This window comes from Vipera ursinii (genome assembly GCF_947247035.1).
Source record: "Vipera ursinii genome assembly, chromosome: 14".
NCBI classification, from domain to species: Eukaryota; Metazoa; Chordata; class Lepidosauria; order Squamata; family Viperidae; genus Vipera; species Vipera ursinii.
The window spans coordinates 12,768,691-12,840,779 of NC_139527.1; the positions used below are offsets into that span (position 1 = coordinate 12,768,691).

At 43.7% G+C, this 72,089-nt stretch overlaps 1 protein-coding gene across 3 annotated transcripts; it reads right to left on the bottom strand.

Moving 5' to 3' along the window:
• Positions 1-225: 225 nt before the first annotated feature.
• Positions 226-41,732, bottom strand: SMARCB1 (SWI/SNF related BAF chromatin remodeling complex subunit B1). Of its 3 annotated transcripts, XM_083373460.1 has the most exons (11): positions 41,573-41,730; positions 41,301-41,412; positions 41,187-41,216; positions 33,474-33,603; positions 33,111-33,248; positions 14,273-14,400; positions 13,295-13,461; positions 1,579-1,769; positions 1,278-1,313; positions 1,051-1,182; positions 226-503 (listed from the first exon to the last, which is right to left on the bottom strand). In XM_083373460.1, exons 1-11 carry the CDS (start codon positions 41,663-41,665, stop codon positions 464-466), a joined length of 1,197 nt encoding a protein of 398 aa, XP_083229586.1. In that variant the 5' UTR covers positions 41,666-41,730; the 3' UTR covers positions 226-463. The 3 variants fall into 3 exon arrangements, with proteins under 3 accessions (XP_083229586.1, XP_083229587.1, XP_083229588.1); XM_083373461.1 differs by lacking the exon at positions 1,278-1,313; XM_083373462.1 differs by lacking the exon at positions 226-503 and having other exon boundaries at positions 1,278-1,479; positions 41,573-41,732.
• Between the last annotated feature and the right edge of the window lie 30,357 nt (positions 41,733-72,089).

Genomic DNA, 72,089 nt, shown 5'->3' on the forward strand with positions numbered 1-72,089 from the left:
GCAGGTTGCCGACCCGTGTCCTAGATCATACTTTAGTAACCACCATTTACTAAAGAAATGAGCTGAGATCATATAATAAGCTACACCAAAACCAAATGCACCACATTGTGGCTTAGTGATCCCTCCTTTCCCCAAATATTGCAAAGAAAAACTGACTGCTAGGCACACGGACAGAGAAAAAAAGGAAAATAATTAGTATACATTTGGGGACAAAGGAATCTGGAAATGCATCTTCCATCTTGATGGAAATCAAATGATTATTTATTTAAAAAGTTGTTTTGGCGTGGGAAAAAGAAGCTTCAGACAGCTGCCACAATTTGTCTTTAATGGACCCCCAGAGGTAGAGACTGGGGAAAGAAGGGACCCCCGGCTTGCCCAGCTAGTCCAGAGAGGGCTGCAGGCCTCAAGGAGGAGACCAGTCCTTCAGAGCGTCAGTCAGGTGGGCGGTGGTACTCTGCAGAGGTTACCAGGCTGGAGCTGTGTTGGCTAAACGCCTCATGCGCCTGCAGAGAAGAGAACAAGACTCATCATCAGCAGATACTTGGCACAATTTCAGCTTAAACTGGGAAATAGGCTGGAAGAGAAGACAGGAACAACTCCTGTGCATGTAGAATCAACCATCATTCCCATTTCAGTACATGGAATTCAGCACAATCCATGGCACAAGAACATTTTTAAGGCAAGCTCCCTGCAAACCACAAGGGCACAATTAGCCAGGGTTCCTCAGGATCAATGGGACAATCCATTGTTGTTGTTGTTGTTGTTGTTAGAACTATTAAAGTAGTATTTATTATTTTCATACATTGTTTGGTGATCCATGAGCCATCCAAAACTTTATCTGAAGACTCTGGGAATCTCTTAACCCTTCTTCTGGTCGTCAGAACTAGTTAATTCTAATTTTAAGATCTATGAAACAACTGGGAAGACAGAAAGTTTTTCACTTGTATTTGTTAATTTTATTTGCCATCTATCTCCCTGTGGGGCTACTTTAGGTGAAATACATTTGACCTCATGCAGAAAAAATAAATAATTCCACAAGCCAGGCAGTACCTTGTGTTCCGGTCTTGGTCTCGGATTTTCTTCTCCATCTCTGCATCCGTGAGGGTTTCAAGCAGAGGGCACCACTGGTCGGCATCGCCAGTGTTACGAATAGCAATCTCCACAGTTGGCAGGGGGTTCTCACTAACAGGATGACATGAGAGAGAAGAATCAGGGATAACCAAATCCTGAGCTCCAAACCTTGGAATATGGGGTCACATCCTTTTATTCTCACTCACATCCTATACGGACTGCCACATCCAGAGGAACTGGATCTGAAGTTAAGCAGACAAGTTGGCTTCAGATTGTGGAAGACACTTGGACTCCCAGGTGCAAGGAAGCAGAGATGCTGCATTACAGCCTCTAGCAGTCACAACAGCTGAACTCCACGTGGTAGGAGTGGGAAAGCTGTGCCTCTCAGAATGTCTATTCCCAACAGTCCTGAGCAGCACAGCCAAAGGAAATATTCAGCAATACCTAGAGGTCCACAAATCATCCTTCAGATCCCCCCACTTGGGGACAGGATCAGAGCATAAATACCTGAAGGCGTATGTCTTCTGATGCCAGCTCAGCTGCCCCCGGATGCTGTAAGCGATGGTGGTGACGAACTCACCACCCAGTCCAAGCTCTGAGCACAGCTTCAGGGCAAACTTCTCAGGGGAATTCTCCTTCTCAGACATATCCCACTCAAACTGGTCCACCAAGGAAATGTTCCCCACATGAATGTTGAGCTAGAAGCAGAAGACACAGGTGAAGTCTTCCATTTTTTATATGCCAGGCAAACCTGAATCTAGCCATCTCTCTCCTACGGAATCAAACTAAATTGATTCAGAGTGCTACAGACTGACCCTCAACACAAGGCCTCCATGCCTGCTGGCTGCCTTCCTCTGGAGAACAACAGATTCTATGCTCCACCTGTTTCAGGAGATTTCGGGGTGGGTAGGAAAGAAACCCCAGCAAAGAAATGGAACCATCCAGAGGTACCCAGAGGTGTCATGCAAGACAACTACTCTTGCTTGATGTCCCATCAGAACCTTCTTCATAGGACTTGCTTATTCCTATAAAAATGCATATATTTCCATCTTTCAGGATAGTTTACAATTATAATCTAAAGAAAATTCATCAAAGGTCTTTTAGCCAAACATAGAAAAATGATAGCAGTTAACGTATTAAAATAAAATCTATACTGCTTATAAAGCAAAAGTAGCAGCTGAAAATCCAACTGTTCTGCAGACTTTGGTAATGAAAATAGAGAAGCATAATAAAAAAATGAAACTCAGATTAAATATAAAGACCATTAATGATATCATTAATGAAGGAGTTTCTTTTCTTCCTTTTTACGTATTTGAGTAATTTATAAAGTTTGTAAAATATCAAAAACTAGAAAAGGTGTTTTCTCCCTTTAGGGTTAAAAAACTGAAATAATGACAATTGATAAAGATTAATGAGTAAACAGAAGCATATAAAGGTAAAGGTAAAGGTTCCCCTGCACATGCGTGCCAGTCATTTCCGACTAGCCGAAGAGCCAGCGCTTCTCCGAGGACGTCTCCGTGGTCATGTGGCCGGCATGACTAGACGCCAAAGGTGCACGGAACGCTGTTACCTTCCCACCGTAGTGGCCCCTATTTTTCTACTTGCATTTTTACGTGCTTTCGAACTGCTAGGTTGGCAGAAGCTGGGACGAGTAAGAGGTGCTCACTCTGCTACGCGGAGAGAAGCATATACTATTCCCCAAAGCAAGGAGAAGCAGAGGTTGTTAAACTGACTTTATCCAAAGAAGAGAATATATACTTAATTTTGTTTCCATTTGGAAATTGCTTTCGGATTTTGTACTTGCAATGGAGAAAAAAATGAAACTTTGATTTTGTTTTTGCTGATTAGGTAGGCTTGTTGCTATAGAAATGGCTAGTATAGACTTCCTGTTTGGCAGCCGACGGGACAACTGGGAAAAAAGTCAGTGCCTCGGCTTTCCAGTCTGGTTTCTCTTCGCCTAGCAACCCTTAAAGGGTCGGAAAGTTGCCTTGGAGGGCCACGAAGAAGGTAGGGATACTTCAGGAACTCAGATCAGGTGGCGACCGATCAGAGCGGACTGCAGACCACTCTGAAAAAGCGGAGGAAAGGCTGCCAGGTGAGCCAAGGCAGCCCTAGTTGTCTCCAGAAGGAAAGGAAGCACCACAAAACAGCTGATTCTCAACTGCGTGCCAAGGCTGGGTGAGCCAGAATTTTCTTTCCTTCTCCTTGAGGATTATAAATGTTGAGCCCCTGATGGGAAAGGGTTGAAAAGTAAAGACTCACAGAAGGATTAAAGTTAAAAGCGGCGAGTAACTACAAAGAAGGCGAAGTGCTCTTTCTAAAGAATATCAGACATTGGTAAATAAGTTGAGGAGGACATCTAGTGGCGAAAGAAGAAATGACAGTATAAATAAATAGTGAGAAATGGAAAAAATGTTTTTACAACAGTGACCTTGGAGGAGACAGCTGCAAATAACAAAAGTGCCCTGTTGTGAGATTGCAAGGGAAAAGACTTTTTAAAGTTACTTTTTTGATTTTGGCTAAACTTAGACAGATACTGTTTTGGCTTTAGACTGTAAGCTGTAAAATGAGTTCATCAAACACTACCAGACTTATGAAAAAAATCTCTTCTGCACCCTCAGTAGGACAATCTAGTCCACGGGTCGGCAACCCGCGGCTCCGGAGCCGCATGCGGCTCTTTGAGCCGTCTCCTGCGGCTCCCAGTCGCCTGGTGCGCGCGCACCTCTCCGAACGGGTGGAGGTGCGCGCGCAGCTCTCCAAACCTTCAAGGCGGCGCTTGACCCAAAGAAGCGGGAACTGGAGGGGCCACGATTTCCCCTCCAGAGGAAGAAGGCGCTGGATGCGGCCGGCTCCGCGGGGAAGGGGGAGCGGCGGCGGGGGCAACGGAAAAGCTGCAGAAACGGTAGGAGAGATGCTGACTGGCGGCGGCCTCGGAGGAGGCGGAGGGGGAGGAGGGAAGGGTGACCCGGCGGGGGGGGGTGAGCCAGAAGGAAAAGGGAAACTCATCCCGCAGAGCGGTTGCGAAAAGAGGGAGGAGATAAGCCAGCCCGGTACCTGGATCCGCTTCCTGTGTCTCCTCCGCTCTGCCATGATGTCCCCGTTTTGGTCTCCTGGTGAAGTGGGGCTGAGCCGGAAAAGGGGGATGGGGAGACCGAGGGAGGGAGGAAGGAAGAGAGAGAGAGAGACGGAGCCAGCGGGCTCACGAGGGGCAGCAACCTTGCGAGAGGCCGCGCGCAAGCCATTAGGACGCGCACGAGCCCTTGGGGAGGCAGGGCGGGAGCGCGGTCCGGCCGCTGGGCTTCCTTTCCCTCTTGTCCACATCGCTGCAAAGAATTGCGTTGTTTGGGGAATTTGTTGAATTGGAGCCATGGGCTAGTCGTGGTTAAGGCACTTGTAGGCGAAGCAAATCACAAAAGCCCCCAAATCCTTCTAAATGCAGCCCACGGGCGAGCTTCCCAAGTTGTTTTAATTTAGTTTGCACGTGGCAATAGAAATAAGCTTTTTTCCTCCTCAGCGGATCGGTGCGGTGAAGAGGCTGGGCTTCCTTCGGGGGGCCTTTCATTCCTGTACAAGGGGAAGGGGAACTCTCTGTGCTTTTGTGTGTGTGTGTGTGTGTGTGTGTGTGTGTGTGTGTGGCCCATCTGCAAAGCTGCCGAGAAAGGAGAAGCGGGATACTGGTTGGGTGGGGGAGCGGCAAAAGCGGGGGGGGGAGAGAGAGAAACGGCTCCGCCTTTGGTTCCCCCTCCTAAAGCACAGGGGCGCTAGAGAAAGTTTGGAGTTGGGTAAGGAAGCGCAAAATTCAGGAAGGAAAGCGGGGCGGCGGGCGAACGGGAGACCTGCCGACGTTTGGGGAGGTTTGGGGAGGTGCACGCCGGGGAAAAGGCTGGGAGAGGAGGGGGTCTGGGCTGGGGGGGAGGGATGGGGTGGGGGAGAAGGAGGCTTCCCGGGCTGGGGGGGAAGCAGAAGCGAGGGATCAGGACTCCTCCCGCTTGGCTGCTGCCGCCGCCGCCACCACTCCTACGGCCGCCGCCACCTGCTCTCTCGGCTGGTTGCTTTCTGCTTCTCTCACCTGCCCTGCCCCCCCCGCCTGCCCTCCTTCCTGCCTTCCTTCCCTCCGCCTCGCCTTCCCCGCTCCCGCGTTTTCCCTCTCCCCGCCTCGGATTCGGGGTGATTCCCCGGGAGAGGGCGATGGGATTCCAGCAAGCTTTCAAGCCTTCTCGGCGGTCTCCGGCACGGCTCAGGAAGCGTTTCTGTGCCGCCCGGCCGGAGCCTTTGCCTCCTTCCCTCCCCCAAGCGAGGCGTCCTTTTTCAAGTTGCAAAACCAAGCGGGGTGAAGCGGGCTGTCGGGAAAGACATTGCCGCCTCCTCCTCCAGCGGCGACACCTCCGGTCGGGCCCTGGTGGCGGAGGAGGCAGTGGCAGAGGCGGCCGCAGCACCGGCAGCCTTCCTAGCAGCGGCAGAGACAGAGGCGGCGGCGGAGGAGGAGGAGGAGGCGGCGGCTGCAGAGGCAGCTTCCTGGCGGTCTTCTTCCTCTTGGCTTCCTGCCTCTCCGCCCGCGGTGCAAGCTCGGATGTTACGGGGCTGGCCAGCCCGGACTGGGTCGGGCGAGTCGATCACCTCCTCCTCCTCCTTCTCCCGCTCCCTCTCCTCTCCAGGATGACCCTCCTGAATGTCTTTCCCGACAGCCCGCTTCACCCCGCTTGGTTTTGCAACTTGAAAAAGGACGCCTCGCTTGGGGGAGGGAAGGAGGCAAAGGCTCCGGCCGGGCGGCACAGAAACGCTTCCTGAGCTGTGCCAGAGACCGCCGAGAAGGCTTGAAAGCTTGCTGGAATCCCATCGCCCTCTCCCGGGGAATCACCCCGAATCCGAGGCGGGGAGAGGGAAAACGCGGGAGCGGGGAAGGCGAGGCGGAGGGAAGGAAGGCAGGAAGGAGGGCAGGCGGGGGGCAGGGCAGGTGAGAGAAGCAGAAAGCAACCAGCCGAGAGAGCAGGTGGCGGCGGCCGTAGGAGTGGTGGCGGCGGCGGCAGCAGCCAAGCGGGAGGAGTCCTGATCCCTCGCTTCTGCCTCCCCCCCAGCCCGGACCCCCTCCTCTCCCAGCCTTTTCCCCGGCGTGCACCTCCCCAAACCTCCCCAAACGTCGGCAGGTCTCCCGTTCGCCCGCCGCCCCGCTTTCCTTCCTGAATTTTGCGCTTCCTTACCCAACTCCAAACTCCGCCGGCAGAGGCTCGATCTGCCGTTCTGCAAGCCTCCGCCGCCGGTTAATACCCTGTATTCAGCTCTGGGAAGTGGGAGGGAGGGGGAGTTTGGGGGGAGGGGGAGCTCCACGGTGCAAAAATAAAGCCCTGCCGCTCTTCGCGTTGCTTGCCCGACTGGCTGTCACGGGACCAGCCCTGCCCCCATCCACCTCCAGTATGGATGGCTCTGCCAAAAGAAAAGCAGCCGAAGCAAGTCTCCCATTGAGAGAATGGGGCAGCGGCGGCTTGCAAAACGGCGGATCCAGCCTCTGCCGGCGGCAGAGGCTGGATCCGCGCTCTGCAAGCCTCTGCCGCCAGCAGAGGCTCGATCCGCCATTCTGCAAGCTGCAAGCGTGTCTGCCGGCAGAGGCTGGATCCGCCTTTTGCAAGCCTCCGCCGCCCCATTCTCTCAATGGGAGGCTTGCTTCGGCTGCTTTTCTTTTGGCAGAGGCCGCAGAGCCATCCATACTGGAGGTGGATGGGGGCAGGGCTGGTGCACGTTTTGCCTTGTTTTGCGCATGCGCGTGCGTGCATGCACGCGCGTGCACATTTTGCGGCTCGCACTTTTTTGTGTTTGTGACGGAACCGGTTCTGAGTGGCTCTTTGCCTTTTTCCGGTTGCCGACCCCTGATCTAGTCCAACAACACAGGGATCTATTGAAGCAATGTTGTGAAAAAATAAGCACTGCTCAAAGCGAAACACAGACTTCATTAAAACTGCTTCAAGAGATGATGCAAAGAAATCAAGAGATGATGCAAAGTAATCAAGAGATGATGCAGAGAAAATCATTTACGATGGTTACGGTGTCCTGGGGGGGTCACATGTTGACCATTTGAAATCTTCCCAGTTGGCTTCTGACAAGCAAAGTCAATGGGGGAATAAGGATTTCTTTCATGACCATGTGATTCACTTAAAAACTGCAGTGATTCACTTAACAAAAAATCTGTAGGACTCAGTTGACCACTGTCTTGTTTAACAGTGGAAATTCTGGCCCAAATTGTGGTTGTAAGTCAAGGACTTACTGCTATCATATGTTGAATACATTATGCCAAGATCAAGCTCTCTGGAGAGCCAATAGATGTCTCCCTACAGCTCCACAGTAAGATGGGACAGTTGATGGAAGAAGTCAGTAGACCTGACATTGTTAGCAGAACTGCTGTGGAGCAGCATGTGGTCTGTAGCAAGGAAGGCCCGATGAAAGATGGGAACAAAGTTGCTCTTTGTCAGAGGGGCTTCTGTCCACTTTGTTATATGAAGTCAGGACTAAAGAAGCCAAACAACCAAAACAGAACTAATGAGTGATGAATGAATGTGAATGCAGGAAGAAGTACTCTGAACTATTTTACCATACAGATAAAAACAAATGAGTAGACTACAAAACCAATAAAGAAGAGATGACTAAGTTGAGAGAAAGGGAAAGGCAGAGACCGTGGCTTTTGTACAGAGGTGATGAGATCCTCAAAAAGAGTGAGGTAAGAACTTCTGGTTTTGCACTGTAGCACGCGACCAAGGGATTGCAGAGTTCTGCACCCCAGGGCTAGTTCTGCCCTGGCAGGGGACCCTAACTGGACCCTAAAGTCACCCCAGAGAGGCAATGAAGAGAGACATCCAGATGATTGCAGAACGACGGCGGTCATCCCGCTCAATCCAAGGGAACCCCTCTAACTTGACAGGAGAAAGGCTGGCTACACCTCAGTGACCAGCCCAAGCTACTTGCAGCCAAAGTCGAAAGGCACCAACCAGAACAGCAGTGAACAGTTTGCTTGAAACTGGGTGGGAAATTTGATCTTCTGTTTTGTATCTGATTTTCTGGAAAAGATCTCCAAGAAGAAAAAATCCTCCCAAGGTGAGAAGGGAGGGCCCCAACCCTCCCACAGATGGAAGCGGCGAATTAAACTCTTATGGGGAACAAAAATATACTGAAATGAGGTCGAAAATACTACAGTCTGGACAAATTTGAAAACTAAGAAAACTGTTAAAATTCCATACCTGAAAAAATATTGATAAAATTATATTAAAAGAATAACAATTGTTTGCTTTAAAAGTTGGAAAATGAACAGCTACCGACCCCTAGTGGAAGACTAAAGAAAAGTATAGTTGCACTGACTCAGAATTTGGCAAGATGCCCAGAAATAGCAAAAAACAGCTGGGAACAAAGCATTGGGCTATCTAATACAGAGTGAAACTAAATGTGTTTAGAAACTGTTGACTTTTGGGATTATAAACACACTGAGCTGCATTTTTAAGTTTAAGAACTGTTTGCAGAGAAAGAAAAACTTTGGCCTTTGGCTAATCTTCTAAAGGGAAGTCACTGGAAAGCTTTCAAGTGGTTAAACATTTTGGACTGAAATCTTGGTTGGTTGATAATCATAAGATCTCTGAAAAAAAGAACTGTTACAAAACACTCTTTTCAGTGGTGCTTTGATAATAGAAATGTATTAGATAACAAAAACTATATATAAAGATAAGAACTACACAAGATTTGGTTGTTTGGATTTTAAGATGGGCTTGTTTGATAAAGCTAATTAAAGAGACTATGGCATCGGTGAAAGACTACCCAAAGGAGGGAGACAAAATAGATGTTGCATATTTATCTAAAGGTGACAGAAAACCACACCTAACACCTCCTCCTGAAGACCCCAGCGTGGAACATCAGAGACATCTGCAGGAATAATGACTCAAGACAAAGCAAATACATTCCAGGAGAAAATATATGCAATGCTGTGACAGATTCAAACAACAATTGTCTTAAATCATGAGATTAAAAACAACTTTGATAACATAAATGAACATATCTCTAATCTAAACTCACAATTAAACAACACTCAAAAAATAAGCACACATTCAAAATGAGCAGGAGGCAGAGTTTAGAAAAACTTTATAAAATATATATAAACATGATACATACAGTTTCATTCAGCTCTGGGGAACATCAACAACTCTTAACTTGGAGATCAGAAAAACAACAACACAGAGAAGACAAAGACACGCCCAGGCTGGATCACATGCCTCACACAGCCAGTTCCTTTGCAATGAAGCTAAGATCATCCACAAATGCTAATAATTGGCAATCCCCACCCACTATATGCAACCATCAGTCTTACAATTCTTGAACCCAAGACCCTTCAATGCCACATCTAAACAGATGTTCCAGTTTCTGACTGATTGCTTCAGCCCATAAATGGCCTTATTCAGTTTATACACAGTGCCAGGCTTTTTACTTTCATACCCTGGTGCTTGAACCATGTAAATTTCTTCTTCCAACTCTGTATTGAGGAATGCTGTGGTTATATCAAAGTACCAAATTTTATGCCCATTGCCAACACTTATAGTTTCACTTTTTTTTTTGTGCCAACCTTATAGTTTCACTTTTTACCATTGGTGCAAATACCTCATCCAAGTGCACATTTTTCTTCTGTGAAAACCCCTGTGCCACTAATCTTGCCTTATAGTGGACTTCATTGTTGGGTAACACTTTCTTTTTGTATATCCATTTACATCCTACAGCTTTGTAGCCTTGTGGCAGTCATAGAGGTGAACACTTTATGTTCATCCATGGATTTAATTTCTTTGTCTATGGCCTCTTTCCACTTCACTTGCTCCACTTTGGTAGTGCCAATACTTCCTGATAGTTTCTTGGCTCATACCATACATCACACACCTTTACTTTCCCAGCAGAATACCTGTTAGGTGGAATCCCCTTGTTTCATCGCTCTGACCTGTGTGGCATTGACTGCTCTTGATTGTCAACCCTTTCCTGCTTCATATCAGTCACCATCTTCTTCTAACTCGTTTGCTTGTCCTTTTTCAGCTTCTCCTCCCTGAACGCTGACACCACCACTAAGTGAGTCACCATCACTAAGTGGATCATCCCCAGAATTGGCATCAATTCTGCCCCAATTCTGCTCTGCAAAGCTAGCAGATCTGGAAATTACAATACTTCTGCTTTCATCACTAAAGCGATAGCTCTTTGAGCCAGGCTCATAGCCCATAAACCTGAACTTTATAGCCTTTAGTTGCCCTTTTTTCCTAATTGCCTTTGGAATATGCACCCAATGCATTGCTTCCAAACACCCTTAAATGTGCTAGAGATGGCTTTCTCCCATATAGCACAGCATATATGGAGTATCATTTATAGAGGAACTCCACAGCCTATTGACCAAATAATTAGCAGTCAACATGGCTTCGCCCCAATATGACCTGCTCAGACCAGAATTCTCCAGCACTGAGTCTTTCTGCAAGACTCCATTCCCTCTTTCAGCCATGTCATTCTCAGCTGCTGTGTAAGGATTTGTGTGTCTATGTCTTATTCCTAGCTGTCCCAACCAATGTTGAAAACTTGTTGACATGAATTCTGAACCCATCAGTTTTCAGCTGACATACCTGCTGCCTATATCTTCTTTCTGCGAAGCTTATCCATTGCTTGAACTTCTGCAGCACCTCTGTTTTGCTTTTCAGCAAATAGCAGAACCAAATCTGCTATGGTCATCTACAATGACCAGCGCATACCTGGCTCCTCCCAAGCTGGCTTGCATTGGTCCTACTAAATCTGCATGTATCAGCTCTAGAACCCTTGTTGTCTGCCTTGTGCTCTTCTTGCTTACTGGGAACACCTTGGATTTCGATGATTTACATACTGCACAGTCTACGTATATCTTACACCCTTTTAAGGTTAATCCCTCTGCAAACTCTGGCATCCTATGCAACACTCTGAAGCTGGCATGAGGGTGGAGGTGCTGGGGGGGGTTTGGTTGGTGCTGATCTACAATTTGATTGCATCCATCAAAACCAGAATACACACAGCCTTAAATCCAAGGGGCAACCCCACCCCACTCCCTGGGTATGCACATAACTAGAGTCCGGCATCCCTGCTGGCTGTCTTGCCCTGCAGGCTGACTTCAGCCAGGATGCCGGCACTGGCTGTTTCCTGTGCGCACACCTGGGGGCCAGGACAGAGGTGGCAGGGCAGCTCCTTGCTGGTTCCAGTGGATCTTAGTTTGAGTGTGTTCTGGCTTTGATGGACGCAACCAGGTTGTAGATCAGCACCCCACCACCACCAGCACCTCCAGCCTTGCAGCCACGAGGCATCCCTTTCAACAGGACCGCCCCCACCCACTCACATAGTATAGGAATGGCCAGCAGCAGCATATTAGTGCTGGCAATCCCTCCCCCTCCCATCACCCCCTCCTGAGTGCAGGGGAAGGAAAGAGATGAGAAGGCAAAGGAAGGAAGGGAGGGAGCGTGGAAGGGAGGGAGGGAAAAAGGGAGGGAGGAAGGAACACGCCCACCCAGTAGGCCACGCCCATCCTAGCCATACCCACCCAGTAAACCACACCCATCCTAGCCACACCCACCCGGCCCCCCAAGGGCAACCACAATGCTGATGTGGCCCTCAATGAAATTGAGTTTGACACCCCTGACCTAGAGGAGGGAGACAAAATAAGATGTTGTATATTTATCTAAAAGTGACAGAAAACCACACCTAACACCTCCTCCTGAAGACCCCAGTGTGGAACATAAGAGATCTGCAAAAATAATGACTCAAGAGAAAACAAATACATTCCAGGAAAAAATATATGCAATGCTGTGACAGATTCAAACGGCAATTGTCTTAAATCATGATGAGGTTCAAAACAACTTTGATAACATAAATGGACATATCTCTAACCTAAACTCACAATAACGCTCAAAAATAAGGATAAAGAATGAACAAATAAATCTGACAATAGAACACAAATCATAGGAAAATGACTTAAATATAAAAGCTACAAATGAAGAGAACTACAACTTAATACAAACAAAAGAAAATCAGCAAAATTTTGCTATAGCAAAGGAAATAAAAAAGATGTTTTATCTTCCAGGACTTCAAAACAAACTTGAGGACAAAAAAAGAAGATTTAATAAAATGGAGAATCATTAAAGCATGGGAGACAAAAAATGAATATTCTACTCAGTTTGTCTTTTGTATCCCCAACAATATCTGCAAAATACAATTTGATAAGCTAAACTTACTGATTTGGAAAGCAACCCGGCAAAAGCAGATGATCAGAATTAGATTTAAGAGATGTGATTCAATGTACCAGATGGAATACTATATGACTAAATACCTGTTTAAATACAGTTAAAAAAATACAGTTTGCATTTAAAGAGGCCCCATAGTAAGATTGCTAGATAGTGCATTCTATGATTAAATACTTGTTTGAACGTGGTCAAAAGAATAGTTAAAGCTTGGATATAAAAGGGATAAAATATATAAGAAGTATAATATTTTTATAATATATGAAATGTAAAAATATTGAGACGGTGTATTTGAATGAAAAGTTTGGATATTCAAAGGTAATGAATTTTGAGAAAATTATAATTGATAAGAGTGGTTTCAATACTGAGGGGAAATAAAGCTTAAATAAGAATCTTGAAAACAGGACATATAATGACAATGACTTCTATAAATACAATTGAAACATAAGCTGATTAGAAACAATGTTATATGATATGATATGTTGATGTTATTTGAATTTAAATACTTGAAAAATGTTTATACCCGAGTATATTATTGAAAGTATTAAGAATTATATTTCTGTAACGTAGACAAAAGGAGAATATTGCTGGAAGAAGAGAGGATCAAGGAAATATGTTATCAGCTAACATATTGATCAACTATAGAAAATAATTGTTTTTAAATATATGAACCCAGACAACACATTGTTCACTAAGCACTAAAGATTGTTATAAAAAATAATAAAGTATATTTTAAAAAAAGAGTGAGGTGAGAACTTAAATCATTGGTGTATGGGCTGGAAGAAAAATGATTTTCAAAGACAGAAAATTACAGAGATGCAACAATTGGTGTGGGAAAAACCTGCCGTGTTTCCTTTTCTCCGGTCTCTAGTCTTTGTTTTCCTTTCCTCTATGCTCTGCATCGCTAAGGCCATGTCTTTACACACAAGAGAGCTTTGTGGGACTTTTCCTGCTGCCTCCCCTCTCCTTGCCTTAATGATGACCCGCTGATCTGACTGGTCCTCCAGGATGCTGTCGGTAGGGTACGACTCTATTTGCTGTCGGATTGCAGATGCGATCGCAGGAACAAAAGTGAGGGGATTCAAATCCAAGTCATCACAGAGAATCTCTGAAAACATTTCTGGAGTCATCAGTTTTTCTGATGGAAACAAAAAGCCCATGTTATTAGGCAAACGCCACGGCCACACTTGCCTCTGAGCTACAGTACTCTAAAGCACGTTTGTAAGGCTACAAGAAAAAGTTTTGTTTCTGCTTAATTGGTTAATGGAATGACTATGGAGATTCTCAATCATGCAGGTCATGGTTGTCCCAAAGGTGCTTTTTCAAGAGGCAACTGGACTTTCTTGTTTTTCTTTGAAGAAGTTTTGCTTCTCATCCAAGAAGCTTCTTCAGCTCCCCACCATTAGTCAGAGCTGAAGAAGCTTCTTGGATGAGAAGTGAAACGTCTTCAAAGAAAAACCTTTGGGGCTAATGGAATTTACTTAAAACACAGTATATACAGTATATTCACAGGCAAAAAGTCTTTCAAAACATAGTTCTATGAAGCTTTCATTTCTAACACTAACAAAATCAAGATTGTACACAGGAGTGTAAAAAGATACCAGCTAGGTGTGATGAGTTCAAGCACATGCTGCAGTTGCCTTATTAAGGGCCCTAAGATAAATCTGTTTGTGCTGCTTTGGTTTCAATGGTTTCATTCCAAAGCTTTGTCTGAGCATGCTGATTGGTGCAGTTAAAAAGAAAATATTTTCTGGTTTACTGATTTACCCGAAAATGTCAAAACCCTTTATAAAACTGCTGCCATTTTCTGTTCAGTTAGAAAAACTCAAATGTGTACACTTTCCAATCTGAAGAGTAGACTAAATGTATTTTTAGCAAAAAACCATATCTGCTCATGAATGCTTTCAATGCCTAGAATCAGGATTATTTGCATATCTTTCTTTACAAACCATTCATATTCCACGTAAAAGCATCTCTCAGTTTCTGCCCATCAATTTCCATGTCCAGCCGGATTGGGACCAGCACCTCTGGTTGTGAGGCGTTTTCATGGATCACTGCTGGGTCGTGGTCATCAAAGCTGGAAAAAAATAGTAGGACCACCACTGAATTAGACATAGTAGACACCAGGGCAAGAGAGGGCAGATTCAAGGAGCAGGAATCAGGAGGGCTCCGGAGAAGATTCTACCCTTGCAGGAGAAGAAACCTGCATATTCTGGCATATCCTGTTAATTTTCTTAATTTAATTAGGACTACAACTGCTATATATTTGTGAAACCACTGGAGATAAAACAGCATTAGTGCAGTTAATCACATGATTATTTTTCATCCGATATATTAGAACCCTTGCCAAACAGGCTGTTGAGCTCGACTAAACAATTTGGTAAATTTTCTTCAGTAATTTGCCAACCCAATCTTGTCATTGTTTTAAAATGTTAGGGTTATCATAAAATAATTTCTTCTCCTCTTATGATACCATTAGGAGCTTGCCATAAATGTCCACTCTCTCCTCTCCAACTTCAGAACACTGCCTAAGAAAAGAAAAGAAGGTGGAACATTATTATAAATTAAGAATAGAATAGAATAGAATAGAATAGAATAGAATAGAATAGAATAGAATAGAATAGAATAGAATAGAATAGAATAGAATAGAATAGAATAGAATAGAATAGAATAGAACAGAACAGAATGCAAGCTGGAAGGGACCTTGGATTCTTCTAGTCCAGCCCTCTGCTCAAGCAGGAGAACCTATACCATCTCAGACAAGTGACTGTCTAGCCTCTTCTTATAAATCTCCAGTGATGGAGCACCCACAATTTCTAGAGGCAAGCTATTCCACTGATCTTTCCTAGGTTCTCTCTAAGTTTGTTAAAGTTAGCTCTTTTGAAGTTCAAGACCCTGGTTGGATTGTTTTCTGTTGCTAGTGTTTGCATTATATTAAATTCCAGTATGGTATGGTCACTTTTACCCAAGCTTCCAGTAACTTCAACTCCCTCTATCATTTCTTTTCTATTAGTAAGAATTAAGTCCAGTATGTCTTTATGTCTAGTTCCGTCCTCCACCTTTTGGATGACAAAGTTGTCGGCTAGGTTGGTTAGGAATCTGTTTGATCTCCTGCTCACTGCAGTTTGTCTCCCAGTTGATATCTCGATAGTTGAAGTCTCCCATTACTATTGTGGTATGCTTCCTACATACATTTGTTAACTGGTTGGCAAAGAATTCATATATCTCTTCTGATTGGTTGGGTGGTCTGTAATATACACCTATGATAATGTCCCTTTTTTCTCTTTTATATTGACTCATATGCATTCTGGAGATTTTATTTTTGATCAGCTGCATTTCTATAAATATATAGTGTTCTCTTATACATAGTGCACTCCCCCTCCTCTTTTTGTAGACCTGTTTCTTTTGAACAGTTTGTATCCATGCATCAGTCCATTCCATTCATGGGTTTCGTCCAACCAGGTTTCTATAATAACAACTATGTCATACCCTCACTTGTGTACTATTGCTTCTAGTTCACCCTGTTTGTTCCCCAAGCTTTGAGCATTTGTATGTAAGCATTTAAGACTTTTATGCCTGTCCGTTGGCATGTTTCCTGCATCTCCTGAATGTTGATTTTTTCTTTTTTCTCAACTCTGCCCACCTCATTGATTTGTTTTCTTGGGATTTATGGTTTTTGGGTTCTAGAGCTTCTGAAAATTGGTAACCCTTCCCCCTCAATTTTAGTTTGAAGTCCTCCTGATGATTTGGACCAGTCTTTTTCTCTGTTTTTGTGAGGTGCAGCCCATCCCTTGCCAAGTCTTTCATGTAGGAAATGCAGTCCATGATTTAGGAAACCAAAGTTTTCTTGACACCAACCCTTTAGCCAATGGTTTATTTCTAGAATTCTTTTTTCCCTCAATGGTTGGCGTTTCGTTGGGAGTACTGTGAGAACACTACTTGTGCTCTTAGCTTAACTTTATTGCCTAGTGATTGAGTCGTCATGATACCTGCTAGCTTCTATTGCTAATCAACTTGCCAGAGAAAAGGGGGGAGGGGTAGAAAACAGAACAGAAGAAAGCAGAGAAATGCCAAGACACTGTCCAGGGACCACGAGAGCCTGCAAAACATTAAGGTCACTACCGCAGGTGCTCAAGGGAGAAGTGAACTGTTCCCATTACAAAAAGAAGTATTCCTATTGGACAATGTGAATACCCAGTGGATGGCAAGGGAAACTACTATTTAACTAGGCAAGCTTTGGCGTGGGAAAACCCAGAGTGTTCTGTACCAGCCTGCTACCGGCCCTGCAGAAAAGGCAGGGACAACCCCTTTACAAACGGCAAGAGGCTGGAATTAAGCCTGCCACATTTATTAACATAAAACAGCAAAACAAGACACCAACCATGAAACAGGAGCTATGAAACAGGAACTAATCAAGCGGTTGCCTTCAGCAAACCAGCCCTCCCACACATTCCCCTTTTATACAGTTCAGGGCGTGGCTTCTCTCTGCCTCCTTCCGAGGTGCCCCATTGCCTTCCTCTGTTTACTCCTGATTGACTGCCTCCTGCGTCGGGCGTCCTTGAACAGGGCCAGCTGTGGGTCATCTTCATCCACGCTGTCAGGCTCACACAGCTGGGTCTCCGTCGTGACCAGGTGGGAGGAGCCTGGCTGAGGTCTCTGCGGAGCCTCAAGGCCATCATCAGCAAGCTCTTCAACACCCCCCTCCTCCTCCTCTGAGTCGTCCGACCCAACTGCCGAACCCACAGGCTGACCCTGAATCACAACACAGAGCTAGTTTTGCTTCTTCAGTTTCGAGATGATGTATCCAATAAAGTTTTACCCTTTGGGACTCAACTGCCTTGAGGAATCCTTTCATTGGGCTAACTAGTTGGACTACTGACATTAAACCAGCTCTCTTCATTATGAATGCAGCTCACTCAGATATCTCTGAAAGCGCTGTAGTGTAGTGATGTTAGGAATCGAGAAGAAGGCTGATGCCACAAAAATCTGGAGCAGTTCCTACTTAGGAAGCACTGGCAACAGCTCTAGCGGACTGTGGAATGCAGCTGGTGGTGAGAAAGCCAAGCTGCCATTGAAGAAGGCATTGTGGCAGGATCTCTCTATACTGGCCGGAAAGTATAATGGACAAGCAGTATGGGGAAAGCTACTGAAGTGGAATTCCCCCTGATCTTGCCAGGAGTTGCACTAACATGTGGAAGCAAGTGGAAGGCCAGTAGGGCTGCAGAGTGAGAAGAGCTGGTAGCAGGGAAGCTCCTGACTACGACCCGCAACCCTTACATGGAACAGCTTTGGGAGAAGTTTGGCAGAATAGAGATACAGGGAGCGGTGCCCGCGAAGTCACCAATCTGGGGAGTAGGCCTTGGAGCAGGCCAGGCATCAACCACCTCATCCCCTTCTCCGCCCCAATCAATGGTGTTGGGGTATATGTGGCAAAGAGCAATAGGGTCCCGGGGGGGTGTGGTCCCCCCTTCTGGCGGCAGCTGGGCAAGCCCCACTGGTTCCTGCAGTAGCTCCACTTCATGCCAGGGGCTTCAAACAGCCAGCAAAGTCCAGGGTGGCAGCACCAGTGCTCTTCAAAGGAAAAAATAACAGGTGCCTGAAATTGTGTGTTGACTTCCGAGGGATTAATGGGATTTGCATGGAAAATATGTACTCCCTTCCCCTCATGAAAGACATGCTAGGACACCTGTCCAAAGGAAAGGTGTTCACCAAGCTAGACTTGAGAGACACAAACTACGTAGTGAAGATTAGAGGGGGGGACAAATGGATGACAGCTTTTAATTGCCCCTTAGGATGCTACCAATTCCGAGCGATGCCCTTTGGATTACAGGGACCACCTGCTGTGTTCATGCAACTGATTAACGAGATGCTGCCTGAGCACCTGTACAAGGGGGTGCTGGTTTACCTGGATGACATTCTTATCTACTCTGAGACAATGGAGGATCAAGTGAAGCTAGTGAGAGAAGTGCTGAGGAAACTCTTGGAAGCCTGCTTGCTTTTGCCGTTTGCTTTTGGGCGGCCCCATGAGCAGCCGCCACCGCCTGCCCCGCTTTTTGCAAGCCCCGTTAAGGACAAGCTTTGGCACATCTTCCCTGCGCTGCGCTGTGTCTGTGGGGGCTGCCTTGGGAAAGGTGGAAGCGCAGCTGTGGTCCAGGACAGTCAACCGCTCTGAGCCCTGTTTGGCTGGCTTTGTGCCTCCATCCCCCAAGAGCAGCTAATTGTGATTTACTGCCGTGTGCTTCCCCGAGTGTGCCTCAGCCCCGGATCTACCCCCACCTGGGACTCCGGCTGCATCTGCAGAAGGCAGTGGGGCGAAGGGTGCTTTGGCGTGTCTTCCATCCATCCCGTGTGAAGGGCGCCTTCCTGCCCCGCGGTCCACAGCAGCATTGTTGACGTGCATGGATTGACTGTGAACGAATGTGAGGTGTTTCTGTTGCTGGAATAAAGCTTATTAAATGAGCTAGCAACCTCCGAGTATCGTTGATAGATCTTCCCTAACTTTCCTCGGGTGCTTCATAAAGAGTTAAGTACGCATCAGGTTTCTTGGTAAAAATGGATTAGGAAGGAAGGAAGGAAGGGACAATGGGAGAGAGGGAAGGAGAAAAGGACAAGAAGGAAGGAAGGAACAATGGGAGGGAGAGAAATAGAGGGAAAGAAATCGGAAGAGAGAGAGAAAGAGGGAGAGAGATAGAGAGAGGGAGAGAGAGAGGAGAGAAAGGGAGGGAGGGAGAGAGAGAAAAAGAGGGAGAGAAAGAGAGAGAGGAAGAGAAAGAGGGAGAAGGAGGAAGAGAGAGAAAGGAGAAAGAAAGGAGGGAGAAAGAGGGAGAAAGGGGGGAGAGAGATTAAATTGGTAACATGGTTAAGTGCTTGTCACAAGGTTGCAAAAGGCAATCACATGACCCTGGAACAATGTGACCATCATAAATATGAATTGGTTGCCAAGCATCTGAATTGTAAATCACATGACCCTGGGGATGCTGCAACGGTCATAGGTGTGAAAAATGGTCATCAGTCACTTTTTTCAGTGCCGTCGTAACTTTGAACAGTCACTAAGCGATTTTTTTTGGTCAAGTTTTTGACACCTTGCTGGGCGACTGGTGGTACATTGCCTTATCCTAAAAGTGGTACAATGGGTGAAAAGTTTGAAAAGCCCTGCCCTAGCAGGTCCAATGGGCTCAGGACTTTAATTGGTTCAATTTTACCCTTTGGTATTTGCCAGGGGAGAAAAACCTCCTCACAGATGCACTCTCCTGTTTGCCCCAATATAAAAGCACTCAGGAGGAGATAGTTACTGTAACTCGATCGCCCCCTCACAGCAGCTGGCAGCAAAAGGCTGAATGAGGCTAGGATTGTTGGCCTTTCCTCAACAGGCCAAAAATGAATTAACCCAGAAATTGAAGGAAGCCCTGGAGGAGGAGAAGTGGTTCCAAAGTCATAAGGAAGAATTGACAGTAAGAGAGGACCTGGCATGGAAAGGGAGCAAGTTGTATGTTCTGACCAATCTAAGAACCCAGATTCTGCAGCCAAGTCACAATATGAAACCTGCAGGCCATTTCAGGTTCATGAAAACTCTCCATCTGGCCAAGAGGCAGTTTTGGTGGCTTAAGATGAACAAGGATATAGAGAACTATGTTACAGGATGCCTGGTATGTGCATCCATGAAAAGACTGCCAGGGAAGACTTCCTGTTTGGCAGCCGTCGGGACAAGTTGGGAAAGTCAGTGCTCGGCTTTCCAGCTTGGTTTTTCTTCATCTAGCGACCCTTAAAGGATCAGAAAGCTGCCCTGGAGGGTCAATGAAGGAGGAGGAATACTTCAGGAGCTCAGATCAGGGGGCACCTGATCAGAGCAAGCTGTAGGACCCTCTGGAAAATGAAGAGAAAGGCTGTTTTAAATCTTCGGCCATAGGCGTCTACAGCAGGAAGCAAAGGATTACAAACCAGAGGAATTTCAACTGCGTGCTGAAGCTGGGTGAGCAAGATGTTTCCTTTTCTTCTCTTAGAGGACTATAAATGTTGAACCCGAGTGGAAAGAGCTGGAAAGTAAAGACCCCCAGAAGATTTACGAGTGGCGAGTAATTACACGGGGGGGGGGGGGGAGAGAGAGGCTCTTTGTTAAAAATACTGGACATTGATAAATAAGCCGAGGAGGACATCTAGTGGTGAAAAAAGAACAAAATTTTTGCAACATTCTCTGTTGATTGAAATTTAACCTTGAAGAGAACAGCTGCAGCTGATAAGGCTGCTTTCTTATGAGACTGAAACGCAAAGTTACTTCTATTGAATTTGACTAAATCTAAACAGACGTTGTTTTGGCTATAGACTGTAAATTTCAAAATGACTTCTTCGAATATTACTAGACTTATGAAAAAAACCTCTTCTGCACCCTCAGTAGGACAACCTAGTCCTACAACACAGGGATCTATTGAAGCTATGTTGCAAAGGGAAAAGATCACAGCTCAAAGTGAAACACAGACTTCATTAAAATTTCTTCAGGATCTTATGTTAAAGAATCAAGAGACTTTGGAAAAGAACCATTTAGAGACACAAGAGAATCATAAAAGCACACAAGCAACACTGGAGAAGTTAAATGAAGAAATTTTGGATATAAAGGGAAAACTGGAAACTCAAAATCAAATAATAAAAAATCAACAGAATATATATAAAATTGAAGAAAAAACAGATGATAATGACAAAAACTCAACAGTGGCCACAGGATTGGAAAAGATCAGTTTACATTCCAATTCCTAAGAAAGGCAGTGCCAAAGAATGTTCAAACTATCGCACCATTGCACTCATTTCTCATGCTAGTAAAGTCATGCTTAAAATCCTACAAGCTAGACTTCAGCAGTATGTGGATCGAGAACTACCAGAAGTGCAGGCAGGATTTCAAAGAGGCAGAGGAACTAGAGATCAAATTGCCAACATACGCTGGATCATGGAGAAAGCTAGGGAGTTCCAGAAAAACATCTACTTCTGCTTCATTGACTATGCTAAAGCCTTTGATTGTGTGGATCATAACAAACTGTGGCAAGTTCTTAAAGAGATGGGAGTACCAGACCATCTTATTTGTCTCTTGAGAAACCTATATGCGGGTCAAGAAGCAACAGTGAGAACTGGACACGGAACCACTGATTGGTTCAAAATTGGGAAAGGAGTCCGGCAAGGCTGTATACTGTCGCCCTGCCTATTTAACTTATATGCAGAGCACATCATGAGAAAGGCAGGGCTAGATGAATCAAAAGTTGGAATTAAGATTGCCGGAAGAAATATCAACAACCTAAGATACGCAGATGATACCACTCTAATGGCAGAAAGTGAAGAAGAACTAAAGAGCCTCTTGTTGCAGGTGAAGAAGGAGAGTGCAAAACTTGGGTTGAAACTTAACATTAAGAAAACCAAGATCATGGCATCTGGCCCTCTCAATTCCTGGCAAATAGATGGGGAAGAAATGGAGGTAGTGACAGATTTTATTTTCCTGGGCTCCAAGATCACTGCAGATGGGGACTGTAGCCAAGAAATTAAAAGACGCTTGCTCCTGGGGAGGAAAGCCATGGCAAATCTAGACAGCACACTAAAAAGCAGAGACATCACCCTGTCGACAAAAGTGCGTATAGTCAAGGCTATGGTCTTTCCAGTTGCAATGTATGGTAGTGAAAGTTGGACCATAAGAAAGGCTGAGCGCCAAAGAATTGAGGCCTTTGAACTGTGGTGCTGGAGAAGACTCCTGCGAGTCCCTTGGACTGCAAGGCGATCAAACCGGTCAGTCCTAGAGGAGATCAATCCTGACTGCTCTTTAGAAGGCCAGATCCTGAAGCTAAAACTCAAGTACTTTGGCCACCTAATGAGAAGGAAGGACTCCCTGGAGAAGAGCCTAATGCTGGGGAAGATCGAGGGCAATAGAAGAAGGGGACGACAGAGAATGAGGTGGCTGGATGGAGTCACTGAAGCAGTAGGCGTGAGCTTAAATGGACTCCAGAAGATGGTAGAGGACAGGAAGGCCTGGAGGAATGTTGTCCATAGGGTCGCGATAGGTCGGACACGACTTCGCAGCTAACAACAACAATGACAAAAAGATAGAAATGTTATTGCGAGAAAATGAAAAATTAGATAACAAGATTTTAGAGATGGCAAATGCGGAACACTATTTAAGGTTACAAAATATTCCTGAAGATAGAGCGGAAAACATAGAAGTGATTATTGACATTCTGGAGGAGGCTCTGAAAGCAGATCGAGGGGGAATTCAACTTGAACTAGATGGGATATTCCACTTTAACTCAAGCTACACAAGAAGAAATAAGTTACCAAGAGAAGTACATGTACAGTTTGCAAGGAAGACAACAAGAGATGAAATACTGCAGAAAGTAAGAAATGAACCAATATAATATAAAAATAAAGAAATTGTGGTCTTAAATCAGATACCTAAGAGAGTACCATTTTTTGACTACGAAATTGATGGTTAATGGCATAAACTTTAGATGGCTGATGCCAGAAGGCATCTTAATAAACTGGAACAATACAAGATATAGACTTTATTCAATTTGGAAAGCAGAAGACTTTGAAGAGAAGAATAGGTCAATTTTGGATGAAGGAGTAAAAAGAGGTCAAGGGGAGAGTAAAGAGCAGAAACAAACAGAAGAGAAGACTCAAGGAACAACTGCACAAACAAAAGAACAGAAAAAGGAAGATCTCCAAAAGGGGGAGGATGAAGGACCTGCTAGAGAACAAAGAACTACTAGATCGGTTAGACCGAAATATAAGTAAATGGAAATGGATAAAGAAAGTGGAATTTTTTCAGTAAACATGAATGGACTGTACTCTCCAATTAAAAGAAACAAGATTTTTAGGAAACTATGGAAACTGAATTTGGATATAATTTGTTTGCAAGAAACACATATAAAAGCACAACAAAACTAAAATTCTGGCCAAAAATATGACAGTATCGCAAAAGGCTCTTTTAGAAGGATTAACTGGATTTGAGATTGCTAAAAGGGTCAAGTATTTGGGGGTGTTTTTGTCACCCTCTAATACAAAGTTATATAAAAATAACTATGAAAAATTATGGGGAAAAATTCAAAAAGAAATGGAGAGTTGGGGAAAATTGCAATTGTCTTTGTTGGGAAGAATCGCAGTAGTGAAAATGAATGTCCTGCCTAAATTTTTATTCTTATTTCAAATGATACCAGTTCTTAAGAAAGATTCTAATCTGGAAGAATGGCAGCGGGGTATCAATAAATTTGTCTGGGTAGGGAAAAGGCCACGAGTTAAACTTAAGATTATGCAGGATATTCGTGAAAGAGGTGGTCTTAAAATGCCCAATCTTAAATTATATTATGAAGCTGCTGCGTTAGCAGGAATAAGTGATTGGATTAATTTGACACAAGAGAGATTATTAAATCTTGAGGGCCACGACTTGTTATTTGGCTGGCATGCATATTTGTTGTATGATAAGAAGGTAGATAATGTGTTTAAAGTGCATATTTTAAGACAGGCATTGTTGAGAGTTTGGAAGAAGTATAGACATAAGTTAGACTGTAAGATGCCATTGTGGGCAATTCCAAAACACGCAATAGAAAACATAAATGTTGGTTTCAAACATGATGTGACTACGTATAAGGAGATTTTAAGTCTGGAAAGAAATGTCTGGTGTTTGAAGCCGTATAACCTCTTGCGAGATGAGAAGATTGTTCAAACTTGGTTTCAATATACTCAGTTACGGGCCAGGTGGAAAGAAGATCAGAAAACTGGTTTTACAATGACTGATGAAAATTTGATAAAGCAAATTAGAAATCAGGGTCCAGCACATATCAAACGGATATATCTTGCATTGATTGAAATTGACTCAGAAACAGAACTTGTTAAAGATTGTATGATAAAATGGGCCCAGAACATCCAAGAAGTTATTACAATGGATACGTGGGAAAAGATCTGGGTGAGGAACGTAAAATTTACACAAGCTCAAAATTTAAGAGAGAACTTTTATAAAATGTTTTATAGATGGCATTTAGATCCTAAAAAGCTTGCAAGTATGTATCCGAATTATCAGCCAAAATGCTGGAGGTGTGGTGGTGAAGATGCAACATATTTTCATATTTGGTGGACTTGTAAAAAGGTCAAGGCTTTTTGGATAAAAATTTGGTGGAATATGCAGAAGATTTTCAAGCAAAGGATAAAGTTTTGTCCGCAACTCTTTTTGTTGGGTATAATTACAGATGCTACGGTTGTGGACACTAAATTGATGTTGAATCTAATTACAGCAGCAAGACTTTTAATAGGTCAATATTGGAAGAAGGAGGAATTGCCGACCATAGAAGAATGGACTTTAAAGGTTTCTGACCTGGCAGAGATGGCAAAGATCTCGGCTTATTTGAAAGATCATTCGCAAGAACATTATATTATGGAGTGGAAAAAATGGATTGAATATATCCAGAACAAATATGGGACTAAAAAGTTTCATTTAGCATTTGAATAAGTCTTCCTTTCTATTTTCTTTTTTTTCTTTTCTTTTCTATATGAAATGTTAGTATTGCTTGTAGTTATCTTATTTGAGCTAGAGAGTGATAGATTTAAGAATTTATTGTTGGTAGCATATGGATGCTTATGATTGTTCTTTGTTTTTATACCTTGTACTTAGCTCTGGGAAGTCGGGGGGGGAGGGGGGGAAGGGGGGGAGGGGTAGGGAGGGATAGGGAGGGGAAGGGGAGGGGGGATTGTTAAAGATAAAATGTATTTTAAAACTTTTCAATAAAAAAAAGCACAACATTATAAACTATTGGAATATCCAAAAATTGGAAAACTTTATTATACATCAGCACAACAGAAAAAAAGAGTAGCAGCTCTATACATTAAAGAGACAATAAATTCGAAAATGGTATATTCAGATGAAGAAGGAAGAATATTAATGGTAGAAATTTATCTGCATCAAAAGCAAATATTATTAGTGGCAATTTATGCACTGAATAACAATCAAGAAAATTTTTATAAAAACCTACATAGAAAAATAATAGAAATGGAGTATCAAAATATCTATTTACTAGGAGATTTCAATGCAATTATAGATGGAAAAATTGATTATAAAAGTAACAAAACAAGGAAAAATGGTAGAGGAAGATTACCTAAGACATTTTTTGATATGGCGGAGGAAATTGGAATTCAAGATATTTGGAGGGAAATAAATCCACAAAAATTACAATATACTTTTTACTCAAATAGCCAGAAATCCTGGTCAAGAATTGATATGATTTGGATGACTGCTGACTTCAGAATGAATGTGCAGGACATTGAAATAGAAACAGGCACATAGGCAGATCATAACCCTCTGAAAATGACTTGGAAAGGAACGCAAAAAAGGCTAAGATGGACTTTAAACTGTTCCATTTTAAAGGAAAAAGAATTTATAAAGTTAACAAAAAAAAGAAATGGAACTCTTTTTTAAAGAAAATAAGAAAGAAGATACTATGATACAAAATCTATGGGACACAGCTAAAGCATAATTTAGAGGTATAGCTATATCGTATATGGCAAGGAAAAATAAACAGAGAAAACAGCAATATGCATTATTAAGAAAAGAATTTGGAAAGTCAGAATTAGAATTGCAAAAGAATCCGCAAAAAAGACTTTAATAAGAGATATGGATATGATAAAACATAAATTAAATTTGTTAGATTCAGAAAAAATGGCAGAACAGATAAAAAGAGCAAAGCAGAATTTCTTTGAAAATGCTAACAAGCCGGAAAGATGGTTAGCTTACAAACTTAAAAAACAGAAAGAAAAAAAATGATATATAATCTACTGGATGGGAAAGATTATTTAAAATATAAAAATGAAGAAATAAAAAAGATAGTTAAAGAATTTTATAAGGAACTGTATGATAAAAAGGAGACTTCAAGAGAGAAAACTGTGAAATACTTGAAAGATAGTAACCTTCCGAAGATTTCAGAGACATTTAAAAATATGCTAGATGAAGGAGTTACAATGATGGAAATAACAGAGGCTATAAAGAGACAAAAAAAATGGTAAAGCTCCTGGTCCAGATGGACTTCCAGCAGAACTATACAAAAGTTTACAAGAGATATTAAATGATCCGTTGAAAGATGTTGTAATGGACTTTTATTAGAAGCTAAAATGCCGATGACGTGGATTGAAGCAAACATTACCTTAATACCAAAAGATGATTCAGATTTGACTCAGATTAAGCATTACAGACCGATTTCATTACTTAATGTGGATTATAAAATTTTTACTTCAATAATGGCAGAGAGACTGAAAAAATATCTGGTTGAATTTATACACCCGGATCAAAATGACTTTTTACCAGAGACAAATCAAAAACAACTTAAGAATGATAATAGATGTACTGGAATACTATGAATTACATCCAGGGAAACAAATGGCATTAATATTTTTAGATGCTCAAAAGGCATTTGATAATCTTTCATGGCAGTTTTTGATTCATCAATTACAAATAATGGACTTTGGACAGAATTTTATAAATATGGTTAAAGCAACATATAATAAGCAAACAGCCAAAGTGACTGTGAATGGAGATACTACTGAGAGCTTTGAAATAAAAAAAGGCACAAGGCAAGGATGCCATCTATCCCCTCTGTTATTCATTTTCACTTTGGAAGTTTTAAATCGAAACATAAGACAAACTAGAGGTTTGGAGATAAAGGGTGAAACATATAAATTGCAAGCATTTGCTGATGATTTGGTATTTATTTTGGAATATCCCTTGGAGATGATTCCAAAATTGTGGGGGAAATTAGAACAATATGGTGAAGTAGTGGGATTAAAAATTACTAAGGAAAAACCTAAGATAATAATTAAAAATGTTAAGCAAAAAAGTCGAATATCAGAAGTGACAGAGGTACAGATAGTGAAAAAGGTAAAATATTTGGGTATATATCATGGGTCGGCAACCCGTGGCTCTGGAGCTGCATGCGGCTCTTTGAGCCGTCTCCTGCGGCTCCCAGTCGCCCGGTGCGCGCGCACCTCTCCGAACGGGAGGAGGTGCGCGCGCGCCACTCCGAACGGGAGGAGGTGCGCGCACGCCACTCCGAACGGGAGGAGGTGTGCGTGCGCCACTTCGAACGGGAGGAGGTGCGCGTGCGCCACTCCGAACGGGAGGAGGTGCGCGTGCGCCACTCCGAACGGGAAGAGGTGCGCGTGCGCCACTCCGAACGGGAGGAGGTGCGCACGCGCCACTCCGAACAGGAGGAGGTGCGCGCACACCACTCCAAAGGTTTGGAGAGCTGCGCGCGCACCTCTCTCGCACCTCCGCCCGAACACCCGTTTGGAGACCTGCTGGTGTTCTGGCGGAGGTGCGGTTTGGAGACCTGCTGGTGCCGGTTTAGAAAGCTGCTGCGGCCCGCGGCAGCTTTCTAAACCGGCACCAGCAGGTCTCCAAACCGCTGTTCAGGCGGAGCTGCGCACGCACCTCTCCAAGCCTTTGGAAAGGTGTGCGCGCAGCTCCGCCCGAACACCCGTGTCGAGAATTGCTGGTGTTCGGGCGGAGGTGCGGTTTGGAGACCTGCTGGTGCCGGCCCGCAGCAGCTTTCTAAACCGGCACACCAGCAGGTCTCCAAACTGCTGTTTGGGCGGAGGTGCGCACGCAGCTCCGCCCGAACACCCGTGTCGAGACCTGCTGGTGTTCGGGCGGAGGTCGGGCGGCAGTTTGGAGCTCCCGGGGGTGGCTCCGGCAACGCCTGGGCTGAAGGCGGTGCCGTAACCCAGCGCCCGTCACCATGGAGACTCATCGCCGCTGGCGTGCAGGTGCATCCACGGGCACCAGCAGGTCTCCAAACCGCTGTTCGGGCGGAGCTGCGCACGCACCTCCACCCGAACACCCATGTCGAGACCTGCTGGTGTTCGGGCGGAGGTCGGGCGGCAGTTTGGAGGTCCCAGGGGTGGCTCCGGCGACGCCCGGGCTGAAGGCGGCGCCGCAACCCAGCGCCTGTCACCACGGAGACCCGTCGCCACTGGCGTGCAGGTGCGTCCACATAAAAAAAAGTGGAACCACGCGCGTGTATCCACGCGTGCGCATGCGCAAAAAAACATTTTGCGCATGCACAAAACATTTTGTTTTATGCGCGTGCGTGGATGCACGCACGCGGCTCCCACTTTTTTTTATGTGTGATGGAACCGGTTCCCAGTGGCTCTTCTGCTTTTTCAGGTTGCCGACCCCTGGTATATTTATCAGCTAAATGTTCAACATTAAAAGAAAATAACTATACAAGGTTATTGAAACAAATAAAGTTAGACCTGGAAAAATGGAAGAATTTAAAACTGTCACTATTAGGAAGGATAGCTACAATTAAAATGAATATATTGCCTAAGATTTTATTTTTGTTTCAGACAATTCCAATAAAACCTGGGGGAATTTTTTTTAAAGAATTGAATTCTTTAGTTTTGAAGTTTGTATGGCAAGGAAAAAAAGCTAGAATAAAGAGGAAAACTTTGCAAGATACTAAAGAAAATGGAGGTTTTGGTTTATCTGAGTGGGCTTTGTACTATCAAGCATCTGTATTGACGTGGGTAAAAGAATGGATAATGCTTAGGAATAAAAGGTTGTTATGCTTGGAGGGACATGATTTACAGCTGGGATGGCATGCATTTTTGTGGTATGGGAAAAACAAAATTCATGGATATTTTCAAAACCACTGTATTAGAAATGCTTTGATAACAGTATGAATGAAAATATATGTAAAAATTCAACAATTGAAGCTTTTTCACATATAAACTTGTTAAGATTTTGAAAAAACTTGGACATATAGAAATATTTTAAATATCGATGGGACATTAAAATCGAAACGAGAACTGGAACCTCAGGGTATCAACATGTCATGGTGGGTATGCTTACAAATACAAAACAGATATGAAAAAGATATGAAAGTGTATGGATTTTATAAAGAACAAAATGTGTTTGATAAAATATTAACTTTTGATGAGAAATTAATTAAAAAACTGTATAATTTTTTGTTAACTTTAGAGATGGAAAGTGAACAAATTAAAGGGACAATGATAAGGTGGGCAGAAAACTTTCGTTATAACATAGAACTAGAAGAGTGGCAAAAATTGTGGGAGAGAAATTATAAATTGACAATGTCAACTGCAAAATTTGTTTAAAATGTTTTATAGATGGCATTTACCTCCAGCTAGATTAGCAAAAATGTTTAAAAATGTATCAGGCAAATGTTGGAAATGTAAACATAACTTAGGTACATATTATCATATTTGGTGGACATGTGATAAAGTAAAGGCTTATTGGGGAAAAAATACATGCTTGGCTAGAAAAAATATTAGGAGAACATGTAGCATTTAATCCCATTTTTTTTAATTAGGTATAGTACCAGAAAAGACTAACAAACAAAATTTATACTTGGTTTTACATATTGTAACTGCAGCAAGAATAAGTTATGCGCAATGCTGGAAAAATGAACAAATACCATCAGAAGAAGAGGTAATAAAGAAGATTTTGGAATGCGCAGAGATGGACAGATTAACTATGAGACTAAAAGACAAAGAAGAAACAGAATACCATAAAAGCTGGAATCTATTTTATAAATGGTTGGAAGAGAGAACCAAAGAGTAGAATTTGTATATTAGCGTGTTATGAACCCAGCTTGCATGCTGTTTGAAAAACTAACATATGTATGTAGAGAATAAAAAATAACAATAAAAAACTTTAAAAAAAAGACTGCCAGGGAAGCCTGCTGGACTGTTGCAGCCAGTGGCCAACCCTAGCAGCCCATGGAAAGAAATTGCCATGGACTTTATTGTGGAGTTACCTGAAACTTCCGGAAACACAGTGATTTGGACTGTGATCGACCTGTTTTCGAAGCAAGCAGACTTCATGGCATGCCCAAAGATTCCATTAACCTGAAGTTTGGCCAAATTTTTTGCACAGCATGTGTATCAACTGCAGGGAGTCTCGAGACATACAAAATTTTGGTGGGAGTTCATAAAGCTAATAGGGTCCTCTCAAGGGCTTAGTTCCGGTTTTCATCTGAGTACAAATGGGGTGTCTGAAAGGGCCAACTCATTAATAGAGCAATACTTACATTATGTAAACTATCAACAAACCAATTGGGTGGAACTCCTGTCTTTTGCAGAAGTGGCATATACGGTAATAACTCGGCACATAGTAGCACTGGGTTCACCCCATTCAAGATAGCTACAGGAGTGGATTTTGTATCGATGCCAAAGCTTCCAAGGAAACCTCCCTCCTCAGAGTTGCTAGCTAAAATGGATGGAAACCCTAAAAGCCACCTGGGGCGGGGATGTACAGAGGGCACCGAGTAAGACCAGGGATTCATATAAGAAGCAGGCTGACCAGAAGAGAACTCCCCAGAAGAAATTTAGTATTGGGGATAAGTATACCTATCTACCAAATAAGGTGAGGTAACCCTATAAGAAATTAAGCATTAAGTACATAGGACCCTTCCCAATTGTCTGGATTATAAACCCAGTTATGGTCGTTGCCAAAAATCTTTAAATGAGTCCATCCAGTATTCCACTGTAGCCTGTTAAAAGCATTTCAAGACTCTAGCCTAAAACCAATTGAAAGGAAGCCTCCTCCCCCAGTTATGGCGGGGGGGGGGAAGCACTATGAGGTCAAGAAAATACTGGACTCAAGGGATTTTTTTAAAGGAAAACTACAGTATTTAATACAGTAGAAAGTCTATCCCTCAGCTAATGCTGAATGGGTAACCGCCCATAATGTAATGCAGACAGATTAATAAGAAGGTTCTATGCTAAATACCTTCAACATCCTAAAGGATAATGAAACGTTAGTTTTGATTAAGCAAGCTTTCACCTGGGAAAACCGAGAGCTGGCTTTGCTTCTTCAGTTCCGAGATGATGTATCCAATAAAGTTTTACCTTTTGGAACTTAATTGCCTTGCAGGATCCTTTTGTTGGGTTCACTAGTCAGACTATTGACATTATTATTATATACTGATAACAAATATTACTGACAAAACATTGGTGGCTTTTTAAATCGATATTTATAGATGGAAATATAATGCTTTATTAATAACAGGTTATTCTCTTAATTAGAAGGAATAGACATAGGCCTATCATCCCATTTAACAATATTGTAGTTTTTTTCTTTAGGGAGCTCTTTTTGTTGGTAGTATTAATAATTCCAATTTTCTCAATTATCTACAAATGATTTAAAAAACCCCAAAGCTTACAAAGGTAAATGGCACATGATTAAAGTAGAAGTAATCAAGTGCCCTGGACTAATCATCCAGAGAAAAAGATTTCTGCACCTTATGAAAGGCCAGTATGGGTGGCCACCCTACCCTTGAATGATGTGCTGTTCCACAGGGTCGGCATTCCCAAAAGAGAAAGTACATCCCATCAGATGATAATACTCCATACAATGGACCTGGACCATTAAATCTCTATGACTTGGAGATGGCCAATCCCGCAAATAACCCAGCCCAATTCCATGCTCATAATTGATTACCAGCACTAGTAGGAGCCAAGTGGTCTTCAAGGGAAGCCCCATGTAAAGTGTGATGCAATATTCCAAATGACCAAGGCATACGTAAACATGAACACAGGTTCTTGGTCTATGGATGGGGGCAATCGGAGCCTCAAATAGAGTTCATGATCACACTGCCACCTGCTCTTCAGTCTTTTCTGTAGATCATGTAGCCTTAATTCTTTCAGAATCTTTGCAAGCAATACCAGTAATTCAGGAAAACTTACTATCTTTTAAGACAAGACATGTCAAACACAAGGTCCATGGGCCACATCCGGCCCACGATGTGGTGGCAGCAAGAGACCGGCCCGCACCACCTTGGACCCAGCCCAGCCCCCATCTACAACTTCATGGTGGCCATCTGGGCTGGAACACAGTCAGCCTTAAATCAACGGGTTGCCCTGGAGACAGCGAGTGCATGGTGGTTGGCGTCCCAGGTGAAAGGGAACCACTCAGAAAGTGGTAGGCCTGCAGGGCAAGACGGTCACCAGGGACATGTACTCATCACCTGTGCGTAAACCCACGAGGCAGCCCCTCACTGTCTCCAGGGTGGCCATGCTGGACAGATCTAAGGATGACCGCATTCCAGCCTGGATGGCCGCCACAAAGTTGTAGATCAGTGCCGCACCCATCACCAGTGCCTCCATGTCCCATTCACCAGCCCGGCAACCAAAGAGCAATTCCCTTTCATCGGGACTCCCCCTGCCCCAGCGTCCTTTCCTGGGCAGGCAGGCAGGGAGGAAAGAGATGGGAATGAGGAGGGAGGGAGGAAGGAGACTGGAAGGAGAGGGAAGGAGGGAGGAGTGGAACTCCCTCTGACCCAGGCACTTTACCCTCCTGCACCCAACATGAGCAACCTGGCCAAGTAGAGCGAGCACAGAAGCAGCAGCCTCAAAGAGGAGGTAAGTGCAGTCAGGCACCCTCTCAGGGAAGTGGGGCTGGGCTGGGGGGTTCTGGCACCATGGGAGCTTGAGCGCCAGGCTGGGCACTTGCCCTCCACACTTGCCTAGGGCTCCGGGAAGCCTCTGCCACCATTCAGTTCCCCCCCACTGTGCATCCCAAGAGGGATAGCAAAGTTTCTCTGGTGGACCATGCTCCAGCCCCCCCCCCCTTTCAACTGAGACCCCTGGATCTCCCCCACAGGCACCACCCTGACGTTGAGCCGGCCAGGCCCACCCAGTCAGACATGCCCCCAGCCATGCCCCCTCCAAGGGTAACCCCAATGCTGATGCGGCCCTCAACAAAATCGAGTCTGACACCCGTTTTAACACATTTAATGATTTATATTCTACACTCACCAGAGTGGGAAAGTTCTCTTCTTGTCTCGGCCCAGGCGGTTTCTGTTAATGGTGGTTGAACATGGCACAGCATCCAGATGATGGGAGCTATTGGGAAGAGTTGGGACCCACTGGCTGTTTCTTTTGGCCTTCTGTTCCCTTGAAGAGAAAAGTGCCCACGAAGAGGAAAAAGGGCAAATTCTTTAAAACATTCTTTTCTGGGTGAGAGTTCACATAAAACACTTATACCTGCCATATTATGGGGATTTCGTAGTATATATCCAGCAAAGCAAGTTAAGCGAGGAAGATAGTTGCACCACCAGACCCAGAAATGCATGTCCCCCTCCTTTGCATGCAGAAGAGGAAAATAAATCAGCTGGTTACCTAAGGTAGGTGGGAGGTTCAGTGCTGATAGAGACGGCCTTGTACTTCTCATCATTTCCATCCAGGATTTCTTCCACTTCAGAAGCTTTTAAAAGAGTAACACTGGTGGCCAGGGTAGTATACCCATGATCTGGAACAGGAAGGGGAGACCCAGAATGTAGAGATGGAGGTCAAGGATATGAAGGGACCGTGTGCAGCAAACTGCCTGCCTTAGTATCTCGTTTACCGCATGTCTATGAGCTCACTCCAATTAGCACCGCCAAGGACTGCCAGGAACCATCAAGATATGTGAGACTCTATCCTGGCTGGGATGTTCTTAAAGACTGACAAGGGAGTACACCAATAAACAGTGCTTTTGCTTTGTGCTCTTTCCTGCTTGTTAAAACTGTATAAATACAATAAACTCTGCGTAGGCAGACAATTTTGGGACACCCTGCGATGACTGGTCTCTGAATCCCACATTTTGGCGCCCAACGTGGGGCAGCCATCACACAGTTGAAAGGACACCCTGCGATGACTGGTCTCTGAATCCCACACCAGAAATTGTGGGACCTAAGAAGCACCAAGCTCTCAGACAACTAAAAGATCAAAAGTCAGGGCTGGCACCAGGGCTGGACTGACCAGGAAAGCAATGCTAGCCAAAAGTAGGCTCCCATTCCTTCATCTCAAGTTCTAGCCCACCCTCTTCAACAAAAGGGAACCAAGAACACTCTCCACAGATGCTCCTGCAAACCACTGTTTGAGCAGGGGTTATTTATTAGACAGTTGCATAAATTGCTTATTTCCATGAAATCAATAACAAAAGCATTATACTATTCCATTTAAACCAGGAGCAATTCATCTGCACCCCAATGGTCTTCAGAACAGCCAAGTCTTTAACATAAGATTTTCTAAAAAGTAGGTGGTTGAGGACACCTCAGAAGCCAAGACAAGCTTTCCCAAAATGGGGAAGCTGCAGATGGTCCAAATGTAGCAGTTCACACTACTGCCCATTGGAGCAACTCAGTATGCCCATGTAACATTTCTTCTTTGTGTGCTGTACTGACTCATGGTACCATCATCAGTCCAAAGATGGTGATTCTCACTTATAAAGCCCTACATGATGTAGGGCAAGGGTTATGGGTTTCAGTCTGTGCCATACTCTCGAACAGAATGGGAATGCTCCAAGTCTCTTTCCTAAAAAACTATGTCAACTGATGGGACCTAGAAAACATGGGGAGCTAAGAAGAAAATAAGGGAGAAGACAGATTAAAGCATCAGTTGGTACTTTTGGCTATCACAACTGCATGCCTGATGCTAATAAAAAAAAGCTTTTCTTCCTTGAGAAAGAAACTGACAGGCTTGAGGACAGAACAATATGAAAGCTTGTTGCAAAAATCAGCAGGACACCATGACTTGGGTGTGGTAAAGATGAAAGGCAATGACACTGGTGAGGTTGAGAGGTTTACAGAGTTCTCTTCCAACTCCCTTTCAACCTAGGCAAGGGATGAAAATGTCTCCAGAGATTCTCAGTGACCCAGGCCATGGTTGTCCCAAAGGTGCTTTTCCAAAAGGCAGCTGGACTTTCTTGGTTTTTCCTTTGAAAATGTTTCACTTCTCATCCCAGGGGCTTCTTCTGGAACTCTGGCCTTTAGACAAATCAGCCTCCACAAACCAGGAAGAGCTAGGGATAGTCTGGACTACTGCGAAGTGCTCTATGAAAGTTTCCCCTTGGAGAGCATTTGGAAGCTCCAGCTGGTGCAGAATGCAGCCACACAATTAGGAAAGGATGACCGTTATTTGGCATGTGTAACAACACTGCTCTACAAGATGCACTGGCTGCCAATGTGTTCCTGGTGCAATTCCAGGTGCTGGTTGCCACCTTTAAAGTCCTTCATGCCTCGGGTCTTCATTATTCGATGAGTAGTCTTTTCCAGTGGATTCTACCTGTTTGATCCAGGCCAGTAGGATGGGCATGCTGTGGGTCCTATTGGTCAGGGAATGCCATATGGCAGGGCGGAAGAGGCCTGCTTTTTCTGCCACAGCATCTCCCCTATGGAGCATTTGCCCTCCAAGGATTTGGATGACCCCAATCCTGTTGGCTTTTCACAACGAAATAAGTTCTGGTTCTGGGTTCAGGAATGGGCCTGAGTGTTGAAAGGTTTCATCTCCTTTGTGCTGGCAATTAGCAATAACAATATCTTGCTTGGCTTCTCTGTATTCTAATGTTTGTATTTCTGTTGAGAAATTGTTTTCTAATTTATTTTAAAATTTCTTGCAACCCAAAATCATTTGCTAAGATGGGCAGCCATACAAATAGATGAATAAATGAATAGAAATTATCAACATATACATGCCATTCAAAGGAGTTAATAAAAAGCCTAGGAACAAAAGAAAAAAAGCTAGAATATAACACCCCCAACAGCCAACACCGAGATAAGCAGGGATCAACAATAGACAAGCAGGAAGAAAACATTCTAATCAAGGTGTCACCAAGAAAGAAACCACGCTCCTACCAAAACTGGTAGAGCTCATTTCCGCTGCAACTTGGGGACCTCCTGCAGAGAGAATCCCTAGGATGCTGTTTAGTATGGCCCCGCTACAAATACTGAGATAAGAGCTGCTTGCAATATTATGAGCCACAGGGAGACTGTCATCCATGGGGAATTCTTTTTCTATTTTTTTCCTATGGGGAAAGTTCTATGTCTACAAAGAATAAAATAGTTAAGCCACTTTTTATTTACTAAAAGAATTTTAACTCAAGCAGCACAGTATAAACTTAAGAACCTGTATACATTTGCAGCCATGCATACTGAAGAAAGACACTCTACAAGCAGAAGAGGAACAAAGAGGGCCAATTAAAAGGTCTAATGAAACTTTCCTACTATGAAAGATTCCATTTGGAGTGTTTTTGGTTCATTTAAAAAGGAGACGTTCAGTGTGGTGGATACCATGGAGGAACACTAACCAAGACAGCTTCTTATTAGTGGTAGCATTAGGAGGAGGACGCTGGGGAACCTCCTTTGGGAGGAACTACCATCTGGGACTCCTAGAGGGGCTTGGAGGCCACTGAGTAAATAAACAGAAAAATCAGAAAAGCTTCCTCGACTTTATACTTCCTGGACATCCTGATCAGCAGAGACCACAATGGCAACTAGAGATGCAAATTTACAGAAAAATCACCCATACTAACCAGTTGCTTCACTACCAAAGCAACAACCCACCTCCCATGCCCAAACACACTACAGCAACCCGAACAGCAGAAAAAGGAACTAGAGTATTTATACAACATATTCCAACAAAATAGATATCTATGCAACTTTATCAAAATCCCTGACCACTCAAACCAATACAGCACAACCAACACAAACCCTAAAAAAAATTACAGCCATATATCAAGAATATCTCAGAAACCACCAACAGACTGTTTACAACAACATGAAATCAACGTAGCATACAAGCCAACTAAGCCCTTTAAAACATCCTAAGCAGAAAACCCTATGGACAGTACCAAAAGGCAAAACGATATGACGCTGGAAGATGAGCCCCTCAGGTCGGAAGGCGTCCAATATGCTACTGGGGAAGAGCAGAGGGCTAGTACTAGTAGCGCCAGAAAGAATGAAGCGACTGGGCCAAAGCCGAAAGGACGCTCAGCTGTGGATGTGTCTGGTGGTGAAAGGAAAGTCCGATGCTGTAAAGATTTTTTCTCCATAGGAACCTGGAATGTAAGATCCATGAATCAAGGAAAACTGGACGTGGTCAAACAAGAGATGACAAGACTGAACATTGACATCTTAGGTATCAGCGAACTAAAATGGACAGGAATGGGTGAATTTAATTCAGATGACCATCAGGTATACTACTGTGGGCAAGAATCCTTCAGAAGAAATGGAGTAGCCTTCATAGTCAATAAAAGAGTAGGAAAAGCAATACTGGGATACAATTCTAAAAATGACAGAATGATCTCAGTTCGAATCCAAGGGAAACCATTCAATATCACAGTAGTCCAAGTCTATGCCCCAACCACCAGTGCTGAAGAGGATGAAATTGACCAGTTCTATGAAGCACTACAGCACCTTATAGAACTAACACCAAAAAATGATGTTCTTATCATCATGGGGGATTGGAATGCTAAAGTAGGAAGCCAAAAGATAACTGGAATAACAGGCAAGTTTGGCCTTGGAGTGCAAAATGAAGCAGGGCACAGGCTGATAGAATTCTGTCAAGAGAATACAATGGTCATAGCAAACACTCTTTTCCAACAACCCAAGAGACGGCTCTACACATGGACATCACCAGATGGTCAACACAGAAATCAGATTGACTATATGCTCTGCAGCCAAAGATGGAGAAGCTCTATACAGTCAGTAAAAACAAGACCAGGAGCTGACTGTGGCTCAGACCATGAGCTTCTCCTTGCAAAGTTTAGGCTTAAACTGAAGAAAGTAGGGGAAAGCACTAGGCCAGTCAGGTATGAATTAAATCATATATATCCCTGTTGAATATACAGTAGAGGTGACAAATAGATTTAAGGAATTAGATCTGATAGACAGAGTGCCTGAAGAACTATGGACAGAGGTTCGTGACATTGTACAACAGGTAGCAACCAAAACCATCCCAAAGAAAAAGAAATGCAAGAAAGCAAAATGGCTGTCTGAGGAAGCTTTGCAAATAGCTGAGGAAAGGAGGGAAGCGAAAGGCAAGGGAGAAAAAGAAAGATACACCCAATTGAATGCAGAATTCCAGAGAATAGCTAGAAGAGATAAGAATGCCTTCTTAAATGAACAGTGCAAAGAAATAGAAGAAAACAATAGAATAGGGAGGACCAGAGATCTTTTCAAGAAAATTGGAGAAATGAAGGGAACATTTAATGCAAAAATGGGCATGATAAAGGACCAAAATGGCAGGGACCTAACAGAGGCAGAAGAGATTAAGAAGAGGTGGCAAAATTACACAGAAGAACTATACAAGAATGAGCTTAACGTCCCTGATAATCACAATGAGGTGGTCACTGACCTCGAGCCAGACATCCTAGAATGTGAAGTGAAGTGGACCTTAGAAAAGTATTCCAGCTGAGATATTCAAAATCTTAAAAGACAATGCAGTAAAAGTGCTACACTCAATTTGCCAGCAAATTTGGAAAACTCAACAGTGGCCACAGGATTGGAAAAGATCAGTTTACATTCCAATTCCTAAGAAAGGCAGTGCCAAAGAATGTTCAAACTATCGCACCATTGCACTCATTTCTCATGCTAGTAAAGTCATGCTTAAAATCCTACAAGCTAGACTTCAGCAGTATGTGGATCGAGAACTACCAGAAGTGCAGGCAGGATTTCAAAGAGGCAGAGGAACTAGAGATCAAATTGCCAACATATGCTGGATCATGGAGAAAGCTAGGGAGTTCCAGAAAAACATCTACTTCTGCTTCATTGACTATGCTAAAGCCTTTGATTGTGTGGATCATAACAAACTGTGGCAAGTTCTTAAAGAGATGGGAGTACCAGACCATCTTATTTGTCTCTTGAGAAACCTATATGCGGGTCAAGAAGCAACAGTGAGAACTGGACACGGAACCACTGATTGGTTCAAAATTGGGAAAGGAGTCCGGCAAGGCTGTATACTGTCGCCCTGCCTATTTAACTTATATGCAGAGCACATCATGAGAAAGGCAGGGCTAGATGAATCAAAAGTTGGAATTAAGATTGCCGGAAGAAATATCAACAACCTAAGATACGCAGATGATACCACTCTAATGGCAGAAAGTGAAGAAGAACTAAAGAGCCTCTTGTTGCAGGTGAAGAAGGAGAGTGCAAAACTTGGGTTGAAACTTAACATTAAGAAAACCAAGATCATGGCATCTGGCCCTCTCAATTCCTGGCAAATAGATGGGGAAGAAATGGAGGTAGTGACAGATTTTATTTTCCTGGGCTCCAAGATCACTGCAGATGGGGACTGTAGCCAAGAAATTAAAAGACGCTTGCTCCTGGGGAGGAAAGCCATGGCAAATCTAGACAGCACACTAAAAAGCAGAGACATCACCCTGTCGACAAAAGTGCGTATAGTCAAGGCTATGGTCTTTCCAGTTGCAATGTATGGTAGTGAAAGTTGGACCATAAGAAAGGCTGAGCGCCAAAGAATTGAGGCCTTTGAACTGTGGTGCTGGAGAAGACTCCTGCGAGTCCCTTGGACTGCAAGGCGATCAAACCGGTCAGTCCTAGAGGAGATCAATCCTGACTGCTCTTTAGAAGGCCAGATCCTGAAGCTAAAACTCAAGTACTTTGGCCACCTAATGAGAAGGAAGGACTCCCTGGAGAAGAGCCTAATGCTGGGGAAGATCGAGGGCAATAGAAGAAGGGGACGACAGAGAATGAGGTGGCTGGATGGAGTCACTGAAGCAGTAGGCGTGAGCTTAAATGGACTCCAGAAGATGGTAGAGGACAGGAAGGCCTGGAGGAATGTTGTCCATAGGGTCGCGATGGGTCGGACACGACTTCGCAGCTAACAACAACAACAACAAGCAGACCAGACCTAACAACCCCAGAAGAAAAAACAGGAGTCATCTACAACAGGAGTTCCCAACCCCCAGTATGTGGACCAGCACCAGTCCACAGCATGCCAGAAACCGGACCATGCAAACAAATGAAGCCCCATCTGCAGGATGCAGGCAGCATGTGAAACCAAGCCCCCTCTGGTCCAGGGAAAAATCTCTCTCCCTGGAACCGGTCTCTAGTTGGAGGCCATGATCACTACAACATACAATGTAAAGACTGCAACAACCACTATGTAGTGTCCTACAGGCAGAAGACTGGCAGAATGCATCCACAAACATCAACTACCAATCGGAAGATATGCTGAAAATTCTTTAATTTCACAACATAATTTCACAACTGGGAAAATGTGACCATCCTAGACCATTTCTAGAAGCTTGGCACTCTGAGAAATCAGCCATCAATAAGACACATAGACGTTAACAAAAACTATAGACTATACAAAAGGGACTATCACCCAGCCCAAAAAGGAACAAAAAGGCCCAAGCAGCTCTCCACAACAATCAGCACCCACATCAGCATAGATTAACTCCAAGGTTAACATCTGACCAACAATCAAGAAACTTCCAAAGAAGCCAACAACAAACAGTCCAACCAAAGAACCTGCAAGACCACTTCCAGCAACTGACAGGCAAAGCCCACTCCTTACTAGCACTGAGGATGCTACCTGGGTTGGGTCATGAAACGTCTGCAAGAAAACAAGCAGGCTCAGAGGGCACCCCCTCATTTCAATCCTGCACTACATATATACCAATTTATTAGTACTGTACATTCCCTTCTCCCCACCCCCGCGCAACGGGTTCCAGATGGAGGCGGTGCCCGGTCTGCTGGGGCCGCTGAGGGCCCCCTTACCTCGGATTCCAAGCTCTTCTTGCTGAAGACGGCCAACCTCCGAAAATGGTCACGGGGTGGAACCGCCTTCGAAGTTTTTCTTCAGCTGAACAGGCAGTGCGGGTTCCCGAAAGCGAGCCCGGCGCCTCGGCCTTTCCCCCGCCCCGGGTCGCTGTCCCCGCGCCACCCCCGGCCCTTGGCGGCCTTTGGGGGCCCTCAATGCGGAGCAGCCCAAAGGAGGGGGGTCCCTTTCTTTCCGGGTTGGCAGCTCCCCTCCCTCCCCCCGGAGAGCGCCTGGGGGAAGAGCCCCCCCGCGGGATCCCGCTGCCCCGCCCCCTCCGCGCGGGAGACTCACATCTTCTCGGGCTGTGGCTCCGCTGCGACTCTGCGGAGAGGAGAGCAAAGAGAGCGTCAGGCCGAGCCCCCCCACGCCGGCCCCGCCCGTCCGCCTGCCGCCCGCGGGGCTCACCGTGGGACGAGGCGACGATCTTCTTGCGCTCCTCCACCGTCGCCAGGCGCCTCCAGAGCGACGGGTAGCGCTTGTAGAGGGAGCCGCGGAACATCCGCAGGTAGTTGCCCACCTGCAGGGTACACAAGGGGCGCCGCCAGCAGGTCAGACGCCGGGCGGGGGCGGCGAGTGGGGTCGGCCGAGGCGGCGCCCGCGGACCGGGAGGAGGGCAGCGGCGGCACTGCCCGCCACAAGGCCGCAGAGCCCGGGCACCAGCCCGGTCTGCCACCCACCTCGGAGCCGATCATGTAGAACTCGCCGTCCTCCTCCAGCTGGAACTTGACGGGCTTCTGCCCGAACGTCTTGCTCAGCGCCATCATCATCATGGCTGGGCACGGCCTAGCGCACGACGCCAACGCGCAGGCGCGGCCCCTCGGGACCCGGATGAGGTCCCCGCCCCCAGCATTGGTCGGAGCTTCCCCGGAAGCGCGTTTCGGCGGCGTCGCAGCGCAGAGGGCGGCGCGTGGAGACCCGTCCGGGTTGGGCCAAGCGGGCCTGGAATCCCTTAAGACTCAGGCTTAGAAGGATTTGAGTTCCTCAGAAGAAACAAGCCAAATAAAGGACGAGGCGGAGTTGCGATGAACATAAAGAATCCCCTCTGGATAAGTGCAAAAAACGAGGAAGAAGAAATGGCATCGCTGTTAGGCGTCTATCTCAGAGCACCCAACCAAGCAGAGGACATGGATGAGCTGTTTGCTGGTCAGCTAGCTGAGATGTGCAGGAAGCACCCTGTTGTGTAGCCGGTTCTTTGCAGGCATTGAGCGAGATGGAAGGTTCAAAACAGCAACATGCTTTATTGAAGGTCAGAACAAAAGCAACAAGGGAGCTGCTGCAGTGACCAAAAGTTTGCATAGGTTTCCCGCCCAAAGACCTACTTAGCCGGCTGGAGACAACCAGTCTGGGCCAGCTAGCAACCTAGAACATACACTAAACTAGCACTTAGCAATAAACAACTCGAGTCCCTTTGCCTGGCCTGTCCCGGTCAGCCTAGCCCAAAGTCTAACAGTGCCACTAAATCGGCATGGCTGCTGCTGGGTATACAGTGACTGCCCAGCCCCTGCAGTCCAGTCTGGGGAAGCGCTTTTTATGGCCCCCGTCCCTGTTCTCTGTCACAAAATGTCTCAGAGTGTCCAAACTGCTCTGCTGAAGTGTGAAGTTGTGGGCTCCCTGTCTGCTCCCCTTGGAAATCCCAAGCCAACAACTGTTCAGCTAGTCACTGGCGCAACTGGTTGACATGTTGGCAAACGACTCGCCCATCTTCCAGGACCACCTCGTAGGAGAGTGGTCCTGACACTTTAACAACTTTTGCTGGTATACACAACTGCCCTTGCCCATAGTTCCGAGTCCAAACCTGGTCCCCCACCTGTAAATGCCTAGGCGCCTTTGGGTGTGCCATGTTGGAGGCTACTCTATCTGGGTGCAGTCCAGTTTTGTTATTAGTCTCTTGCCCCAGTGCAGCTCTGCGGGGCTCTTGCCAGTAGATGTACAAGACGTTGTATGCTGGCATAACAAGAAGTCGGCCAGCCTGTAGTGCCAGTTCCTTTCAGTAATGCGTTTGAGGGATTCTTTAGTTGTGTGAACCATCCGTTCTGCTTGCCCGTTCGACGACGGGTGAAAGGGAGCTGATGTGGCGTATCTGATGAGATTGGCCCTGAGGAAGGCCTGGAATTCTGACGCAGTGAACTGGGCATCGTTGTCACAGACTAAGATGTCCATTGCGAACAGTGACTGCAATACCTGGATGGTCCTTGCAGTAGTCATGTAGGGAATTGGAACCACCTCCAACCATTTAGAGTAGCTGTTGACCACTATTAAAAGCAATTGTCCCTGAAAGGGCCCAGCAAAATTGACGTGGATCCTTGACCAAGGTGTGTGCGTTTCCTCCCATCAGTACACAGGGGCCTACGGCATCTCTGGTCTGGACTGTTGACAGGTGTACTACCCGTGTACATGGGCCTCGATAGCTTTATCAAGCCCTGGCCATGAGAGGTAGCTCCTTGCCAGTGCCTTCATCTGGACAATGCCCAGATGGCCTTCATGCAGAGACTGGAGAACTCTAGGCCTGAGCGAACTGGGGACTACTAACCTGCTGCCGCAAAGGATGCACCCCCTTGTAAGCCGAAAGCTCGTTTTTTCAACTGGAAAAACTGTGGAACTTGGGGGCCCTGCTATTTTCCAGTTACCCTGTGTGAATCCAAGCCAACATGTAACTTAGGATTTTGTTGGCTGCCGTTTGTGCAGCGACATCTCCCGCATGTAGGGAAAAATCTGGCAAGTCTTGAATTGCTGAAATGCATGCAGCTGGAGCCAGATTGGGCTCCACATGTGGCAATGGCAATCTGCTAAGGCTGTCTGTGTGGCCCATCTCTTTGCCGGGTTTGTGAACCAGCTTGTAGTCATAAGCTGAAAGGAAGATATACCACCTCAACATTCGTGGTGATAGAATTTGAGGTGTCTCCTTGTCCATTGTGAACAAGCCTAGCAAGCGCTTGTGGTCAGTAAAGACCATGTACTGCGTCCCACATAAATAGTCATGGAACTTCTTAACCCCGGCCACGATGGCCAAGGCCTCTTTTTCGATTTGCACATAGTTGTGCTCCACTGAGGACAAGGTCCTTGAGTAATAGGTGATGGGTGACTGTCTCCCATCCACCAACAAGTGACTCAGCACAGCTCCAACCCTGTATGGGGATGCAAAGTAACAGCTTTTCGTTAAAGTACATGAGTTCGAGGACAACAATGCCTTGAGTGCCTGAAAACTCCTTTTGTGCTGCTGGCTTCTTCGTAGGCCCTGGGACTGTTTCTCAGGGCGGGGTGGTCTCCAGCATGGCTTGCTAGGCAGACCCGGGGGGGGGGGAATGCTGTTCCCTACCAGGCTTTATGCTGGTCTCACTAGTGACTTCTGGCTCTTACAATGAAGCAGCATATCCCACCCTCGTCGCCAGTGTTGTGTAGCCGGTTCTTTGCAAGCATTGAACGAGACAGAAGGTTCAAAACAGCAACATGTTTTATTGAAGGTTAGAACAGAACAGAAGCAACAAGGGAGCTGCTGTGCAGCTATTTGTACGGTTGGCCGATAGGCAGTGACCAATAGGTTTGAAGTATAGGTTTCCCGCCCAAAGACCTACTTAGCCGGCTGGAGACAACCAGTCTGGGCCAGCTAGCAACAACATACACATAAACTAGCACTTAGCAATTGAATGCAAGCAATTAGCAAACAGTGCAACAAGAGCAAACACTTACAACATATACAAAATAGTAAATTACCACAATAGTAATGGAGGACTGTAACTAGCCTGACATCAACTGGGAGACAAACTGCAACAAATGGGAGATCAAACAGGTTCCTGATGAGCCAGGTAGACAACTTTGTCACAAAAAGTAGAGGAAGGAACCAGAGGATCAGCTATACTGGACTTAATTATTAAAGGAGAATGAAATGATAGAGGCCGTTGCAGTTGCAGAAACTGGGGGAGAATGACTGTCATACTGGAATTCAGCATAATGCAGACACAAGCAATAGAACAAAGTCAAATTGCAGTCTTAGATTTTTTTTATTTCGACAAAGACAAAGAAGGAAAGATTCCCTTGGGAAGGATTCCATAGATGAAAATCTTTAAGGAGAAAAGGACTCAAGAAGCTTGGAAAACTGAAAAATGAGGTTAATAAAAGCTCAGTCTAGCACACAGGTCTGCAACCTGCGGCTCCGGAGCCGCATGCGGCTCTTTCAGCTGTCTCCTGCGGCTCCCAGTCCTCTGAAATATGCAGTCCAAAAAAAAAAAGTGGGACTAAAAAAGTTCAACCAATCAATTCAAATATGCAGGGTAGGTGCATATCTCGCCTTGGCTCCACTCTTCAGTCAAACCCTGTTCTGCGCATGCGCGCATGTACGCGCATGTGCACACATTTTTTGCGGCTCCCAGTTTTTCCTTTTGTGAGGGAACCAGTTCCGAGTGGCTCTTTCACTGTTTCAGGTTGCTGACCCCTGGTCTAGCACAATACCACTCAGAAAGAAAAATAAGAGACACCAGATGAAACCAGGATGGTTGCATAAACCATGGCTTTTCAATCTTTTCACCTGTTGTACCACTTTTAGGACAACAATATCCGGTCACCCAGCAAGGTGTCAAAAACTTGCCAAAAAAGGAAAAAATGATAAAGTACAGGTAGTCCTTGATTTACAACAATTTGCTTAGTGACTGTTTGAAGTTACAACAGCACTGAAAAAAGTGACATGACCCTTTTTCACACTTATGACTGTTGCAGCATCCCTAGGGTCATGTGATTTACATTCGGATGCTTGGCAACTGATTCATATGACGTTGTGTCCCAGGGTCATGTGATCAACTTTTGCAACTTTTTGACAAGCGAAGTCAATGGCTGGGGCCAGCTCATCACTCAGGTTGCAGGGTGCCTGTGTGGGGGGTGGAAATCCATAGGTCTCTGGTGGAGGGGGGTGGGAATGGGGTAGTGCCTTCCCTCCCTCTCTCCCACTGTCCCTACCTTTCCTTCTCTCCCTCTTTGTCCCTTCCTTCCTCCTTCCCTCCCTTTCCTTCCTCCCTTCCCTCTTTGTTCATTCCCTCCCATTGTCCCTATCTTTCTTATTTCCTTCCTTTCTTCCTTCCTTCCCTCCCTCTTTGTCCCTTCTTTTTGCAAGCAGGAAATCTTGCACAGGAATTGCAGCCAGCGATTTCTCTCTCTCTCTCTCTCTCTCTCTCTCTCTCTCTCTCTCTCTCTCTCTCTCTCTCTCTCACACACACACACACACACACACACACACACACACACTCCCTGACTTGCCCCACATCTGGGATTTCCTTCCTCATGAGGAGACCCACAAGATTTCCTGCTTGCAAAAGGGCGAACATTTCTCCCTCTCTTGAAAGACAGGGATTTCTCCAGTGCAGGGATAGGCTCTTTTATGACTCATGGACTTCAACTCCCAGAATTCCTGAGTCAGCATAGCCTACCCCTGCTCCAGTGGAACAAAGGAGAGAGGATTGCTGACATCCTCCAACGGAGAAATCTGCCTTTACAAGAGAAGCAGAAGTGATTGCCCTTATGCAAGCAGGAAATCCTGCATGGGAATTGCAGCCAGGGATTTCTCCACACACACACACACTCTCCCTGGCTTTCCCTGCATCTGGGGTTTCCTTCCTCACAAGGAGACCCGAAAGATTTCCTGCTTGCCTCTCTTGAAAGACAGGGATTTCTCCAGCGGAACAAAGAGAGGCAAAGACGCCTGCGCTCCACTGCTGCGGAAAAAGAAGCGCTGCATTTCCCGCCAGTGCAGGCAGTCTGGGTCCTGCGAGAGGCCAAACAGGAATGAAGCAGCCCTCTGGTCTGCGCTGCAGAAAAGCCGCAAGCGCCAGTGCCTGGGCTCCTGCCCAGCTCTCAGGGAAGGTGGCGGCAATGGTTGTGTCGAGCCCTGTGGGCCCGACACACAAAGGGGGGGGAACCCCAGTGCCCTGCCGTCACCTCCCTCCCAGCCTCCTCACTGGTGGTGGGGGTGGGAGGAAAGTTGATGTAAGTAAAGATCACTTTCAGGCAGGCAGAGCCGAGACTGGCTTGCACCGAGAGCTGCCGCTGGCCTCTTGCCTTCCTGGCTGACAGGTGGGATGGTTAAGCAGTCCAACCTGCTGCAGCCTTCCCGGGACCCCGGCCACAGGGACCTGTGTCTCATGCCCCTGCTTTCCTGAACGAAGCATGCCAGGGGCGGGCATCCACACCATCCTGGGCGAAGCCCACTCTCCAGGGTCATGCTGGCCGGCCGGCAGGCACACTTCCCCTGCAACTTCCCCTCTGGGAAGATGCAGCGGTCCCACTTCGCCATGGTCGCTCCTTCAGCCCTGGGGAGTGACCTCCAGGAGGAAATAAAGTTGCGCCCATGCACCGCCCTTGCTGCGTCGACCCTGTGTGCCTGGGAGGCCACATCCAGTGCCGCCAATCAGCTGGTGACTGTACAGCTGGCCCCGACTTCCGCCGATGGGCTCCAGTCCACAGAGAGCTCCTGGCGGGTTGATGGCTTCCCGCCAGCGGCCCCAGCTGATGAGGAGGCTAGGAGGGAGGTGGCAGCCCGGCGCTGGGGTTCCCCTCACTCCTTTGTGTGTCAGGCCCATGGGGCTTGACACAACCGTTGTCACCACCTTCCCCGCAAGCAAGTGAGCTGGGAAGGAGCGGGCAGGGGGGAGGAAGGCAACACCGCATACCACCACTGGTTGAAAAGCCCTGGCATAAAGAGCTCTGATCAACAGAGAGAGAAAAAGGAATTACAAGAGGGACATACAACTAAAGCAGAATACCAGCAAATAGTACCAATCTGTAAAGATCAGCTCAGGAAGTTTCTTTCAATACGTAAAAAAACAAGAAAAAAATCTGAAGTTGACCTTGGAGCTAATCTATGCTGATCTGAGTGCTGATTACTGATGGAGAGGTGCTGGAGACTTTCCCTCTTAGGATATTTCTGAAGGGCTTCTTTGGCTTGTGTGCTATGCTGATTCTATGTGGTTGTAGCAGCCTATTTACGATTTCTGAGATTTTCTTTTTTATATAATATATTTTCTTTTTTTATAAGTTTACATTTCATAAGCACTTAATAAACAACATGTTGTCTGGATTTTATCTTAACATGTAATAAAATCCTAATCTCTACCCCGTTTTTCCAGCAATTGATAAAATACATTCCATATTTGAAAATACTCTGTATCTTCTTTTTCTTTAATCTTCAGTATAAGTCTGCCCATTTCTGCACATTTCAGTATTTTCTTAATTATGTCATCTTCAGAAGGTGTTTCTTCATTTTTCCAATTCTGCGCAAAAACAATTCTTGCTGCTGTTAATACATGTACCATTAAATATACATTTTGTTTCTCATATTTTCCTGAAATTATACCTAATAAAAATAGTTCTGGTTTAAAATCTACATGTTTAAAAATTAACATTTTTCCTAATCTGGTCGGTGGTAAGTGCCATCTATAAAACAGTACAGATTTTCTTTATATGCAGTTGCCATTGTTATTTTATCGTTTCTTTCCCAAAGATTTTGCCAGTTTTCTAACTATATTGTGCCCAAAGTTTTTAGCCTATGTTATTGTTTCTTTTACTTGTTCAGCTTCCATCTTTAAGTTTAACAAAAAATTATACAATTTCTTAATCAGTTTTTCATCTGATGCTAATAGTACCTGATCAAACATTGTCTTCTTTTTATAGAAATCATATATTTTATCATCTTTCTTATCTTTGTATTTGTAAATGAGGCCACCATGATAAGTCGATGCCCTGTTTTACGAAGTCTTGTTTGGTTTTTAAGTTCCCTTCGGTATTCAAGATATCTTTGTATGTTACAATTTTCTCAGGATTAATTAAATTTGGGTGAGTGAACGCTTCCATTGTTGAAAGCCACCCTGGAATTTTCATATATACAGTTGCAAGAAAAAGTATGTGAACCCTTTGGGATTACGTGATTTTTTGCATGAATTGGCCATAAAATGCACTCTAAACGTCATGTAAGTCACAACAATACAAAAGCACAGTCTGCTTAAAATAATACTACACAAACATTAGCTGTTGTCATGTTTTAATTGAACATAAGATGGAACATTCACAGTGCAGGGTGGAAAAAGTATGTGAATCTTTGGACTTAATAACTGGTTGACCCTCCTTTGGCAGCAATAACCTCAACCAAACGTTTCCTGTAGTTGCAGATCAGACCTGCACAACGATCTAGAGTAATTTTGGACCACTCCTCTGCACAAAACTGTTTCAGTGTAGCAATATTCTTGGGATGTCTGGTGTGAATCGCTCTCTTAAGGTCATGCCACAGCATTTCAATCGGGTTGAGGTCAGGACTCTGACTGGGCCACTCCAGAAGGCGTATTCTGTTCTGTTGAAGCCATTGTTTTGTTGAATTACTTGTATGCTTTGGGTCATTGTCCTGTTGCATCACCCATCCTCTGCGGAGCTTCAGTTGGTGGACAGATGGTTGTACATTTTCCTGCAAAATGTCCTGATAAACTCTGGAATTCATTTTCCCATCAATGACAACAATCCGTCCAGGCCCTGAGGCAGCAAAGCAGCCCCAAACCATGATGCTCCCTCTGCCATGTTTTACAGTGGGGATGAGGTTTTGATGTTGGTGTGCTGTGCCATTTTTTCTCCACACATAGTGTTGTGTGTTTTTCCCAAACAACTCAATTTTGGTTTCATCTGTCCACGTTTGAAGTTAGCAAAAGAGCACCTGGATGTTCCACAGCACTACTGGCAAAATATACTGTGGACAGATGAAACCAAAATTGGTCTTCTGCCATTTTGAAAAAGGCCTTAGGTAGTATATTTCTTTGCAGTGAAAGTTGGACCATAAGAAAGGCCGAGCGCCAAAGAATTGAGGCCTTTGAATTGTGGTGCTGGAGAAGACTCCTGCGAGTCCCTTGGACTGCAAGGCGATCAAACCGGACAGTCCTAAAGGAGATCAACCCCGACTGCTCTTTAGAAGGCCAGATCCTGAAGTTGAAACTCAAATACTTTGGCCACCTAATGAGAAGGAAGGACTCACGGAGAAGAGCCTAATGCTGGGAAAGGTTGAGGGCAAGAAGGGGACGACAGAGAATGAGGTGGCTGGATGGAGTCACAGAAGCAGGAGGTGTGAGCTTAAATGGACTCCAGAAGATGGTAGAGGACAGGAAGGCCTGGAGGAATATTGTCCATAGGGTCGCGATGGGTCATACACAACTTTGCAGCTAACAACAACAGTATATTTCTTCCTTTTTTCCCTGTTTTACTGCTTTTATAGTCTAGCTTTCTGTCTACAATTGCATTGAAGTCTCCTAACAAGCAAGTGTTTTGATATCCTGTTTTCTTATGTAGCTTTTGGTAAAATTCATCTTGTTTGTTGTTTGGTGCATATATTGCTACCATCAGCATCTGTTTTTGATTTATCATTGTTTCCACCATTAATATACTTCCTTCTTCATCTGTATAGATTTGTTTAGAATCCATTAGACAAAGGATTCTGAGATATTCTTGATGTATGGCAGTGTAATATCTCAGAAACCGTAAATAGTCTGCTACAATCACATGGAATCAGCATAGCACACAAGCCAACAAAAGATCCAGCTATCCCAGAAGAAAAAACAGGAGACATCTACAACATACAATGTAAGAACTGCAAAAACCACTATGTAGGACAAACAGGCAGAAAACTGGCAAACACATCCATGAACACCAACTGGCAGTCAAAAGGCATGACGAAAATTCTTTAATTTCACAGCATATAGACAGAATCAACCATAGTTTCAGTTGGGAAAATGTGACAATCTTAGACTAGGCCAAATCCAAAAATGCCAGGGAATTTCTTGAAGCCTGACACTGACAAATCAGCCATCAATAGACACATAGACATTAACAACATTTATAGACAGCAAAAGAGATAATCAACTACTAGCCCAAAAGAGGAAAAGACTCCAGTATCTTTCCACCAATAATCAGCACTCAGATCAGCATAGATTAACTACAAGGTTAACTTCAGTTCAATAATCAAGTAAACAATACCCCAATCAACTGCCAAAGAGCCATCAGTAAATAGCCCAAGCAAAGAATCCCTAACATTGCCCCCACCCACACAGACAGGCAAGACATCAGAATATAAAGTGACAGCAAACAGCACTGATGATGCTACCTAATTAGGGTAATGAAATGTTTGCAAGAAAACAAGCAAGCTCAGAGAGCATCAAGGGCCCCTCATTTCAACCCTGAGCTCCAATATTCTCCTTCATTGATACAAAGGTCCCTCTCCTGGTCCTTCAGGGTTGAAGCAGTTTGGATAGGGAACAAAAGCTTCAGCTGAACCCTGGCAAGAGTAGATGGGTCTGGATTGTTTTGTCTTATGATTATGGGACTTTATCATCTTTGGTGCTCCATTGGGTGGCACTGACCCAGACAGATGCAGGGCATAATCTGGGGGTCCTTCTAAATCCACAACTCCTCTTTGAGAGCAGGTGGCAACCACGGCTAGGAGGATTTTTGCAGTTTTGTGTTTTGCCCCAGTTGCTCCCTTTCCTGGGCCACTTGGCTCTATTCACAGCCACTCATGCCCTGGTCCTATCCAGAATGGACTACTACAACCCTCTCTACAAGGGGCTGCCCAGGAACTTCAACTGATACACAGGACTGGGGGTAGTAGACTCTGGTGCTGAGGGTTTGGGGTTGTTTTTTTCTAATTTTAGCTAAATTAGGAACACTCATTTTTATTTCCACCCTCCACATCTCTTCAGTTCTAATATATTCCCCAGTTAAATCTTGTACAAAACCTTCAATCTTATAATTGATATACTGCAGCCAATTTTGGTCAAGATATGACAAAAAAGATCCTGAGAGTTTGGAAAAAATTCAGAGAAGAGCAACTAAGATGATCAAAGGCCTGGAGACTAAAACATACAAAGAACGGCTACAAGACTTGGGTTTGGGACTTCCAGGTGGCAAGGCGTTGCAGGAGGCAGCCATTCTTAGGCTGTCAGCCCCGAGGCTCCATAGAGCCGCCGAAAACAGCACCGATCAGCTGTTTTGGCGGCTCGGAAGCCCCCTCCTCGGGAGAAGAGCAGGGGGTGAGCGCCCAGGTAGGGGTAGAGCTCTCCGGGGCCGCCAGAGCTAATAGTTTTGGCGGTTGAAGGATTGAGGCCCCCCGAAGCCTGGGTATGCTCCAGACTGCGGGGTGCCTCTGCTCCAGGCTTTTTGGAGCAGAGCAGGGCATCAGCAACCATCCCTGCCAGCAAGAGAGAAACCTTGGAGAACTGGGATGCAGGCAGAGCGACACAGGAGATCTAGGTGAAAGGGAACTTATGATCTTTAACTCAATGGACTTTGCGGAGTTTGAAAGTGAAAGTGCGTAGCAGGCAATAGTGGGTGAAAATGGCTACCAAATCCTCTAAAGCTCTTAGAAGCGCGGGGGCTTCTCCGGTGCAGCAGTTTTCGTTACAAGCTTTATTGCCCTCTCCTCCTGCATCTGTATCTGTACCTGCATCAACTTTTACAATTAAAGACTTACAGAATGTGTTGCAAGAGGCTATGGAAAAGCAATCGCGACAATTAGTTGAGCTTATGGATAAAAAGTTAACAGAAATAAGGGCAGACATTTTATCTGCATTTGAAGGCATGGCTATATGTATTGAGCGTTTGGACGAAAGAGTGGAAGATCTCAGCCAAAATAATATCAGATTAGATGTAAAAATGACAGAAACTGAAAATGTGGTGGAGAAAATTGATAGTGATTTGACCTTGGTACAGTATCATGAGATGGAGTTTGCTGTGAGAATTAGAGGCTTAAAAGAGGATCCTAAAGAAAATTTGAAGAAAATAGTTTCTGAGGCTCTGGAAGGGGTGCTGGAGCGACCAGCAGATGAAATTATGGAAGATATAGACAAAATTTTCTGTGTTAATTCGTGGATTGCAAGACAAAGGAAATTACCCAGAGATGTGGTGGCTTACTTTACAAAGAGAGCGATTAGAAATGAGGTTATTCAAGCCTCTTACAATACTAAATTTGTAATTGCTGAGCAAGAAGTCTTGATTTTAAAAGAGATCCCTCCAAGAATCTTAAGGAGAAGGAAGGAATTTGCTTTTTTGGCGCAAGAATTAAGACGATGTGATATTAAGTTCAGATGGGAGATACCAGTGGGTATGGTGGTGTCGTATGAAGGTATGAGACATCGTCTTACTACAGTTTTGCAGGCACGTGATTTTTATAGTAATGTTTTAAAAGCAGCCCCCATACCACTTTTGGAATCTACAAAGAAGAATGGTGAGGGAGAGTCTCAACGATGCAGAGAGAATTTACAAGGTGCTGAAGATAGATGAGAAAGTTACAGGAGTGGATCAAATTTCAGTATCATCGGAGGAGACCAGAAACCAGAGGATGACGCGCGCTGCTTTTAGACGAATGAGACGAGCCTGAAGATTTAGTTGTAGAACTGAAGGAGATAATAATGCAATAAGGGAAAGTTTCTGGATTTAAGGTTAACATACAAAAAACTAAAATGTTGTTTAAGAATATGATAGTATCATAAAAGGCTGTTTTAGAAGAGCTAACAGGATTTGAAATTGTTAAAAGGGGTAAATATCTGGGGATATATTTGTCACCCTTAAATGTAAAGTTATATAAAAATAATTATGTTTTGTAATACTTTATGTTGCTTTAATTTAAAAATAATTATGAAAAGTTAACTGGGTAGAATTGTAGTAGTGAAAATGAATGTCTTGCTGAAATTTTGAAGGTCTTGATTTGTTATCTGGGTGGTATGTATATTTATTGTGTGATAAGAAGGTGGATAATATGTCTAAGGTATATATTTTAAGATATGCTCTGTTGCGAGTTTGGAAACAGACACAAGTTAACTTGTAAGATACCTATATGGGCAATAATGAAACACGCAATAGAAAATATAAATATGATGTGACTATATATAAGGGAATTTTAAGTTTGGAAAGGAATGTATGGCATTTGAGGTTATATAATATCTTAAGAGAAGGAAAGATTGTATAAACTTGGTTTTAGTATGGAAAATTACAGGCCAGGTGGAAAGAAGATCAGAAAATTGGTTTTTTAATGACATGTAAATTTGGTAAAGTAAATTAGAGATCGTTTTGTCTGTAATTGTTTTTATTGGGCATTATTATTGACATTACTGTTGTGGACATTAAGCTGATGTTGAATTTAATTACGGCAGCAAGACTTCTAGTAGGGCAATATTGGAAGAAGGAAGAACTGCCGACTATAGAAGAATGGACTGTAAAAGTCTCCAACCTGGCGGAAATGGCAAAGATTTCAGCGTACTTGAAAGACAATTTGCAACAGAGATATAATGTGGAGTAAATATGGGACTAAAAAGTTTCATCTAGCATTTGAATAATTATTGATGTGATACTTATACTGCTTGTAGTTATTTTACAAGAGTTAAAGTGCGATAGATTTAATAGTTTATGGTTGTTTGCATAAGGTAGATTATGATTGTTTGTATTTTTATACCCTGTATCTAGCTCTGGGGAGGGGGGAGGGGGAAGGGAGGGAGGGGCGGGGGAGGGTTGGGGAGTGGGAAGGGGGTTGGGAGGGGTTGTGTTTTGTTAAAAATAAAATGTATTGTAAAACTTTTCAATAAAAAAAAGACTTGGGTTTGGCTAGTCTAAAAAAAAGAAGAAATAGGGGAGACATGATAGTAGTGTTCCAGTATCTCAGGGGCTGCCACAAGTCAGAGGGTGTCAGGTTGTTCCCCAGAGCACCAGAGGGAAGGACAATGTTGGGAAACCTATTCTATTCTATTCTATTCTATTCTATTCTATTCTATTCTATTCTATTCTATTCTATTCTATTCTATTCTATTCCATTCAATATTACAATATATCCTTTAAGTTTTCTTCAAACAGTTCTTATAAACTTTATCTGTAGTCTCTTGTAATCCAATAGGCTCCCCCTACCCAACAGGGGGAGAAAGGAGGGAAGAGAGTTTGTAGTCAAATTCTGTCCTTCAGTCTCAACACCAAATAATTATTCAAAAGTCTAACATTACCAATTAGCTCCAATTTGTTGGCAAAAAAAGTCCTTTTGTCTAAAGTCCACAAGGCCTTCCCCGAATGGAATCCCCAAGTCAAATTTCTTCTGTCTCTAAATAGTTCTTAAAAGATCTGTAATCCAATAGGTTCCCCATGAAGAAGAAAAAAATATAATCCACTTTTCTCTTTCAGTACCAACTCCAAGCAGTTGTCCAATAAACCAAAATCATCAGTCAGTCAAAATTTATAATCCTCAAAGCTCTACTATTCTAAATTAATAATCCATATTCTCTCCCAAAGAGAGTAACCAAATGCCATTTTTTTCTGTCTCTGAATAATTCTTGATATTACAGGAAAGCCAGCTGGCTTAAAAGTAGTTTATAATCCATCCTGCAGAAAAAACAGCCCAAAGAGTCCTTCTCTTCTTTTACAGCTGCAATCTGCAAGGCTGAGAAGTTCAGGCACGTCAAAGAGCCTGGCTTACTATCTCAGCTCAGCAAAGAACAAAAAACCATGGGTTTTGCAGATCTGATGTCTCCTTGCTGAGCTAGCCCATGTTATAACTTGCATTTGTTAGGAAAAACTGCTTATAGCATGAAAACTGCCCATTGCAGATAGAGCTCAAATTCGAAAAACAAACACATATTCATGTTCCCCCGGCTCGGCGAAGACCAAAAAACCATGAGTTTTGCAGATCTGATGTCTCCTTGCAGAGATAGCCCATGTTCTATCTTGCATTTGTTAGGAAAAACTGCTTATAGCATGAAAAGTGCCCATTGCAGATAGAGCTCAAATTCGAAAAACAAACACATATTCATGTTTCCCCGGCTAAGCGAAGTCGAAAAAATGAAGATTTTTGCAGATCTGATGTCTCCTTGCAGAGATAGCCCATGTTATATCTTCCATTTGTTAGGAAAAACTGCTTATAGCATGAAAAGTGCCCATTGCAGATAGAGCTCAAATTCGAAAAACAAACACATATTCATGTTCTAGGCTTCAAATAGCATAGCAAGCCAAAAAGAAAAAGAAAAGCCTTAATGTTGTTCCTCTTTCTGCCACTAGATGTCAGAACAAGCCTATCTTTCAACCAAGAATTTTTCCTTGAGAATTCAAGTCTGATAGTTTTTCAAGCAAATAGTTTCCAAGCTATTTTTGAGTCTCCCAAATTTTTCAATATTACAATCTTAAATTGTTTCTGATTTAATTTTATAATCTGACTATTTTTCTCCCAAAGATGTTAAACTACAGCCATTCTTCTAGGGGGAGGGACACCAGGAAAAACCCCCACCCAGCATCTTGGTTCTGGGCTCTCAAATTGGCACTTTTCATGCTTAGAAGCAATTTTTCCTAACAAATGCAACATATAGCATGGGCTATCTCCGCAAGGAGACATCAGATCTGCAAAACTCATGGTTTTTTGTTCTTCGCTGAGCCGGGGGAACATGAATATGTGTTTGTTTTTCGAATTTGAGCTCTATCTGCAATGGGCACTTTTAAGGCTTAGAAGCAATTTTTCCTAACAAATACAACATATAGCCTGGGCTATCTCTGCAAGGAGACATCAGATCTGCAAAACTCATGGTTTTTTGTTCTTCGCTGAGCTGGAGGAACATGAATATGTGTTTGTTTTTCGAATTTGAGCTCTATCTGCAATGGGCACTTTTCATGCTATAAGCAGTTTTTCCTAACAAATGCAAGCTATAACATGGGCTATCTCCGCAAGGAGACATCAGATCTGTAAAACTCATGGTTTTTTGTTCTTCGCTGAGCCAGGGAAACATGAATATGTGTTTGTTTTTCGAATTTGAGCTCTATCTGCAATGGGCACTTTTCATGCTATAAGCAGTTTTTCCTAACAAATGCAAGAAAGAACATGGGCTTTCTTCGCAAGGAGACATCAGAGCTGTAAAACTCATGGTTTTTTGGTCGCTGAGCCGGGGGAACATGAATATGTGTTTGTTTTTCGAATTTGAGCTCTATCTGCAATGGGCACTTTTCATGCTATAAGCAGTTTTTCCTAACAAATGCAAGATAACCGCCCGGCCACCTTGTTTAGGATAACTCGCTCCCTCCTTAATCAAGAGGTGAGGGAGGATCCCTTGCAGGGTCGTGCCGAGGAGTTTTGCCAACATCTATCGGACAAAATCACTCGGATCCGGACCGGCTTAGACTCCGACTGGGCAGAGTCTAACGATCAGAACATGGGTGATCTTGTCAATGTTATATGGGACGAGTTCGACCCTGTGACCCCAAAGGAAGTGGACAGAATTATGAAGAAGCTGAGCTCCACCACGTGCTTACTAGATCCGTGCCCTTCTTGGCTGGTTCATTCAGCTCGAGAGGGAACACGAACCTGGATCCAGGCAGTGATATCCGCCTCCTTGAGTGAGGGTTGTTTCCCCTCCGTCTTGAAAGAAGCGGTGGTGAGACCCCTCCTTAAGAAACCTACCTTGGACCCAACTATATTAAACAACTTCCGTCCGGTCTCCAACCTTCGCTTTCTTGCTAAGGTTGTTGAGAGTGTGGTGGCACATCAGCTCCCTTCGGTTCTGGAGGAAACTGAGTATCTAGACCCCTACCAATCGGGTTTCAGGCCCGGACACAGCACAGAAATGGCATTGGTCGCACTAATAAATGATTTCTGGAAAGCTCGGGACAGAGGCTGTTCCTCTATCCTAGTTCTTCTAGACCTCTCAGCGACTTTTGATACCATCGACCATGGTATCTTGCTGCAGCGTCTCAGGGGATTGGGAGTGGGAGGCACAGTTCTCCAATGGTTCTCCTCCTATCTCATGGGACGTTCGCAGTCGGTATTAACAGGAGGGCAGAGATCGAGTTCGAGGCCTCTCACTTGTGGAGTCCCTCAAGGATTGGTCCTCTCGCCTCTCCTATTCAACATCTATATGAAACCGCTAGGTGAGATCATTCGTGGTTTTGGAGTCGGGTATCACCAGTATGCTGATGATACCCAGCTTTTTATTTCGACCCCAAACCACCTCAGTGATGCCCTGGATGTGATGTCCTGTTGCCTGGAAGCAGTCCGGGTCTGGATGGGGAAGAACAGGCTTCAACTCAACCCCGACAAGACTGAGTGGCTGTACGTACCTGCATCTCGGGATACTCAGAACATTCAATCTCTTTCTATAGGGGGTGAGTTATTACCCCCCACAGATAAGGCACGCAACTTGGGAGTCCTCCTAGATTCACAGCTTTCCTTGGAAGACCACATAACATCTGTGACTAGGGGAACCTTTGCCTAGGTTCGCCTGGTGCGCCAATTGCGGCCCTATCTAGACCGGGATGCCCTACGTACGGTCACCCATGCACTCGTGACCTCTCGTCTGGACTACTGCAATGCTCTTTACATGGGGCTACCCTTGAAAACCACTCGGAGGCTCCAACTGGTACAGAATGCAGCCGCGAGAGTTGTGTTGGGAGTCTCCCGATACTCCCATGTTACACCTCTACTCCGTGAGCTGCATTGGCTCCCAGTTATCCTCCGGGTAAGATTCAAGGTGCTGGTAATGGTTTTCAAAGCCCTACATGGCATGGGTCCGGAGTACCTTAGGAATCACCTGCTGCCAGCGTCAACGGCCCTCCGTCCAGTGCGCTCCCACAGAGAGGGCCTCCTCAGGATGCCGCCATTCGGAGAATGCTGTCTGGTGGCTCCCAGGGGGAGGGCCTTCTCTGTGGGCGCGCCTGACCTATGGAACCGTTTACCGGTTGAGCTCCGGATGGCTCCCGACCTTCGCTCCTTCTGACGCGACCTAAAAACACATCTGTTTAAGCAATCCGGTCTGGTCTGATGGGTTCTTTTGTAATTATTATCTTAAGGTAACTATCTTCTACGTTTGGGCAAAATTAGGGTTTAATTTATTTTCAACATCTATATTTGTACATTCTATTATTTATCTCACTGTTCACCGCCCTGAGTCCTTAGGGAGAAGGGCGGTATACAAATCAAATAAATAAATAAATAAATATAACCTGTGCTATCTCCGCAAGGAGAAATTAGATCTGCAAAAATCGTAGCTTTTTGGTCTTCGCGGAGACGAGGGAACATGAATATGTGTTTGTTTTTCGAATTTGAGCTCTATCTGCAATGGGCACATTTCATGCTATAAGCAGTTTTTCCTAACAAATGCAAGATATAGCATGGGCTATCTCCACAAGTAAACATCACATCTGCAAAAGTTATGGTTTTTTGGTCTTCGGGGAGGCAGGGGAACATGAATATGTGTTTGTTTTTCGAATTTGAGCTCTTTCTGCAATGGGCACTTTTCATGCCATAAGCAGTTTTTCCTAACAAATGCAAGATATAACATGGGCTATCTCCGCAAGGAGACATCAGATCTCCAAAACTCATGTTTTTTGGTGTTCTGTGAGCCGGGCGAACATGAATATGTGTTTCTTTTTTCGAATTTGAGCTCTATCTGCAATGGGCACTTTTCATGCTATAAGCAGTTTTTCCTAACAAATACAAGATATAACATGGGCTATCTCCGCAAGGAGACATCAGATCTGCAAAACTCATGGTTTTTTGGTGTTCGGTGAGCTGGGGGAACATGAATACGTGTTTGTTTTTCGAATTTGAGCTCTATCTGCAATGGGCACTTTTCATGCCATAAGAAGTTTTTCCTAACAAATGCAAGATATTACATGGGCTATCTCCGCAAGGAGACATCATATCTGCAAAACTCATGGTTTCTGGTCTTCGGTGAGCCGGAGGTACATGAATATGTGTTTATTTTTCGAATTTGAGCTCTATCTGAAATGGGCACTTTTCATGCCATAAGCAGTTTTTTCTAACAAATGCAAGATATAACATGGGCTATGTGCGCAAGGAGACATCAGATCTCCAAAACTCATGGTTTCTTGGTTTTTGGCGGAGCATGAATACGTGTTTATTTTTCGAATTTGAGCTCTATCTGCAATGGGCACTTTTCATGCCATAAGCAGTTTTTCCTAACAAATGCAAGATATTACATGGGCTATCTCTGCAAGGAGACATCAGATCTGCACAACTCATGTTTTTTTGGTCTTTGGGGAGGCGGGGGAACATGAATATGTGTTTGTTTTTCGAATTTGAGCTCTTTCTGCAATGGGCACTTTTCATGCACTAAGCAGTTTTTCCTAACAAATGCAAGATATATCATTGGCTATCTCCACAAGGAAACATCAGATCTGCACAACTCATGTTTTTTTGGTCTTCGGGGAGGCGGGGGAACATGAATATGTGTTTGTTTTTCGAATTTGAGCTCTATCTGCAATGGGCACTTTTCATGCCATAAGCAGTTTTTCCTAACAAATGCAAGATATAGCATGGGCTATCTCCACAAGGAAACATCAGATCTGCAAAAGTTATGGTTTTTTGGTCTTCGGGGAGGCAGGGGAACATGAATATGTGTTTGTTTTTCGAATTTGAGCTCTTTCTGCAATGGGCACTTTTCATGCCATAAGCAGTTTTTCCTAACAAATGCAAGATATTACATGGGCTATCTCCGCAAGGAGACATCAGATCTCCAAAACTCATGGTTTTTTGGTTTTGGGGGGAACATGAATACGTGTTTATTTTTCGAATTTGAGCTCTATCTGCAATGGGCACTTTTCATGCCATAAGCAGTTTTTCCTAACAAATGCAAGATATTACATGGGCTATCTCCACAAGGAGACATCAGATCTGCAAAACTCATGGTTTTTTAGTCTTCGGTGAGCTGGGGGAACATGAATACGTGTTTGTTTTTCGAATTTAAGCTCTATCTGAAATGGGGACTTTTCATGCTATAAGCAGTTTTTCCTAACAAATACAAGATATAACATGGGCTATCTCCGCAAGGAGACATCAGATCTCCAAAACTCATGGTTTTTTGGTGTTCGGTGAGCTGGGGGAACATGAATACGTGTTTGTTTTTCGAATTTGAGCTCTATCTCCAATGGGCACTTCTCATGCCATAAGCAGTTTTTCCTAACAAATGCAAGATATTACATGGGCTTTCTCCGCAAGGAGACATCATATCTGCAAAACTCATGGTTTCTGGTCTTCGGTGAGCTGGAGGTACATGAATATGTGTTTATTTTTCGAATTTGAGCTCTATCTGAAATGGGCACTTTTCATGCCATAATCAGTTTTTTCTAACAAATGCAAGATATAACATGGGCTATGTCCGCAAGGAGACATCAGATCTCCAAAACTCATGGTTTCTTGGTTTTTGGGGGAGCATGAATACGTGTTTATATTTCGAATTTGAGCTCTATCTGCAATGGGCACTTTTCATGCCATAAGCAGATTTTCCGAACAAATGCAAGATATTACATGGGCTATCTCCACAAGGAGACATCAGATCTGCAAAACTCATGGTTTTTTGGTCTTCGGTGAGCTGGGGGAACATAAATACGTGTTTGTTTTTCGTATTTGAGCTCTATCTGAAATGGGGACTTTTCATGCTATAAGCAGTTTTTCCTAACAAATGCAAGATATAACATGGGCTATCTACGCAAGGAAACTTCAGATGTGCAAAAGTCATCGTTTTTTGGTGTTCGGGGAGGCAGGGGAACAGGAATATGTGTTTGTTTTTCGAATTTGAGCTCTTTCTGCAATGGGCACTTTTCATGCTATAAGCAGTTTTTCCTAACAAATACAAGATATAACATGGGCTATCTCCGCAAGGAGACATCAGATCTGCACAACTCATGGTTTTTTGGTCTTCGGTGAGCTGGGGGAACATGAATACGTGTTTGTTTTTCGAATTTGAGATCTATCTGCAATGGGCACTTTTCATGCCATAAGCAGTTTTTTCTAACAAATGCAAGATATAACATGGGCTATGTCCGCAAGGAGACATCAGATCTCCAAAACTCATGGTTTCTTGGTTTTTGGGGGAGCATGAATACGTGTTTATTTTTCGAATTTGAGCTCTATCTGCAATGGGCACTTTTCATGCCATAAGCAGTTTTTCCTAACAAATACAAGATATTACATGGGCTATCTCCGCAAGGAGACATCATATCTGCAAAACTCATGGTTTCTGGTCTTCTGTGAGCCGGAGGTACATGAATATGTGTTTCTTTTTTCGAATTTGAGCTCTATCTGCAATGGGCACTTTTCATGCTATAAGCAGTTTTTCCTAACAAATACAAGATATAACATGGGCTATGTCCGCAAGGAGACATCAGATCTCCAAAACTCATGGTTTCTTGTTTTTTGGGGGGAGCATGAATACGTGTTTATTTTTCGAATTTGAGCTCTATCTGCAATGGGCACTTTTCATGCCATAAGCAGTTTTTCCTAACAAATGCAAGATATTACATGGGCTATCTCTGCAAGGAGACATCAGATCTGCACAACTCATGTTTTTTTGGTCTTCGGGGAGGCGGGGGAACGTGAATATGTGTTTGTTTTTCGAATTTGAGCTCTTTCTGCAATGGGCACTTTTCATACTATAAGCAGTTTTTCCTAACAAATGCAAGATATAGCATTGGCTATCTCCACAAGGAAACATCAGATCTGCACAACACATGTTTTTTTGGTCTTCGGGGAGGCGGGGGAACATGAATATGTGTTTGTTTTTCGAATTTGAGCTCTATCTGCAATGGGCACTTTTCATGCCATAAGCAGTTTTTCCTAACAAATGCAAGATATTACATGGGCTATCTCCGCAAGGAGACATCAGATCTCCAAAACTCATGGTTTTTTGGTTTTTGGGGGAACATGAATACGTCTTTATTTTTCGAATTTGAGCTCTATCTGCAATGGGCACTTTTCATGCCATAAGCAGTTTTTCCTAACAAATGCAAGATATTACATGGGCTATCTCCACAAGGAGACATCAGATCTGCAAAACTCATGGTTTTTTGGTCTTCGGTGAGCTGGGGGAACATGAATACGTGTTTGTTTTTCGAATTTAAGCTCTATCTGAAATGGGGACTTTTCATGCTATAAGCAGTTTTTCCTAACAAATACAAGATATAACATGGGCTATCTCCGCAAGGAGACATCAGATCTCCAAAACTCATGGTTTTTTGGTGTTCGGTGAGCTGGGGGAACATGAATACGTGTTTGTTTTTCGAATTTGAGCTCTATCTCCAATGGGCACTTCTCATGCCATAAGCAGTTTTTCCTAACAAATGCAAGATATTACATGGGCTTTCTCCGCAAGGAGACATCATATCTGCAAAACTCATGGTTTCTGGTCTTCGGTGAGCTGGAGGTACATGAATATGTGTTTATTTTTCGAATTTGAGCTCTATCTGAAATGGGCACTTTTCATGCCATAAGCAGTTTTTTCTAACAAATGCAAGATATAACATGGGCTATGTCCGCAAGGAGACATCAGATCTCCAAAACTCATGGTTTCTTGGTTTTTGGGGGAGCATGAATACGTGTTTATATTTCGAATTTGAGCTCTATCTGCAATGGGCACTTTTCATGCCATAAGCAGATTTTCCGAACAAATGCAAGATATTACATGGGCTATCTCCACAAGGAGACATCAGATCTGCAAAACTCATGGTTTTTTGGTCTTCGGTGAGCTGGGGGAACATGAATACGTGTTTGTTTTTCGTATTTGAGCTCTATCTGAAATGGGGACTTTTCATGCTATAAGCAGTTTTTCCTAACAAATGCAAGATATAACATGGGCTATCTACGCAAGGAAACTTCAGATGTGCAAAAGTCATCGTTTTTTGGTGTTCGGGGAGGCAGGGGAACAGGAATATGTGTTTGTTTTTCGAATTTGAGCTCTTTCTGCAATGGGCACTTTTCATGCTATAAGCAGTTTTTCCTAACAAATACAAGATATAACATGGGCTACCTCCGCAAGGAGAGATCATATCTGCAAAACTCATGGTTTCTGGTCTTCGGGGAGGCGGGGGAACATGAAAATATGTTTGTTTTTCGTATTTGAGTTCTATCTGAAATGGGGACTTTTCATGCTATAAGCAGTTTTTCCTAACAAATGCAAGATATAACATGGGCTATCTACGCAAGGAAACTTCACATGTGCAAAAGTCATCGTTTTTTGGTGTTCGGGGAGGCAGGGGAACAGGAATATGTGTTTGTTTTTCGAATTTGAGCTCTTTCTGCAATGGGCACTTTTCATGCTATAAGCAGTTTTTCGTAACAAATACAAGATATAACATGGGCTATCTCCGCAAGGAGACATCAGATCTGCACAACTCATGGTTTTTTGGTCTTCGGTGAGCTGAGGGAACATGAATACGTGTTTGTTTTTCGAATTTGAGCTCTATCTGCAATGGGCACTTTTCATGCCATAAGCAGTTTTTCCTAACAAATGCAAGATATTACATGGGCTATCTCCGCAAGGAGACATCATATCTGCAAAACTCATGGTTTCTGGTCTTCGGTGAGCCGGAGGTACATGAATATGTGTTTATTTTTCGAATTTGAGCTCTATCTGAAATGGGCAGTTTTCATGCCATAAGCAGTTTTTTCTAACAAATGCAAGATATAACATGGGCTATGTCCGCAAGGAGACATCAGATCTCCAAAACTCATGGTTTCTTGGTTTTTGGGGGAGCATGAATACGTGTTTATTTTTCGAATTTGAGCTCTATCTGCAATGGGCACTTTTCATGCCATAAGCAGTTTTTCCTAACAAATGCAAGATATTACATGGGCTATCTCTGCAAGGAGACATCAGATCTGCACAACTCATGTTTTTTTGGTCTTTGGGGAGGCGGGGGAACATGAATATGTGTTTGTTTTTCGAATTTGAGCTCTTTCTGCAATGGGCACTTTTCATGCACTAAGCAGTTTTTCCTAACAAATGCAAGATATAGCATTGGCTATCTCCACAAGGAAACATCAGATCTGCACAACTCATGTTTTTTTGGTCTTCGGGGAGGCGGGGGAACATGAATATGTGTTTGTTTTTCGAATTTGAGCTCTATCTGCAATGGGCACTTTTCATGCCATAAGCAGTTTTTCCTAACAAATGCAAGATATAGCATGGGCTATCTCCACAAGGAAACATCAGATCTGAAAAAGTTATGGTTTTTTGGTCTTCGGGGAGGCAGGGGAACATGAAAATGTGTTTGTTTTTCGAATTTGAGCTCTTTCTCCAATGGGCACTTTTCATGCCATAAGCAGTTTTTCCTAACAAATGCAAGATATTACATGGGCTATCTCCGCAAGGAGACATCAGATCTCCAAAACTCATGGTTTTTTGGTTTTGGGGGGAACATGAATACGTGTTTATTTTTCGAATTTGAGCTCTATCTGCAATGGGCACTTTTCATGCCATAAGCAGTTTTTCCTAACAAATGCAAGATATAGCATGGGCTATCTCCACAAGGAGACATCAGATCTGCAAAACTCATGGTTTTTTGGTCTTCGGTGAGCTGGGGGAACATGAATACGTGTTTTGTTTTTCGAATTTAAGCTCTATCTGAAATGGGGACTTTTCATGCTATAAGCAGTTTTTCCTAACAAATGCAAGATATAACATGGGCTATCTACGCAAGGAGACATCAGATCTCCAAAACTCATGTTTTTTGGTGTTCTGTGAGCCGGGCGAACATGAATATGTGTTTCTTTTTTCAAATTTGAGCTCTATCTGCAATGGGCACTTTTCATGCTATAAGCAGGTTTCCTAACAAATACAAGATATAACATGGGCTATCTCCGCAAGGAGACATCAGATCTGCAAAACTCATGGTTTTTTGGTCGCTGAGCCGGGGGAACATGAATACGTGTTTGTTTTTCGAATTTGAGCTCTATCTGCAATGGGCACTTTTCATGCCATAAGCAGTTTTTCCTAACAAATACAAGATATTACATGGCCTATCTCCGCAACGAGACATCATATCTGCAAAACTCATGGTTTCTGGTCTTCTGTGAGCCGGAGGTACATGAATATGTGTTTCTTTTTTCGAATTTGAGCTCTATCTGCAATGGGCACTTTTCATGCTATAAGCAGTTTTTCCTAACAAATACAAGATATAACATGGGCTATGTCCGCAAGGAGACATCAGATCTCCAAAACTCATGGTTTCTTGGTTTTTGGGGGGAGCATGAATACGTGTTTATTTTTCGAATTTGAGCTCTATCTGCAATGGGCACTTTTCATGCCATAAGCAGTTTTTCCTAACAAATGCAAGATATTACATGGGCTATCTCTGCAAGGAGACATCAGATCTGCACAACTCATGTTTTTTTGGTCTTCGGGGAGGCGGGGGAACGTGAATATGTGTTTGTTTTTCGAATTTGAGCTCTTTCTGCAATGGGCACTTTTCATACTATAAGCAGTTTTTCCTAACAAATGCAAGATATAGCATTGGCTATCTCCACAAGGAAACATCAGATCTGCACAACACATGTTTTTTTGGTCTTCGGGGAGGCGGGGGAACATGAATATGTGTTTGTTATTCGAATTTGAGCTCTATCTGAAATGGGGACTTTTCATGCTATAAGCAGTTTTTCCTAACAAATACAAGATATAACATGGGCTATCTCCGCAAGGAGACATCAGATCTCCAAAACTCATGGTTTTTTGGTGTTCGGTGAGCTGGGGGAACATGAATACGTGTTTGTTTTTCGAATTTGAGCTCTATCTCCAATGGGCACTTCTCATGCCATAAGCAGTTTTTCCTAACAAATGCAAGATATTAAATGGGCTATCTCCGCAAGGAGACATCATATCTGCAAAACTCATGGTTTCTGGTCTTCGGTGAGCCGGAGGTACATGAATATGTGTTTATTTTTCGAATTTGAGCTCTATCTGAAATGGGCACTTTTCATGCCATAAGCAGTTTTTTCTAACAAATGCAAGATATAACATGGGCTATGTCCGCAAGGAGACATCAGATCTCCAAAACTCATGGTTTCTTGGTTTTTGGGGGAGCATGAATATGTGTTTATTTTTCGAATTTGAGCTCTATCTGAAATGGGCAGTTTTCATGCCATAAGCAGATTTTCCGAACAAATGCAAGATATTACATGGGCTATCTCCACAAGGAGAGATCATATCTGCAAAACTCATGGTTTCTGGTCTTCGGGGAGGCGGGGGAACATGAAAATGTGTTTGTTTTTCGTATTTGAGCTCTATCTGAAATGGGGACTTTTCATGCTATAAGCAGTTTTTCCTAACAAATGCAAGATATAACATGGGCTATCTACGCAAGGAAACTTCACATGTGCAAAAGTCATCATTTTTTGGTGTTCGGGGAGGCAGGGGAACAGGAATATGTGTTTGTTTTTCGAATTTGAGCTCTTTCTGCAATGGGCACTTTTCATGCTATAAGCAGTTTTTCGTAACAAATACAAGATATAACATGGGCTATCTCCGCAAGGAGACATCAGATCTGCACAACTCATGGTTTTTTGGTCTTCGGTGAGCTGAGGGAACATGAATACGTGTTTGTTTTTCGAATTTGAGCTCTATCTGCAATGGGCACTTTTCATGCCATAAGCAGTTTTTCCTAACAAATGCAAGATATTACATGGGCTATCTCCGCAAGGAGACATCATATCTGCAAAACTCATGGTTTCTGGTCTTCGGTGAGCCGGAGGTACATGAATATGTGTTTATTTTTCGAATTTGAGCTCTATCTGAAATGGGCACTTTTCATGCCATAAGCAGTTTTTTCTAACAAATGCAAGATATAACATGGGCTATGTCCGCAAGGAGACATCAGATCTCCAAATCTCATGGTTTCTTGGTTTTTGGGGGAGCATGAATACGTGTTTATTTTTCGAATTTGAGCTCTATCTGCAATGGGCACTTTTCATGCCATAAGCAGTTTTTCCTAACAAATGCAAGATATTACATGGGCTATCTCTGCAAGGAGACATCAGATCTGCACAACTCATGTTTTTTTGGTCTTTGGGGAGGCGGGTGAACATGAATATGTGTTTGTTTTTCGAATTTGAGCTCTTTCTGCAATGGGCACTTTTCATGCACTAAGCAGTTTTTCCTAACAAATGCAAGATATAGCATTGGCTATCTCCACAAGGAAACATCAGATCTGCACAACTCATGTTTTTTTGGTCTTCGGGGAGGCGGGGGAACATGAATATGTGTTTGTTTTTCGAATTTGAGCTCTATCTGCAATGGGCACTTTTCATGCCATAAGCAGTTTTTCCTAACAAATGCAAGATATAGCATGGGCTATCTCCACAAGGAAACATCAGATCTCCAAAACTCATGGTTTCTTGGTTTTTGGGGGAGCATGAATATGTGTTTATTTTTCGAATTTGAGCTCTATCTGAAATGGGCAGTTTTCATGCCATAAGCAGATTTTCCGAACAAATGCAAGATATTACATGGGCTATCTCCACAAGGAGAGATCATATCTGCAAAACTCATGGTTTCTGGTCTTCGGGGAGGCGGGGGAACATGAAAATGTGTTTGTTTTTCGTATTTGAGCTCTATCTGAAATGGGGACTTTTCATGCTATAAGCAGTTTTTCCTAACAAATGCAAGATATAACATGGGCTATCTACGCAAGGAAACTTCACATGTGCAAAAGTCATCATTTTTTGGTGTTCGGGGAGGCAGGGGAACAGGAATATGTGTTTGTTTTTCGAATTTGAGCTCTTTCTGCAATGGGCACTTTTCATGCTATAAGCAGTTTTTCGTAACAAATACAAGATATAACATGGGCTATCTCCGCAAGGAGACATCAGATCTGCACAACTCATGGTTTTTTGGTCTTCGGTGAGCTGAGGGAACATGAATACGTGTTTGTTTTTCGAATTTGAGCTCTATCTGCAATGGGCACTTTTCATGCCATAAGCAGTTTTTCCTAACAAATGCAAGATATTACATGGGCTATCTCCGCAAGGAGACATCATATCTGCAAAACTCATGGTTTCTGGTCTTCGGTGAGCCGGAGGTACATGAATATGTGTTTATTTTTCGAATTTGAGCTCTATCTGAAATGGGCACTTTTCATGCCATAAGCAGTTTTTTCTAACAAATGCAAGATATAACATGGGCTATGTCCGCAAGGAGACATCAGATCTCCAAATCTCATGGTTTCTTGGTTTTTGGGGGAGCATGAATACGTGTTTATTTTTCGAATTTGAGCTCTATCTGCAATGGGCACTTTTCATGCCATAAGCAGTTTTTCCTAACAAATGCAAGATATTACATGGGCTATCTCTGCAAGGAGACATCAGATCTGCACAACTCATGTTTTTTTGGTCTTTGGGGAGGCGGGTGAACATGAATATGTGTTTGTTTTTCGAATTTGAGCTCTTTCTGCAATGGGCACTTTTCATGCACTAAGCAGTTTTTCCTAACAAATGCAAGATATAGCATTGGCTATCTCCACAAGGAAACATCAGATCTGCACAACTCATGTTTTTTTGGTCTTCGGGGAGGCGGGGGAACATGAATATGTGTTTGTTTTTCGAATTTGAGCTCTATCTGCAATGGGCACTTTTCATGCCATAAGCAGTTTTTCCTAACAAATGCAAGATATAGCATGGGCTATCTCCACAAGGAAACATCAGATCTGCAAAAGTTATGGTTTTTTGGTCTTCGGGGAGGCAGGGGAACATGAATATGTGTTTGTTTTTCGAATTTGAGCTCTTTCTCCAATGGGCACTTTTCATGCCATAAGCAGTTTTTCCTAAGAAATGCAAGATATAACATGGGCTATTTCCGCAAGGAGACATCATATCTGCAAAACTCATGGTTTCTGGTCTTCTGTGAGCCGGAGGTACATGAATATGTGTTTCTTTTTTCGAATTTGAGCTCTATCTGCAATGGGCACTTTTCATGCTATAAGCAGTTTTTCCTAACAAATACAAGATATAACATGGGCTATGTCCGCAAGGAGACATCAGATCTCCAAAACTCATGGTTTCTTGGTTTTTGGGGGGAGCATGAATACGTGTTTATTTTTCGAATTTGAGCTCTATCTGCAATGGGCACTTTTCATGCCATAAGCAGTTTTTCCTAACAAATGCAAGATATTACATGGGCTATCTCTGCAAGGAGACATCAGATCTGCACAACTCATGTTTTTTTGGTCTTCGGGGAGGCGGGGGAACGTGAATATGTGTTTGTTTTTCGAATTTGAGCTCTTTCTGCAATGGGCACTTTTCATACTATAAGCAGTTTTTCCTAACAAATGCAAGATATAGCATTGGCTATCTCCACAAGGAAACATCAGATCTGCACAACACATGTTTTTTTGGTCTTCGGGGAGGCGGGGGAACATGAATATGTGTTTGTTTTTCGAATTTGAGCACTATCTGCAATGGGCACTTTTCATGCCATAAGCAGTTTTTCCTAACAAATGCAAGATATTACATGGGCTATCTCCGCAAGGAGACATCAGATCTCCAAAACTCATGGTTTTTTGGTTTTTGGGGGAACATGAATACGTGTTTATTTTTCGAATTTGAGCTCTATCTGCAATGGGCACTTTTCATGCCATAAGCAGTTTTTCCTAACAAATGCAAGATATTACATGGGCTATCTCCACAAGGAGACATCAGATCTGCAAAACTCATGGTTTTTTGGTCTTCGGTGAGCTGGGGGAACATGAATACGTGTTTGTTTTTCGAATTTAAGCTCTATCTGAAATGGGGACTTTTCATGCTATAAGCAGTTTTTCCTAACAAATACAAGATATAACATGGGCTATCTCCGCAAGGAGACATCAGATCTCCAAAACTCATGGTTTTTTGGTCTTCGGTGAGCTGAGGGAACATGAATACGTGTTTGTTTTTCGAATTTGAGCTCTATCTGCAATGGGCACTTTTCATGCCATAAGCAGTTTTTCCTAACAAATGCAAGATATTACATGGGCTATCTCCGCAAGGAGACATCATATCTGCAAAACTCATGGTTTCTGGTCTTCGGTGAGCCGGAGGTACATGAATATGTGTTTATTTTTCGAATTTGAGCTCTATCTGAAATGGGCACTTTTCATGCCATAAGCAGTTTTTTCTAACAAATGCAAGATATAACGTGGGCTATGTCCGCAAGGAGACATCAGATCTCCAAAACTCATGGTTTCTTGGTTTTTGGGGGAGCATGAATACGTGTTTATTTTTCGAATTTGAGCTCTATCTGCAATGGGCACTTTTCATGCCATAAGCAGTTTTTCCTAACAAATGCAAGATATTACATGGGCTATCTCTGCAAGGAGACATCAGATCTGCACAACTCATGTTTTTTTGGTCTTTGGGGAGGCGGGTGAACATGAATATGTGTTTGTTTTTCGAATTTGAGCTCTTTCTGCAATGGGCACTTTTCATGCACTAAGCAGTTTTTCCTAACAAATGCAAGATATAGCATTGGCTATCTCCACAAGGAAACATCAGATCTGCACAACTCATGTTTTTTTGGTCTTCGGGGAGGCGGGGGAACATGAATATGTGTTTGTTTTTCGAATTTGAGCTCTATCTGCAATGGGCACTTTTCATGCCATAAGCAGTTTTTCCTAACAAATGCAAGATATTACATGGGCTATCTCCGCAAGGAGACATCAGATCTGCAAAACTCATGGTTTTTTGGTTTTTGGGGGAACATGAATACGTGTTTGTTTTTCGAATTTGAGCTCTATCTGCAATGGGCACTTTTCATGCCATAAGCAGTTTTTCCTAACAAATGCAAGATATTACATGGGCTATCTCCGCAAGGAGACATCATATCTGCAAAACTCATGGTTTCTGGTCTTCGGTGAGCCGGAGGTACATGAATATGTGTTTATTTTTCGAATTTGAGCTCTATCTGAAATGGGCACTTTTCATGCCATAAGCAGTTTTTTCTAACAAATGCAAGATATAACATTGGCTATGTCCGCAAGGAGACATCAGATCTCCAAAACTCATGGTTTCTTGGTTTTTGGGGGAGCATGAATACGTGTTTATTTTTCGAATTTGAGCTCTATCTGCAATGGGCACTTTTCATGCCATAAGCAGATTTTCCGAACAAATGCAAGATATTACATGGGCTATCTCCGCAAGGAGACATCAGATCTGCACAACTCATGGTTTTTTGGTCTTCGGTGAGCTGGGGGAACATGAATACGTGTTTGTTTTTCGAATTTGAGCTCTATCTGCAATGGGCACTTTTCATGCCATAAGCAGTTTTTCCTAACAAATGCAAGATATAGCATGGGCTATCTCCACAAGGAGACATCAGATCTGCAAAACTCATGGTTTTTTGGTCTTCGGTGAGCTGGGGGAACATGAATACGTGTTTGTTTTTCGAATTTAAGCTCTATCTGAAATGG

Bases quoted from the DNA above. Each gene is read 5' to 3' on its own strand.
- SMARCB1 (XM_083373460.1), bottom strand. From the start codon at position 41,665: ATGATGATGATGGCGCTGAGCAAGACGTTCGGGCAGAAGCCCGTCAAG. The intron at 41,217-41,300 runs GTGAGCCCCGCG...TCCTCTCCGCAG, and splicing joins GATCGTCGCCTCGTCCCACG to AGTCGCAGCGGAGCCACAGC. The intron at 33,249-33,473 runs GTAACCAGCTGA...TTTCTCTTCAAG, and splicing joins GAACCTCCCACCTACCTTAG to GGAACAGAAGGCCAAAAGAA.